General features: G+C 43.1%; 2 protein-coding genes across 30 annotated transcripts in view; one reads left to right on the plus strand and one right to left on the minus strand.

The window, feature by feature from the left end:
- Positions 1 to 40,437: 40,437 nt before the first annotated feature.
- On the minus strand, positions 40,438 to 56,730 carry METTL13 (methyltransferase 13, eEF1A N-terminus and K55). Of its 4 annotated transcripts, none has more exons than XM_086344655.1 (8): positions 56,280 to 56,730; positions 52,472 to 52,771; positions 50,539 to 50,738; positions 48,940 to 49,135; positions 46,656 to 46,823; positions 45,152 to 45,367; positions 42,544 to 42,675; positions 40,438 to 40,915 (listed from the first exon to the last, which is right to left on the minus strand). In XM_086344655.1, the coding sequence occupies exons 3-8, from the start codon at positions 50,701 to 50,703 to the stop codon at positions 40,641 to 40,643; spliced, it is 1,152 nt and encodes a 383-aa protein (XP_086200781.1). In that variant the 5' UTR covers positions 50,704 to 50,738; positions 52,472 to 52,771; positions 56,280 to 56,730; the 3' UTR covers positions 40,438 to 40,640. The 4 variants fall into 4 exon arrangements, with proteins under 4 accessions (XP_086200781.1, XP_086200778.1, XP_086200782.1 ...); XM_086344652.1 differs by having other exon boundaries at positions 52,012 to 52,771; XM_086344656.1 differs by having other exon boundaries at positions 56,137 to 56,730.
- A 14,680-nt stretch (positions 56,731 to 71,410) lies between these two features.
- Positions 71,411 to 72,089, plus strand: part of VAMP4 (vesicle associated membrane protein 4) — a 25,695-nt gene continuing 25,016 nt past the window's right edge. For 12 of the 26 annotated variants that reach the window (XR_015143478.1, XR_015143482.1, XR_015143481.1 and 9 more), the window contains exon 1: positions 71,411 to 71,566. The gene's annotated coding sequence lies outside the window, so the exon portion shown is untranslated. The other 14 variants (XM_086344671.1, XM_086344686.1, XM_086344676.1 and 11 more) reach the window with 6 other exon arrangements.

The following is a 72,089-nucleotide window of genomic DNA, read 5'->3' on the forward strand; positions in this document are numbered from 1 at the left end:
CTCAGACTCATGTCCATCGAGTCAGTGATGCCATCCAGCCATCTCATCCTCTGTCGTCCCCTTCTCCTCCTGCCCCCAATCCCTCCCAGCATCAGAGTCTTTTCCAATGAGTCAACTCTTCGCATGAGGTAGCCAAAGTACTAGAGTTTCAGCCTTAGCATCATTCCTTGAGCATAGTATATATTTAAGTACTTGTTGAATGGATGATTTTAATACCTTAACTAGGAGTTCTATATTATTTTATACCTATCTGTGTGTGCAAGTCTGATAGTATTATAAGCTTCCTGATGTTCAGAATCATGCCATCTACTTTTCTGACTTCCCTCCACAGCACAAATCATGGCTTCCACAAGATGAGTTTCCACATTAAATACTAACTGAAAAGAACTTCAGTATATATAACATCCTGATAATCCAAGCCTTTCCCAAATTCCTCACCAACAGAACCTGAGACAATAAAATGATTGTTGTTGTCTTAAGCCACCAAGTTTAATCAGAGTCAGTGATTACATAGCAAGAACCTATTGTCACACTCTTACAACTTTTACTTTTGGAAGACACAAATAATTCCCATCTTAAATTAGCTATTCCATACTAAGTTCTCTCTTTCTCTAGCAATTAAGTTGCCAATAAAATCACTTAACCCCCTGCATATATTTATTGGTCAAGTAAACTATTTATGTTCCAAATATGATAGATTCCCAAACTACATAATAATCCAATTACAATAAAAATGTATTCTTTGCTCACAAAGTATAGAAAAGTGAGTAAGTTATGGCGTGGTCTTCCTTTGTGCAGTCAGTCTAATAGTAGCCCCACTAAATTCAATATGTGGTTTCCAAAGTCACCCTAGAAGTATTCCCCATTCTAGCCAATTACAAAAAGGAAAAAACATGCAGAAGCATACACGGGAGGTTTTTATGGGTCAGTCTTAGAGGCACACCACTTTCTACAAACATTTCCCTGGTAGGATTCAGTCCCATGGCCAGCCCCAAGTGTTAGGAACACTGGGAAGTATAATCCACTTAAGTGCCCAGTAAGTAGAGTTGCCAGTCTAAGGTAAACTATAAAACAAAACAGTGTATCCTGTATTTCTCTGCAATCCTACAAGGAGAAGACAACATTTCTGTTGAACAAACAATATCCAAATGAGAAGCAAGAATGAAATCTCACTGTATATTCTTAATATGTCACAGTCTCGATTGACATCTACTCACTACTATATTTAAAATATCAATAGATAACCAACAAGGACCTATTGTATATCACAGGGAACTCTGCTCAATATTCTATAATAATCTAAATTGAAAAAGATCTATTCTTGAAAAAGAATAGATAATGTATAACTGAATTACTTCACTGTACACCTGAAACTAACACCACACTGTTAATCAACTATGCTCCAATATAAAATTGAAAAGACAGGACCCAGTCTCAGAATACTTAAGACCAGACACAACAACTCAAAATCAGTGCAATTGCAGATTGCACTTGAGAACTCAGAGGAATGGTAAGACTCACTTATAAAAACACAGAAGCAGGGAACTGCAAAGAAATGGAAATGAAGTCTCTAGTTCTGCTAAAGATAATGATCATATCTGGAAAGACCTTGTAACTCATCCACAGAAAATCATCTAAGCATCTAATGCAGATTCATGCAATGACTATTTATCAACCTGATTTATTTTTCTGGCAAAATGACCTTATATGTTGCTAATAAGAGACAGAAGATAGCAGAGAAATGACAACAGATTTTAGGAAACTTCTCATGACCTGGACACCATCAGTTCTCCTTATCTGATTTCCTCTCCTGACTAAGATAATCGTTTTGACATATCTGGCCTCCAGAAAAAAACAGTTATTCTTACAATTTTCATTCAAGCAGGCATGTTCAGCCTACAAGATGCCCCCTACTGATTAGGTGATTAACTTCGAGAAAGCTGAGTTCAGGTGACAAAATGAGAAGAAGATCATTCTTCTTGAGAGTGAGACTGAAATGCTATTTGTATGAAGATCCAGTCTTGGATCTGGTGATACAGTGGTAAGAATCCACCTGCCAATGCAGGGTTGATCCTGTATCAGTTGCTCCCTGATCTGGGAAGATCCCACATGCCGTGGGGCAACTAAGCCACAACTACTGAACCCTACATGCTCTGGGACCCAAGAGCTGGAACTGTTGAACCCACACGCTGCAACTAATGAAGTCTGTGAGCCCTAGAGCCTGTGCTCCACAAGAGAATCACCGCAATGAGAAGCCTGCACTCTGCAGGCTAGAGAGTAGCCCCTGCTTGCCAACCATTAGAAAAAGCCTGAAGGCAGCAACGAAGACCCAGTGCAGCCAAAAAGTTAAAAAATAAATAACAAATTCTTTTAAAAATTCAGTCTTGGCTCTCAAAAACATTTCAGAATATTCCCAATTTTTGGAGGAAAAGATAAATGTTATGGATAAGAAGTTGAGCTCTAACCATAAGAAAAAATTACAATCAAGATAAACCTAATCAGGGTCTGATTGGAGACATGACCTTAATACCTGGTCCAATACCAAATCAAGTGAGGAGCTTAGTGCTATATTATTTAGCTTTTTCAATCTCTTCTAAATCTAAGAATTCTAACCTACTTATAAAAAAAAAACTAGCACACAATATGGTTTCTATTTTCATATCATTTTCGACATTGTTTTAATGTAGGTCTATTTTTGTAGCTAACAAACCTAGCTGTGAAACTATTCTGGGAATGATACGAAACTAGATATGAAACTATTCTGGGGATGCTAAATTTCCTCTTTCCCTAATTGGATACATATTACCCTACCCATTTGCCTCAAGAAGTTGGCATAAAAAGAAGGAATGGCCCTAATGAAGGAGAAATCCAGTCCAAGCCAGATGTATGGAAATGGATGGCTTCCATGGGAAGATCCTTACAACTCACAATGAGTTCACTTGTGGGTTTCTTCTTGAAATTTCTCAAGGGACCTACCGATACTTATAGGAGCTCATCCTTATCCCCCACACTAAAGCCAATGGGAAATTCTATATTAAGCACAGAAGGTTGTCTTAATATAGAATACAAGTCAGAAGTACCATCAAATGTCCGAGGTCGCTCAGCAACAATGGCAAGATGGAAACTCGTGAGTTTCAATTGCCCCATTTTAAGAGACATTCAACTCCATGAAGTGGGAAATTTGCTATCCGTCTCATTTGTTTTCCTGGAGTAGATTTTAAATAAAACTTCAGAGCCAAAAAATTCAATGTTCTATTAATTGCATTTGTTGCTGTTTAGTCACTAAGTCCTGTTTGACTCTTTGTGACCACATGAATTGTAGCCCACCAGGTTCCTCTGTCCATGGGATTTCCCAGGCAAGAATACTGGAGTGGGTTACCATTTCCTTTTCCAGGGAATCTTCCCGATCCAAAGATGGAACCCACGTCTGCTGCATTGGCAAGGGGATTCTTTACCACTGAGCCACCAGGGAAACCCATAATAGCATAGTTTTAATAAATATTGCTTCTGAAATGTTTCTTCATCTATTTCCATATCCACACCACCATCCAGGAGTTTTTATTAGGATCTATTTGCAAATAGTAGCCTATTCCACTATGACTTAAAGAGAGCTAAGCAAATCCATATGAGAGAATTTACCATGTAAATTATAGTACAGATCCACCCAAGGGCAGAAATGTACAGCTCTAGAATATTTCTGTTGAGTTAAAAATCTAACAGAGAATGAAAAGATGCTCAGTCACTACAGAAATGCAAATCAAAATAACACACTAAGATGGCCAAAATTTTTAATGGGAAATAAGTCTTGGTGAAGATGTGGAGAAACCAGAATCCTCCTACATTGCTGATGAGAATATAAAATGGTGCTATTGCTATGGAAAACAGTTTGCTATTTTCCTTAATAAGCTAAACACTGAATTATCATGTTACCCAGTAAGCAATTCCACTCCTAGGTATATAGCCCTCCAAAACTGAAAATAGGTATTCAAAAATGCCTGGTATACGAATTCCATAGCAGCATTATTCACAATAGCCAAAGGTGGAAACAATCCAAATTTCCATCAGCTGATGGATGGATAAACACATTATTTAGCCATAAAAATGAATGAGGTACTGATATATGCCACATCAGGGATGACCCTTGAAAATTTTATGCTAAGTGAAAAAGAAGCCAGACATAAAATGCTACATATTGTAGGTTCCATTTATATAAAATATCCAGAATAGATAAATCCAGAGACTAAACCCAGACTGGCAGTTACCAGGGACTGAGAAGAGTAGGAAATGGGGAATGCAGACTTAATGGGTATGGAGTGTTTTTTAGGATGATGAAAATGTCTTAGAACTAGATTATGGTGATGGTTATACAACATTGTGAATGTACTAAATGCCACTGAATTAAATACCACCATGTGTAAAATAGATAGCTAGAAGGAAGTTGCTGTATAACACAGGCAGCCCAGCCCAGCACTCTGATGATTTACAGGGGTGGGATGGGGAAGGGATGAGGGAGGGGAGATATATATATATATATAATTATGGCTGATTTGCATTGTACAGAAGAAACCAGTACAACATTGTAAAGCAATTATTCTCCAATTTAAAAAATAAATAAAATGGTTAATTCTATTTTATATGTAACAAAAATAAATGGAAAAAAGTAAACAGGCAGAGCCCACTTAGGCATACACACACATACACACCCCCACCCACACACACACCCTGGTCACTTGTGGTCCTTTACCAGGGTTTGGCAGTCTCGTATGTTAGGTGGACAAATCATTCTCTGGTCACCAGAGCCCCCCTGGTAACCCCCACACCCTCAGCCCTGAGCCTGGGGGAGAGCTGGGGTTGAAACAAACATCCTCTATGACCCCCAGGCTTCTGAGTGGGTGATGTTCTCCTTTTTCTTTTTCAGGGAGATGACAGGAAGTGCAGGCTGTGCTTTTGTTCCGCAACCTTCAGCCTGTTTCAAGAGCTCCTACCAGCTACAGACTCATCTCCAAGCCCAAGAAGCCTCAGCATGGCTCCAGGATGTCCAGCTTGTGTCCTCAAGAGCTCAGTGCCAATGCTTTGTGCATTCATTGCAGTGTTTCTGAGCAGTTCCACATCAGTATCATTTCCACTGATATTTGCACAAACAAGTTTGGACAACGTTACTTTAACATTCCTTCTCATTCCTACATCCTGAATTCTTGACTAGTAACATAAACGGGACAAGTGCTTGAGGGCTAAACACTGCCTCTATGTTTTTCAATAACGTGACAACTATTTGAGAAGACTATCACTGCCCTTACTCATCTCTTTCTACTGAGTCCCAGAAATGAAGAATAGACAAAACATGTCTGACACGTCATAAGGCTCTTAATAAACTAAACATCTTCCGGAGAGCAATCATTTTCTGTCTGGAAATTTTTTAAGATTGCAGTCTATGCACACACTAATCTTATGCAAATCACTTATCAAAAGCATATGCTAACCTCACTCACTGTGGCTCCTCTTTTGCATGCAGTGGTTTTTGAAACACCCTTGGAAGAACTCTCAGAGCCCAGTGCTGAAGAGAGTGCTGTAATCATATGTATTCTCTTACTTAATAAAATGGCACAAATATCAGATACTTCTTTAATGATTCAATTAATAAACATTTCTTGAGGGCCTTCAGAATACCATGCCTGGCACTGGACATAAAAGAAACAAAAGAGACAAGTCAAAAGAACGCAAATATTTCATTCTCTTTTTGAAAAGATCTATTTCTAAACATGGAAGGAGAACAAGTCAACAACCTGGACAGGTCAAAAGCTGGCACCTCAGGATCTAGATTCCAACTCAAACTCCATTCTTCTGGACCCCTTTTCTGACTGTCCCTAACCAGCTCTAGTCATCTCTAACTGTACTGCTTCATTTTGTATATGTGACTGCATTATTTTGTGTGTGTGTATGTATTCACATGATAGACATGGATATCATCATCTCTTTCTATGCACTCCATATATAGATAAAAGAGTACATGCACAGGCACCTTCATATCTTTCTAACTATAGTACAGGCTTTTGAGGGATAAGTGGCTATGCCTTGTATCTGTCATCACCTTTTTTTTATAGCCCACCCATCTTCGTGCCCATGTTCAGCATCAGGTGTGGGATATAAACTTAATAGGGTCTCAAGAGGGGCTGGTGCCATTAAAAAGAATGAAACAATGCCATTTGCAGCAACACTGATGGTCCTAGAGATTATGCTGTGTTTGGCTGTGTTAGTAGCTCAGTCATATTCAACTCTTTGTGACCCCATGGTCTGTAGCCCACCAGGCTTCTCAGTCTATGGAATTCTCCAGGCAAGAATACTGGAGTGGGTTTCCTTCTCCAAGGGATCTTCCCAGGAATCAAACCTGGGTCTCCTGCATTGCAGGCAAATTCTTTACTATCTGAGCCACCAGCCCTGTGCTATTATACAAAGTGAAGAGGAAGACAATATCATATGGTATCACTTATATGCAGAATCAAAAAAATATGCAAATGAACTCATCTACAAAATGGACTCACAGACTTAGAGAACAAACTTATGGTTACCTATGGGGAAGGATTTGGGGGAGAGATGGAATAGATTGGGAGTTTCGGATTGACATGTACATACTGCTACATTTAAAACAGAAAACCAACAAGGACTTACTGTATGCCACAATGAACTCTGCTCAATATTCTGTAATAACCTAAATGGGAAAAGAATTTGAAAAAGAATTGATACATGTGTATGTATAACTAAATCACTTTCCTGTATACCAGAAGCTAACACAACATTGTTAACCAACTGTTCTCCCATATAAAATGAAAAAAATAAAATTAAGGGCTGGTAAACCAACTTGGAAGTAAGGAAATTACTTTGGTCACTACATTCTCTTCCTTGAAACATAACAGCTATTCAACAACTTCATATGCAACCTTTACAAAACCATTTGGGGCTTTTCAAAACTTTTTACCTACATTATCTCATTTCATTCTCATAACAGAGTAGGTTGTGCGATTTCCCCATTTTACTGATGAACAAAACCAAGAGCCAGAGAAGAAACTAGTATTTCTAGCTAGGAGGTTGTACTATTTTGTTTGCCCTTCCAGATCCTCTCTCCTCTTTCTCCACCTGCTCCCTTTCCCAGGAGGCTGACCTACCTCAAATGCCCCCTTGCTCACTGGCTTCCAGTTAAAGTTGGCCAGTGGAAGGATCTAAGGAGAGAGAGCCGAAGGAGAGTAAGGTTGGATATTTGTTTCTCTTATTCCTTTTCTATGTTGACCAGAAATCAACTGTGACCCTTAAATGATGACAACAGCTCCTCTCAGGTGGCCCTCTCTATATTTCCCCTCCCTCCCAACTCCAGTAACCACTCCCTCTCTTTGGTTCTTCAACCTGATGATGGCTCCTCACGTTTGCTTTCCAAGAGACCCCACACCATCCTTGCTGTTTCCCTCAACCCAGGCCACACCTTGTAAATAATCTTTCTTTTAAGTGCTCCTCAACTGCCCAGTATGAATGTGCCATCTTCCTTGCTAGGATCCTGAGCAATGTAATTAGTACTAGTCACACTTTCTACCTCTTGCTCAATCCTTTGGGTTCCGAGTCTAAATGCTTGCTCACAGTAATATCAAATCAAAGCGAGGGGCATTATCACATCACATAGGCCACCTGTTCCACATCAGGAACTTCCAGGAGTGCTGCTGCTGCTAAGTCGCTTCAGTCGTGTCCAACTCTGTGCGACCCCAGAGACAGCAGCCCATCAGGGTCCCCCGTCCCTGGGATTCTCCAGGCAAGAACACTGGAGTGGGTTGCCATTTCCTTCTCCAATGCAGGAAAGTGAAAAGTGAAAGGGAAGTCACTCAGTCGTGTCCGACTCTTCGAGACCCCATGGACTGCAGCCCACCAGGCTCCTCGGTCCATGGGATTTTCCAGGCAAGAGTGCTGGAGTGGGGTGCCATTGCCTTCTCCATCCAGGAGTGCAAACACTCCCAAATGGAACCTGCTGGTTCTGCTGGTGAGGTCTGTAGCATAGAAGCCTGTACCTGCAGACAGCTGTAACTTGCTCTCAGTAAATAAGTCAGCCCTGGTCATCAACATTAGTGGAAGCAAGACAATGACTCATCAGAGAAGCTGCAGTCACTTGACCCCCCATGACTCAGACATATATTGTTAACAGTCCGTTGAGCTGCATAAAAGCTGAATAAACCAAGGCTCTGGTTCATCCAGGTTCCTGGCAATTAGTGAGGTAAAAAGCACTAGAAATCCAAGTCTATTTGGTTCTGTCCTCAAATATTCTCCCCCATCAGTCCTTCAGTGTCCTTCTGTCATCCCTCCTCTTTCCACCCCACGCACACAAAAAAGCACATTGCTGAAAATGAATCAGATAGAGGTACACAAGGGCTGCACTTCTGAGATAACAAGCACAAGGCCACCAGCCAACACTGCATTTTGCTCTAATCATTTTGTGATGCACAGAATCCACAGCTCCAAAGTCAGCTTTCTCTTGTCTTCCAGTTATAGCTTCAGCAAGGAACTCAGTTTAAGAGGCAAGTACACTCTGCTGACAAGTTTCTCATCCAATTTTTCCACCTCAGTTCCTCTCTCAGTTGAGGATTTCTCAGATTTTATGAGTTTGAGACCTATACCATTGATCTGACCTTGCAAAAGTTTTGTTATAGTAAGTAGATATCATGTTCAGAAATAACATGTTCAGTGAAACAACACTAATTACTCAGTGCCAGGCATTGTGCTAAGGCTTTTACTTTGTTATCCCATTCAATTGTCTTACTAACCATCTGAAACCAATGTGTGTGTATACATGTGTGCACATATGTTTTACAGGTTAAAAAACAGGCTCAGAGAAGTGATTTAGTGACGGTCACGCAGTTATTGGTTTTAAAAAAAAAAGGAATTTGAGTCCAGGTCTACCTGTCCCTCAGTTCCTTACTCTTAACCATTTTTCCATTTCTGTGTATATGTCATCATTTAATTTTCAAAATTCAGAGTTCTTCTCCAGACAAAAACACTTAAGGAAGCACATGCCCTTTTAGATTTTTTCAATTAAGTTTAATACTCATTTACTGAGCCCCTACTGTGTACCAGCCACTGTGCAAGGTACTAGGGCCGCAAAGGTAAAAAAGACAGTTTCTGCTTTCCAAGAGCTCACAATATGAGGAAGAGCTTGTGAATTTCTTTTAAGGCTTCTGGTTTCCCTTTGACTCTGGTATTATGTAAGAGTGAGTTTTTGCCTTTTGTTTATGTCAGCCTCATTCATAGCTGAGGGATTTCTGCTTCTTACTCTATGACTGAGACAACAGAATAGGTGATAACATATGTGTATATTTTAGAAAGAAAGAAAACAAAGAAAGGAGGAAGGGAGGGTGGGAGAGAAGTATTAAAAGAAAGAAAGGAAAAGAAGGAAAAACTAAGTTAATCAAGGTAGAAGGGAAGGTGGGGGGGGGGTGGTGATTAGTAGGGAAACTCCAGAAAAGAGGTGAGTTTTGCAAAGAGAGATGTAAGAACCCCTAGGACTTTTATTGGAACGCATTGGACACGTGCTTGATAGTCACCCATTAAAGTATGAAAAGGCAAAAAGACAGGACCCTGAAAGATGAACTCCCCAGGTCGGTAGGTGCGCAATATGCTATGGGAGATCAGTGGAAAAATAACTCCAGAAAGAGTGAAGAGATGGAGCCAAAGAAAAAACACCCAGTTGTGGATGTGAATGGTGATGGAAATACAGTCCAATGCTGTAAAGAGCAATATTGCATAGGAACCTGGAATGTTAGGTCCATGAATCAAGGCAAATTGGAAGTGGTCAAACAGGAGATGGCAAGAGTGAAACATCAACATTCTAGGAATCAGTGAACTAAACTGGACTGAAATGAGTGAATTTAACTCAGATGACCATTATATCTACTACTGTGGGCAAGAATCCCTTAGAAGAAATGGAGTAACCATCATAGTCAACAAGAGTCCAAATGTTCATAGTCAACAAGAGTCCAAAATGCAGTACTGGGATGCAATCTCAAAAACAACAATGATCTCTGTTCATTTCCAAGGCAAACCATTCAATATTACAGTAATCCAAGTCTATATCCTGACCAGTAATGCTGAAGAAGCTGAAGTTGAACAGTTCTACAAAGACCAACAAGACCTTCTAGAACTAACGCCCAAAAAAGATGTCCTTTTCATCATAGGGAACTGGAATGCAAAAGTAGGAAATCAAGAGATACCTGGAGTAACAGGCAAATTTGGCTTTGCAGTACAAAATGAAGCAGGGCAAAGGCTAATAGAGTTTTGCCAAGAGAAAGCACTGGTCATAGCAAATACCCTCTTCCAACAACACAAGAGAAGACTCTACACATGGACATCGCCAGATGGTCAATACCGAACTCAGACTGATTACATTCCTTGCAGCCAAAGATGGAGAAGCTCTATATAGTCAGCAAAAAGAAGACCGGGAGCTGACTGTGGCTCAGATCATGAACTCCTTATTGTCAAATTCAGACTTAAATTGAAGAAAGTAGGGGAATCACTAGACTATTCAGGTATGACTAAATCAAATCCCTTATGATTATACAGTGGAAGTCACAAATAGATTTAAGGGATTAGATCTGACAGAGTGCCTGAAGAACTATGGACAGAGGTTCGTGACATTGTACAGGAGGCAGTGATCAAAAGCATCCCCAAGAAAAAGAAATTAAAAAAGGCAAAATAGTTGTCTGAGGAGGCCTTACGAATAGCTGAGAAGAGAAGTGAAAGGTATGAAAAAGGAAATGAAAGGAGAAAAGGAAAGATATACCCATTTGAATGCAGAGTTCCAAAGAATAGCAAGGAGAGATAAGAAAGCCTTCCTCAGCGATCAATGCAAAGAAATAGAGGAAAACAATAGAATGGGAAAGACTAGAGATCTCTTCAAGAAAATTAGAGATACCAAGGGGACATTTCATGCAAAGATGGGCTTGATAAAGGACAGAAATGGTAGACCTAACAGAAGCAAAAGATATTAAGAAGAGGCGGCAAGAATACACAGAAGAACTATACAAAAGAGATCTTCATGACCCAGATAACCACTGTGGCTTGATCACTCACCTAGAACCAGACATCCTGGAATTCGAAGTCAAGTGGGTCTTAAAAAGCATCACTATGAACAAAGCTAGTGGAGGTGATGGAATTCCAGTTGAGCTATTTCAAATCCTGATAGATGATGCTGTTAAAAGTGTTGCACTCAATATGCCAGCAAATTTGGAAAACTCAGCAGTGGCCAAAGGACTGGAAAAGGTCAACTTTCATTCCAATTCCAAAGAAAGGCAATGCCAAAGAATGCTCAAACTATCACACAATTGCACTCATCTCACACACTAGCAAAATAATGCTCAAAATTCTCCAAGCCAGGCTTCAACAGTATGTGAACCATGAACTTCCAGATATTCAAGCTGGATTTAGAAAAGGCAGAGGAACCAGAGATCAAATTGCCAACATCCGTTGGATCATCGAAAAAGCAAGAGAGTTCCAGAAAAACATTTACTTCTGCTTTATTAACTATGCCAAAGCCTTTGACTGTGTGGATCACAACAAACTGGAAAATTCTGAAAGAGATGGGAATATCAGACCACCTTATCTGCCTCCTGAGAAATCTGTATGCAGGTCAAAAAGCAACAGTCAGAATTAGACATGAAACAACAGACTGGTTCCAAATCGTGAAAGGAGTACATCAAGGCTGTATATTGTCACCCTGCTTATTTAACTTACATGCAGAGTACATTATGAGAAATGCTGGGCTGGATGAAGCACAATCTGGAATCAAGACTTCAGGGACAAATATCACTAACCTCAGATATGCAGATGACACCATATGGCAGAAAGTGAAGAATTAAAGAGCCTCTTGATGAAAGTGAAAGAGGAGAGTGAAAAAGTTGGCTTAAAGCTCAACATTCAGAACCCTAAGGCCATGGCATCTGGTCCCATCACTTCATGGCAAATAGATGGGGAAACAGTGGAAACAGTGTCAGACTTTACTTTCTTGGGCTCCAAAATCACTGCAACCATGAAATTAAAAGACGCTTATTCCTTGGAAGAAAAGCTATGACCAACCTAGACAGCATATTAAAAAGCAGAGACATTACTTTGCCAACAAAGGTCCATCTAGTCAAAGCTATGGTTTTTTCAGTAGTCATGTATGGGCGTAAGAGTTGGACTATAAAGAAAGCTGAGCACCAAAGAACTGATGCTCTTGAACTGTGGTGTTGGAGAAGACTCTTGAGAGTCCCTTGGACTGCAAGGAGATCCAATCAGTCCATCCTAAAGGAAATCGGTCCTGAATATTCACTGAAAGAACTCATGCTGAAGCTGAAACTCCAATACTTTGGCCCCCTGATGCAAAGAGCTGACTTGTTTGAAAAGACCCTGATGCTGGGGAAGATTGAAGGTGGAATGAGAAGGTGTCAACAGAAGATGAGCTGGTTGGATGGCATCATCAACTCAATGGACATGAGGGTGAGCAAGCTCAGGGAGTTGGTGATGGACAGGGTAGCCTGGTGTGCTGCAGTCCTTGGGGTTGCAAAATGTTGGACACAATTGAGCAACTGAACTGATTGAACTGAAAATCACCCAGGATTTTTTTTTATTGATGCATAGTTTATTTACAATACTCTGCCAATCTCTGCTGTACAAAGTGACTCAGTTTTACACATATATACATTCTTTTTATTTTCATTATTGTTTAGAGAAGGCAGTGGCACCCCACTCCAGTACTCTTGCCTGGAAAATCCCATGGGTGGAGGAGCCTGGTAGGCTGCAGTCCATGGGGTTGCTAAGAGTCGGACACGACTGAGTGACTTCACTTTCACTTTTCACTTTCATGCATTGGAGAAGGAAATGGCAACCCACTCCAGTGTTCTTGCCTGGAGAATCCCAGGGACAGAGGAGCCTGGTGGGCTGCCATCTCTGGGGTCACACAGAGTCGGACACGACTAAAGTGATGCAGCAGCAGCAGCAGCAGTGAATATAAATGCCTGTGCTATATATTTGGAACTTGTTTATCCATTCTAATTGTTTTACTTCAATGTTTTAAAATACAGTCAAGATTCAAAATTAGGACAATATAAAAGAGTGTGCATTTTAAAATCTTGTTCCCAGGTCTCTGTTCATCATCCCATCTACTCTTCCACATCCCATACTCCCATCTCCATCCCTGTGGTAAGTATTTATAGGTCTATTGTATATCCTTTCTCTGTTCCTTTATGCAGATAAGTGAATACAACTATACAAACACACACATTCCAAGATTTCCTGAAGATGCATGCATTTTTTTACTATGCTAAAGCATATGTATTAATTGGGAAAATAAAATATTATGCATTTTAACATCTGAAAGAATTATTTTCATGGGTTATTGTTAGCCTTCATGGATGGAGTACCTCCTACATACCATTATATCTAATGCTGACAACAATTTCATTGTATAGATGAAGAGAAATGAGAGTTGAAAAGGTCAAGTAACTTGTCAACTTCAGACAGCTAGTGGCAGAACCAGGAGAATGCCTCCTCCTTCAGCATCCTATTTTGGGGAAAAGGTCCAAGCATTCACCTAATTACTTAAGCAAAAAAAAAAAGTCCTATATCCAGTCAATCACAAAGCATATCCAGTCTTATTTGCATGAACCTCTATATTTCAAATCTATCCTTTCCTCTCTATTCCCATTACTAGCTCCCTCAATGACCCTCATCATTATCTGTTTGATATACCATCATACCTGGTCAAAAACACTGGCTTTCTCACAGGTCCTTTTTCCTCTAGGTGATGTTCCCTGCAATTTATCATCCCTTCTTCTCCTAGAGTGAGCTAATACACAAATACAACAGTGTCTATCTGCCTCAAATACTTCCATGCTCCCAATTGCTAAGAACATGAAACCTAAACATTTGTGTGGCATGGTTGGGTCCCAGACATGTTTCCTGACCGGATATCCCACCATATACCTTATGATATAGAAAAAAAAAAACAAAAAGAACAAAGTGCTACAAGTCTCTAGAGCCCTCCAGCTCTCCTGCTCTGGGGTTTTGCCCAGCTGAATCCTCTGCCTAGAACACATTTCTTTTTCTTGGCAAATTCCTCATCCTTCAGCTTAAGTGATGCCTTTTCTGGAAGCTGTCCTTGCCTCCCCCAAACAGACCTAGATACTTTCTCCCTGTGCTCCCATTGGTTTTTGTTCATACCACATGACAGCAGTCATCTCATCTTAATGAATGGACCAGAAATTTCCTTTTCTAAACAAGCAACCCAAGTAATGGTTGCAGTGGTCTACCAGGCTCCTCCGTCCATGGGATTCTCCAGGCAAGAATACTGGAGTGGGTTGCCATGCCCTCCTCCAGGAGATCTTCACAACCTAGGGAACGAATTTTTGTCTCATGTCTCCTGCGCTCGCAGGTGGGTTCTTTACCACGAGTGCCACCTGGGAAGCCCCTTTCATTACGCACTACAAGCATTTTATTTTCTTATTTTTAAATTATATATTTCTATACTTATAGATTAAATGCACTCAAAATAGAAATGTTTAAAAGGTAAGATACAAACAAATCTAAATAGAATTTAGAATTTCTAATATTTTCTTTTCACACATAAGTGGACTGTCTTGCGCATCCTCACTATGGAATCTGCCTATCAATAAACTGAGCATCTTTTCTAATGGTCTCAAGGGCCACATGTAAGATCTCCAACTACAAAAAAAAAAAAAAAATCAAACAAACATCTATTGAGGTCCTTCTATGTACCAGACAATGTGGACAATTTCATTCATATTATCTCACTTAATCTTTTCAAAAGCCTTGTAAGATAAGTGTTATTGATCTTTAAGATTGACATTTCATGAGATCCATGTAACTTGCCTAATATCTCATAAATAAATGATGAAAAGAGAATTTAAACTCAAGTAATATTTTTCACTATATTGTGTATATCAGTTAAGAGTGTATCTTGCTACAAGTAACAGAAATTCAATTACAATGATTTAACCAAATAGTGGTTTATTTTTTCCTATGACAGGAAGTTCCCATGGGTGGAATCAAGAGTGGTAAAAAGTATCTAGAATGGCATCAGATGCTACAGGTTTTTCTTTTTTTCTGTCTCACTATCTTTTAGCAAAGTGGGTTTTGTCACAAAATGGCTATTCCACCTCCAGGCATCACAGCCATGTTCTTAGCGTAAAATAAAAGTTGGAGAGGGGACAAAAGATAAAATGTAAAAGCTGAAAAGGCACTTATCAGATGCCTCAGCCTCCTTTAACAAGCTGTCTCAGAAGCCCCACTTGGTGACTTGATCTTGCATCTCACTGTCAGAACTATGTAACAAGGTCATCCCTAGTAGCAAGCTGAGTAGCTTGAGCTGGGCATAAATGGGACAAACTTGGATTTCTCTTACTTAGGAAAGGGAATAAATTGGGGGGAGGCAACCAGGAATATCTGCCAAGTCGTTTCTGCCTTAACGCCAGAAATACCACTACATTGTAGCTGCTGCATGAATAGTCCTTAGCATTCCAGCAAGAGACTATTTTCTGGTCATGTAGTCCCCATCTGATGCAAGAATCCAGTCATGACCAGATGGTTATTCAGCTTCTGCTTGAAATTTACAGAGACAGGAAAGTTCATGACTTTACTTTGTAACCTATTCTAAATGAGGAAGCTTTAATTGTTGAAACTTTTATTCTAGTAATAATCACAGTGTATCACATTTACAATTTTACATTAGACCTAGGGGCTGTTTCTTATTCATCTCTGTATCAGGTCAGTTGATTGCCATAAAGAGGTGACTTGAGAAAAGACCTGAGGCATAAATTGAGCTATCTGTTTCATATTGAGATTAAATGATTCTTTAAGCCATTAAAATCTTTTCTCTCCCAGGCCTATCCTACTCAACTAGGCTGTCATGTTCACTTAATAAGCAGTACGAAGAGTGAAATATTAGGGTCACATCCCAGGAGATGGTCAGGATGTAGAAGAAGCCCTGCAGAGCTCTGGAAATAAGCACTGTTTCAGGAAGAGGTGAATGTGCTTTAGGCAACAGCTTGTGATCGTGACCCACACTGTTGAGAAGAAATGGGGCCCCTGCAGAGCAGTTCCCAGTCCAGCCACCCGTCCTCTCTGCTCATCTGGGTTTCCAGTATTACCTTTGGAAAATTTTTGCTGCCAGGGAATGACCAGGAAATCAGCAAACATGAGAAATTCCAGTCTCCAGGATTGTGGTCTTTCTCCACTTCTTCTCCAGGGCAAGAAGCTCTCAACCCAGACCACAATACCACACACCTGGTGTGTTCGCCTACAGAATGAGTTTGTATTCCAGAGTGAAATATGTGGAGGAAAACAAATTAAGTGGAGACATAAGCTCCCAAATTTCTAGAGAGTAGGACATAATGCTTGTGAGTTAGGATCTGCAGTCAGGCCAGAACAAGATCTGAGGGCTTCCCTGGTGGCTCAGTGGTAACAAATCCACCTGCCGATGTAGGAGATGCAGGTTAGATCCCTGGTCCGGGAAGATCCCACATGCTGTGGAGCAACTAAGCCTGTGGGCCCCAAATGTTGAGCCTGTGCTCTAGAGCCCGGGAGCCACAACTCCAGAGCCCATATCTGCAGCTACTGAAGCCTGTGTGCTCTAGAGCCCATGCTCCACAAAGGAGCCACGACAATGAGAGGTCTGTGCACCACAACTAGAGAGAAGCCCACGCAGCAGTGAAGACACAGCACAGCCAAAAATAAATAAAATAAAAATTAAAAAAGAAGAAGAGCTGATCTTGTGATGATTTAACTTCTCAGTGCTTCTGTTTCTTCACCAGTAAAGTGGGAAGAGCAGTATTGCCTATCTCAGAGGTTGTTGTGAAAATCAAATGATACAGACTGGAAAATACTTACCATGGTGCCTGGTGTATATATGCTTGGTAAATAGCTAATCATTGGCACACGGCCCCTTGGATTAGCACAGGTTCTACTCCTGCTATGGGTGCTTTCTGTATCTCTGACCCCTCAAGATCATACCTGTTTCTTGTTCTTCCACCCCACATCCCAAACCATCTTAACTCTCTCAATATTCTAGTCCTCTGAAAAAGCAAGCCTTTTTATTTCTGATTATGATCCTCCTCTGCACTTGGTTCATAAACTTGCTAGTATCCTCAAGTGTCCTTCCTCAAATTGTCTTGCTCACCGTTTTTTCCCTCTCTATAAGCACAAATTGGGTAACTCCAAGTTAGCTCTCTTTTTATTTACTTCATTTTATTCTTCTCTGTCTTTGTAAAAGTAAAACAAGGATTTAAATCCTTCTTACTAAAAATAATTTTTAAAAGATTTTATAGCACATTACCATCTACCAAGCCAGGCTTCAGCAATATGTGAACCGTGAACTTCCTGATGTTCAAGCTGGTTTTAGAAAAGGCAGAGGAACCAGAGACCAAATTGCCAACATCCGCTGGATCATGGAAAAAGCAAGAGAGTTCCAGAAAAACATCTATTTCTGCTTTATTGACTATGCCAAAGCCTTTGACTGTGTGGATCACAATAAACTGTGGAAAATTCTGAAAGAGATGGGAATACCAGACCACCTGACCTGCCTCTTGAGAAACCTATACGCAGGTCAGGAAGCAACAGTTAGAACTGGACATGGAACCACAGATTGGTTCCAAATAGGAAAAGGAGTACGTCAAGGCTGTATATTGTCACCCTGCTTATTTAACTTATATGCAGAGTACATCATGACAAACGCTGGGCTGGAAGAAGCACGAGCTGGAATCAAGATTGCCGGGAGAAATATCAATAACCTCAGATATGCAGATGACACCACCCTTATGGCAGAAAGTGAAGAGGAACTCAAAAGCCTCTTGATGAAAGTGAAAGAGGAGAGTGAAAAAGTTGGCTTAAAGCTCAACATTCAGAAAACAAAGATCATGGCATCCAGTCCCATCACTTCATGGGAAACAGATGGGGAAACAGTGTCAGACTTTATTTTTTTGGGCTCCAAAATCAGTGCAGATGGTGACTGCAGCCATGAAATTAAAAGACGCTTACTGCTCGGAAGGAAAGTTATGACCAACCTAGATAGCATATTGAAAAGCAGAGACATTACTTTGCCAACAAAGGTTCGTCTAGTCAAGGCTATGGTTTTTCCTGTGGTCATGTATGGATGTGAGAGTTGGACTGTGAAGAAGGCTGAGCACTGAATAATTGATGCTTTTGAACTGTGGTGTTGGAGAAGACTCTTGAGAGTCCCTTGGACTGCAAGGAGATTCAACCAGTCCATTCTGAAGGAGATCAGCCCTGGGATTTCTTTGGAAGGAATGATGCTAAAGCTGAAATTCCAGTACTTTGGCCACCTCATGCGAAGGGTTGACTCATTGGAAAAGACTCTGATGCTGGGAGGGATTGGGGGCAGGAGGAGAAGGAGAGGACAGAGGATGAGATGGCTGGATGGCATCACTGACTCGATGGACGTGAGTTTGAGTGAACTCCGGGAGTTGGTGATGAACAGGGAGGCCTAGCATGCTGCGATTCATGAGGTCGCAAAGAGTCGGACACAACTGAGCGACTGATCTGATCTGACCATTTACTCAACACTTGCACTTAATAAAGCTCATAGGAAATGGCAACCCACTCCAGTATTCTTGTCTGGAGAATCCCATGAACAGAGGAGGCTGGTGGGCTACAGCCCATAGGGGTCACAAAGAGTCGGACATGACTGAGCAACTTTCTCTTCACTTGTCTTTATAACAGCCTGGCAAAGAACCATTATCTCCATTTTTAAAATGAGCAAACAGATTCAGAGGGCTGATAAAACTTGCCCAAGGACCCAAAGATTGTCAGAATGGATGTAAGACTAAATGTCTGATGCTCTGAAACTCATGGTTTGGTCTCACAGCCAGTGTGACTCAGTACAAAGGTCACTGTGGGCTGGGCAACCTGGACAGATGATACATAACCAAAATCACTTATCAGACAGGTGAACAGGCACCTATAAATGCTGCCTTTATCCTCTCAGTCTCTACAGTATGAGCTGGACATGTTAGCACAAGCCAGTGGCACTAGGATAATCTGCCTTCTTCCTTCTACTGTGACTATAAGATATACCACCCAAAGAATCTAAGCCATTGCACTCCATCAGGTATTTATTGCACACCTAGAATGTATTCAATACCACAGAACAAACAGAGAGCTCAGACCTAGTCCAGTGGCTCCCCAGAGCTTCCACACTAGTCAGGGACAGAGACTAAGAATATAAAGTAGTAATTAACTGTTAAATTGAACAGCAGGGGTTGTAAATGCTGAAACAACTCAGAAAAGACAGATTCACGAGGTCTGAAATAATAAGGGATGGTTTGATGGAATACAGTTTCAAGTGGGATGAGAGGATACACTGTGAAAGAAATGGGAACTGTATGTCTAGTAATAGTTACTCCATGTATTTCGTGTGCCAGGCATTTATATACATAAGGTCTCAGAGTATTCAAAATAATCCCCCTGGAAGGCAAGTGCTTTTATTCTAAAGAAACAGAGTCAGAGAAGTTAAACAGTTTGCCCAAAGTCACAAAGCTTTTAAGTGATAGATCCAGGATTTAAAATAAGGTTTATCTAACGCTAATGTCTGGAGAAGGCCATGGCAACCCACTCCAGTGTTCTTGCCTGGAGAATCCCAGAGACGGGGGAGCCTGGTGGGCTGCCGTCTATGGGGTCGCACAGAGTCGGACACAACTGAAGCGACTTAGCAGCAGCAGCAGCAGCAACACTAATGTCAGTGGGGTTTTTTCTACCTATGCTGCTCACTATTGACAGGCAAATCCAAGAACTAAAACAAATGTTACTGGCCCATCAAGAGGTCCCTCTGAGAGGAAAGGGTATAGTGAGAAGAACACTGGAGCTAGAATCAGCAGACTGAATTTTAATACATTTCTGTTTCTAACCTATTTGGTAAATGCCTTAACCCTTTTCAGCTTCCTTATTTAAAGAAAATGGAGAAAATTCTGGCATCTATCTCAAATAACTACTGTAAGTATGAAATGAAAAACATGTAGATATGACTAACACACACAAAATATCCACTTTTAAGCGTGAATTTTAATAAGCAATTAAGATACAGATTGAAGCCCTTAAAGTATGTGTTTCATTGGATTTACTTCAACTAATTTCCAAACACTGTAGCATTTTCAGGCCTTTCAGGGGATGGGAGTAGGGAGCAGGGTGGGATCAGAAAGGGGAGAGAACCTTCTGGGCATTTCTCAAATTATCAGAAGCCCTTATGTTATTGGAGCTACCAGTCCCTTTGCACAACTGATCCTCCCAGGCCCCAGCGTGTTTCCTCTCAGTGTTCTCTCCTCAGAAAGAAGAATTAAGGAGTGAGCTATCTACCAAACAGAGAGCCAAAGACCACCTCAAGCAGAGCACCAAGCTGAGCACACAGCATATGGTCCATAGACAGTGGTTAAACTTAATTGGATTCTCAAGGATCCTAAAAGCCAGCCTCTAAGACTAACCATTCTGTGGAATTCAGCAATAAATTGGGATGTCCCCTGCCTGAAGGACAGAGAGGTGTGCAGGGGGTTGAGCAGAACTTTCTATTCTGGCCCCTCCTCTTCATCCCATAGCCCACTGAGCTGTCTCCAAGGAGGCGAGTCCTCCTGGTAATGGCCAAGTATGCCAGACAGGGGCCTTGACTCATCCCATCGCCTGGTCAGCAGGAGCTATTTAAGCCAGAAGGATCTTAGGGGAAAAAAATCATTTTATGAATTTCAAGACTTTCTTGCTGACTGGTGACATTTACAGTCCAAAACTAGTACAATCAGAATTTCAGGCTTTGGTTCATGAATTGATGAAACAAAAAAATGACCACCTTCTATTTATGCAACTATAAGTGCCTTTTTTCCTCAACAGTTCAAAATACTGAATAGTATTCCCTTCTGAACTCTTAAAAATTCAGAAATAATGTTACTGGATGGGGGGAGAGTTTCAAGAGCCCTAAAGGGCCTGCTCGACTGAGTGGAGCCAGACTCTGGGGGTCGCTGATATTAATGTGATTCAACTGATGTCCAGGGACCCTCCTGCTGAGCTTGCTGGGAGAAGACAAGTGGACAGTACTCTTCTCTTCAGTCAATCATACATGCACCCATTTATGTATTCACTCAATAAGCATGTATTGAGGACTTTTTTGTGTGCCAGGCTCTGCGCTAAGCATTTGAGAGAGAAAGGAGTTTTAAAGGAAAATAACTTTACAGGTAGGGTTAAAGGGGACAGAAAATCAGGCTGAAAACTGTGGCCTATAGGAAGAGAAGTTAGTCATGGCCTAAAGCGTAGCCTTGGAACAGAGCAATTGAAAGTTTCCCTTGGGTTCCCCCACACAGAAAATATTCATGACTTGACTAAGATCATAGATATCATTGAAATCAGAGACTGACCTAAATCCAAGCCTGGAATGTCATTCTGACAACACCATGAGCCTAACACAGTGAGAATTCAGGCTTTGGAAAGAAACACCTGGATGTAAGCCCTGGGATTACCTTTAATTAGCTCAGCTAAACCTGTCTGAACCAAAATATTCTTGTGTGAAAATAGGGATAAAAAAATACTCATTGTAAAATGAGGTTGTTAGGATTAAGTGATATACTGTGATTTACATTTCCAATAAAAAGGAGTAACAGGGACCAAATTTTCCCTCCCACTTGAAACAACTGAAATACAAGACAAAATATTAATATATAATGAAATGGTTTCTAAGACATTGGACATCAAGCAATTAAAGACAAAGGAATACTCCAGCTGCAGCCAGGGCCAGCCTGCCCAGTGATGCACCTGATCAAGATTGATGGTAAATAAATGATGTGAGCCCCACAGCTGAGCCAGCTTACCGTTTTCAGAGAGTTCCCAGGCCATGGAGTCAACGTGAAGCCTGCTCAACTCTGAAGACAGAGAGATTAGACTCCAGAGATCAATTGACCAGCAATTTCAAGGTTGAGGGTCACTTTAAGTATGTAGTAGAGGACTTAAGTCCATGGGGTCGCTAAGAGTCGGACACGACTGAGCGACTTCACTTTCACTTTTCACTTTCATGCATTGGAGAAGGAAATGGCAACCCACTCCAGTGTTCTTGCCTGGAGAATCCCAGGGACAGCAGAGGCTGGTGGGCTGCCGTCTATGGGGTCGCACAGAGTCGGACACGACTGAAGAGACTTAGCAGCAGCAGCAGCAGCAAAGGACTTAAAGATCAGGGAAAACAATACCCAGAATCAGGAATAATACACAGAATCAGGAATAATTCTTTCATCCTGAGTAGAGAACTCCGTAATTCAGAGGGCATTAGAGTATTCAGAAGGATTTTGCCTCAATAGTAAGACAAAAATCAACCTTACACTAAAACACCTCTGTGTTTCTAACAAAGCTTAAAACATGACCAAAATATCAAATTGTTTCCAAGTAATTTAACTTTGTCCTGAAAAAAAGCTCAAGAATATTTACAGGTATACATATATATCCAGCACTCAAAAACACAAAATTCACACTGTGAAGCATCCAATCAAATATCAACAAGCATTTAAAGAAGCAGAAAAACGCAACCCATAATGAGGAGGGAAAAAATCAGCCACAAAATAGCACAACTGATACAATTAGTGGACAAGGACATTAAAACAATTATTATAATTGTGTTTCACACAACTAAGAACTTATAGGAAGACTAAATATGTTTGAGATTTGTAGGATATAAAAAGACCCAAACTTCTAGTGGTGAAAAACCATATCTGGGATAAAAAATACAGTGGATGAGATCAATGGCACATGGAAAATTACAGGAAAAAATAAGTGAATTTGAAGACTGAACAATAGAAATTATCAGAAGTAAAAATGAAAAAAACAAAGCATCATTGAGCTGTAGAATAACCTCAAGAATCCTGACATATACATTATTGGAGACATCAAAATAGGGGAGAGAAATTTCTTTAAAGACAGAAATTACCAAAGCTCACTCAAAAAATTTGTGAAGCTCGAATATCCCTATATCTACCAAAGAAATGGAATTCATGTATATTAAAACGGTTCCATAGAGGATATTCCAGACCCAGAAAATCCACCAATGATTTGCACTAAAGGAAGAAAGAATTCCAATTCTGCAGAAATGCTTCCACATAGTTAGAAATAAGTGAGAGTGAAAAAGTACAGTGTGAGTAGCTGTGTCCGACTCTTTGTGACCCCACAGACTGCAGCCTGCAAGGCTCCTCTGTCCATGGAATTTTCCAGGCAAGAATACTGAAGTGAGTAGCCATTCCCTTCTCCAGTGGATCTTCCTGATCCAGGGATCGAACCCAGGTTTCCTGCATTGCAAGCAGATTCTTTACCATCTGAATCACCAGGGAAGCCCAGAAATAAGGGAATATTTCCCAATTCATTCTACAAAGTGAGCCTTACACTGATACCAAAACCAGTGAAAACATTTAAGAAAATAAAATTATTGACTATTTTTCATGAACATTGATATAAAAATTAACTTTAGCAAGGAGCTTCCCTGGTGGCTCAGCTGGTAAAGAATTAGCCTGCAACGCAGGTGACCCTGGTTCAATTTCTGGGTCGGGAAGATCTGCTGGAGAAGAAATAGGCTACCCATGCCAGTATTCTTGAGCTTCCCTGGCTGCTTAGATGGTAAAGAATCCGCCTGCAATGCGGGAAATCCTGGCTTTAATCCCTGGATTGGGAAGATCCCCTGGAGAAGGGAAAGGCTACCCATTTCAGTATTCTGGCCTGGAGAATTCCATGGACTATATAGTCCATGGGGTCACAAAGAGTTGGACACAAATTAATGATTTTCACTGACTAATCAAGCAATATTTTAAGAGGATAATGCATCACAATCAAGTGAGCTTTAGCCCAGAAATGCAAGGCTGATATTTTTAATCAACTAGTATAATTCACCATATTAACAGACAAAAAGGACAAGAAATCTAAAGAAGTATTTGACAAAATTCAACATCCATTTCTGATTTTTTTTAAATCTCAGTAAACTTGTGTAGAAGGAAAACTCCTCAACCTGAAAATCTATGAAAAACGTACAGCCAATGGCATTTTTTGATGGAAGACAGAATGCTTTCCCTTCCGCAGAAACAAGGTAAGGATGTCTGCTCTCACCATTTCTGTTCAATATTGTACTGGAGAGTCTAGTCAGCCCAATAAGGCTATAAAAACACAAAAAATTTAAAATTGGAAAGGAAGAAGTAAAGCTCTTTACTCACCAGTGACATGATTGTCTACAAAGAAAATCCTATGGAATTTTGTAGGGGGGGTGGGAGGAAGTTACTAGAGTAAATGAGTTTAGCAAAGTTTTAGAATGTAAGACCAATATACAAAAATCAATGTATTCCCCTATGCTGATGACAAATAATCAGAAATTGAAATTTTAAAATTCTATTTATAATAGTATGAAAATATAAAGTATTTAGAAAGAAATATGACAAAGGTATATAATGCTTGTACATTAAAATTTACAAAACATTGCAAAGGAATTTAAGCACATCTGAATAATGGAAAGATACATACATTGTGTTCATGGATTAGAAAACTCAATACTTTTAATTATATAAATTCTCCTCAGGTTGATCTATAGATTCAATGCAAACCCAATCACAATCCCAGCAGACTTTCCTGTGTGTGAACATTGACAATCTGATTCTAAAATTCATTTGGTCATGCAAAAGACCTACACAAGCCAAAGCTACTTTACAAAAGAACAGCTTTGGAGAACTTATACTATTTGACTTCATGACTTAGTATAAAATTATATTCATCAAGACTGAGTGATATTGGCATAGAGATAGACAAATAGTTTGATGGAACAGAGACTAGAAATAGACCCACACATATCTGAACAATTGATTTTGACAAAAGTGCAAAGGCAATTTAGAAAGAAAAAGACAGTCTTCAGCAAATGGTACTGGTATAAAAGGATGTTTTTTTTTCAGATTGGATCTATACTTCATACCATACATCATATTAACTCAAAATAAATCCTAGACCTATATATAAAACCTAAAACTATAGAACTTCAGGAAGAGAAAAGAGAAGATAATCTTTGTGACCTTGGGCTAATAGCCAAAGATTCTTTGTGTGTGTGTGTGTGTGTGTGTGTTAATCACACAGTCATGTCTGTCTCAGGGATCCCATGAACTGTAGCCCACCAGGCTCCTCTGTACATTGAATTCTTTAGGCAAGAATACTGGAGTTGGTTGCTGGTCCCTTCTCCAGGAGATCTTCCTGACTCAGGGATTGAATCCAGCTCTCCTGCATTGCAGGCAGATTCTTTACCTATTGAACCACCAGGGAAGCCCAAAGATTCCTTAGATATGGGTCAAAAACACAATCCACAAAAGAGTAAATTGATAAATTGGACTTAATCAAAATAAAGAATCTCTGCTTTTTAAAAGTTACTGTTAAGAAAATGAAAAGATAAGGTACAGACAGAAAATTTCCAAATCTCTTATCTGAGAAAAGACACAAGTATAGAATACTTAGAGAACTCTCAAAACTGAATAATAAGAAAATAATTTAATTTTTTGAACAGGCAAAAGATTTAAAGAGATACTTCACCAAAGAAGATACACGCATGGTAGACAGACACATGGAAAGATACTCACCAACATTAGCTATTACCACCACATACCTACTAACAATGTCTGAAATGAAAAATACTGACCAAACTTAAGTGTTGGCAAAGACATGGAGCAATGGGAGCTCTCCTCATTGCTGGTAAAAATGTAAAATGATACAATCATTTTGGAAAACAGTTTAGTAGTTTCTTAAAAAGTGACATATACACTGACCACAGGACACAGCCCATTCCACTCTTAGGTATTTATCCAAGAGAAATGACAGCATGTGTCCATTCAAAAACATAGCAGCTTTATTTTTAACCATCAAAACTGTAAATGACATAAACAAGAGACGAAAGGATATAAACCACTTGTGGTGTATCCAAACAATGGAAGACTCCTCAGCAATGAAAGTGAATTAACTATTGACACACACAGCAAGACGATGAATCCTGAATTATGTTGAGTCAAATAGAGAGTACATTCTGTATGATTCTGTTAATATAAAATTCCAGAAAATGTAAATTCATCTATAGTGACAGAAAACAGATCTTTGGTTACTTGAAGATAAGACTTAGGGTGGGAAGAAATAGAACCAAGGTATTACGAAGAGACAGAATAATTTTCTTCTGTCTCTTCTGAGGGTGATGGCTACGGTCATTATCTTGATTGTGGTGATGGTTTCATGGGTATATACAAGTTATAAAAGATTAAATTGCATGATTTAAACATGTGCAGTTTGTGGCTTGTCGATTATACCTCCAAAAGGCTGCTTCTTAAAAATTACATATTTGTATGGAATCCCCCACATAGTGGGCCATAAATAAATGTTAGTTTTCTTTACCAATTATGTTTTGGAACTATGGACAAATAAGATCTTAATTCCTGGCTAGGCGAGCTCTTTTTTCACCAGAAAAAGGGCAGAAACTGTTTCTGAAAAGCTAAACTGCTCAGTCGTCTTTTCTTTCAATTTTCCTAAGCTGGCAGCTCTGTATCAGCAATGCCCTAGAGATTCAGGCAATAAGAGAGGCCAGTCCAGCTTCACTTCTCACCACCCTCACCTCCCAAAGCCATGGTCTTTGACAACCTAACCCAATTTGGTGGCTTATCAAAATGCAAGGGTCTTGATTATATATCCTACTGCCCCAGAATGGTGTCTGGGATTTAGCTAGTGCTTGATAAATGCTGAGAAGATATTAAAGATCATGGTTTCTATCCCTCTTCCTGTGTGCCTGCATGGTGACCTCTGGTCCTCCGTCTAATATAGGTCCCAGCAGAAACTCAGTAAAGATAAATCTGAGGAGCCCAGGCACATCTGATATGGGTGAGGAGTGCTCAAGGCTGCAGCCATGGCTTTGCTTGTGAGGGGAGAGTAGGTCTATGAGGGCAAAGTTGATGCAGAGAAGTTGGTGCCACCCGAGGGCATTCCAGGCAGAAGCTGACAAGCTTCTGAAAGGCCTGACATGGCCCCCGGCAGCACTATTTTAGAAGATGAAGAAATACCGCTGAGTACAGGAGAGAGAATCCTTCCCATTTCTACACAGGATCCATTTACAATGGCATTAAAAATATATAAAGTCTTTAGAGAGAAATCTGTACAATACTTGTGCATTCTAAGTTATAAAACGGCTGAGAGAAATTAAACTTGAAAATTGCACTTCATGGCTTTTGTGAACTAATTTTCAGTGAGAGGTCAAGGTGGGTTTTCTGCAGGACATGTTGACATAGATGCCTTTAAAATTAAATTAATACATGGAGAAGGACATGGCAACCCACTCCAGTATTCTTGCCTGGAGAATCCCACGGACAGAGGAGCCTGGCATGCTATAGTGCATGGGGTCGCAAAGAGTCCGACACGACTAAGTGGCTAATACTTTCCACTTTCAGATTTAAGAAAAGAATTTAATAAAATTCAATATCTATTTATTATTTTTGAAAACATTTAGAAACTAGAAATAGTCTTTAACTTACTGAAAGGTATCTAAAAATAACCAATAGTCAACCATACTTAAAGCAGTGGTTTCAGGACAAATACTGGGACTTCCCTGGTAGTAGAGTGGTTTGGACACCACACTTCCAGTGCAGGGGGCACGGGTTCAATCCCTGCTCAGGGAACTAAGATTCCACTTGCCATGTGGTATGGTAAAAAAAATATATTTTTAATTAAAAAAAAAGAGCAAATACTGTAAGATTTCACTTATATGTGAAATCTAAAAAAATAAAGCTAATAAACATAACAAGAACAGACTCATACAAAGAACAAATATTGTCACCAGAGGGGGGATAGCATGGTGAAGGACAAAATAGATGGATTAAGACGTATAAACTTGCAGTTATAGAAAAAATAAGTTATGGGGATATAATGTACAACACAGGGAATATGGTTATTAATATTTCAATAACTTTGTATGGTAATAGACTGGTTCCAAATTGGGAAAGGAGTACATCAAGGCTGTATATTGTCACCCTGCTTATTTAACTTATATGCAGAGTACATCATGAGAAATGCTGGGCTGGATGAAGCACATGCTGGAATCAAGATTGCCAGGAGAAATATCAATAACCTCAGATATGCAGATGACACCACCCTTGTGGCAGAAAGTGAAGAAGAGCTAAAGAGCCTCTTGATGAAAGTGAAAGAGGAGAGTGAAAAAGTTGGCTTAAAGCTCAACATTCAGAAAACTAAGATCATGGCATCTGGTCCCATCACTTTATGGCAAATAGATGGGGAAACAATGGAAACAGTGACAGACTTTATTTCTTGGGCTCCAAAATCACTACAGATGGTGATTGCAGCCATGAAATTAAGATGCTTGCTCCTTGGAAGAAAAGTTATGACCAACCTAGATAGCATATTCAAAAGCAGAGACATTGCTTTACCAACAAAGGTCCATCTAGTCAAAGCTATGGTTTTTCCAGTAGTCATGTATGGATGTGAGAGTTGGACTATAAAAAAAGCTGAGCACCAAAGAATTGATGCTTTTGAACTGTGGTGTTGGAGAAGCCTTTTGAGACTCCCTTGGACTACAAGGAGATCCAATTAGTCCATCCTAAAGGAAATCAGTTCTGAATATTCGTTGGAAGGACTGATGATGAAGCTGAAACTCCAATACCTTGGCCACCTGATGTGAAAAACCGACTCATTGGAAAAGACCCTGATGCTGGGAAAGATTGAAAGCGGTAGGAGAAGGGGACGACAGAGGATGTAATGGTTGGATGGCATCACCGAGGCAATGGACATGAGTTTGAGTAGGCTCCAGGAGCTGGTGATGGACAAGGAAGCCTGGCATGCTGAAGTCCATGGGGTCGCAAAGTCAGACATGACTGAGCGACTGAACTGAACTGAAGGTAATAGATGGTAACTAAAATTATTATGGTGATCATTTTGTATGTGAAAGGACATCAAATCACTATGTTGTACACCTGAAACTAATACAATATTGTAAGTCAATTATATGTCAATAAAAGTATAAAGATAAAACTTTAAAATGTAAAAAAAAGTCAATATAATCCATACAATAAGCATGCTTCCTGTGAAAAGCTCCTGCCACGTACTAATGAAGCTATGCTTGTTTTTCATCAGACACATAATGTTCATAAGAACAGGAACTAGAACAGTACCTGGCACATAGTAGACACTCAATAAATGTTTATTGAATGAAACAATCATTTAACAAGGTATTTGTCAATTGAATTTGTATGCAATGCTTTGGAGAATTGCCAAAGTTATGTAAATTTCCTTGATCAAAATTGTGGTAACAACTTTATTTAAATACCCTCGCATTTCCTTATTCATTCCTTCACAGGGCGGGGGGCGGGGGGGGGGGGGTCTATTAGCATCCCCAGGAGACTGGTAGAGATCCCGACCTTACCGTAAAGAAGAAAAGCTAGAAACAGTTGTTTAAGAACTGTAGATTACGTCTCAATTTAACCAGTATTATCCCTGGAGTATGGTATTCCGCAGGCCCCATCAGCAGTTCAGTAAGGACCTCAGCTTGTTCCCATTCACCACCAAAACAGAGAAAAAAGGTTTTATGAATATACTGTCTAGATAAATAAAATATCTCACTAACATAAATTGGCTGTTATTTCTCTGCTCTTATTAAAAGGAAATACCTTGTTGGCCACTCTTCACTTGTAGATACTTAAATACAACGAATTTAACACATTTCAAACCCTTAGTTTTGCAAAATGTTGCAAATCATTCCAATTTTATTGAGAAAAACATTTTAAAGAAACAAGCTTCAAACATCTCCAGTGGGATAGGAAATTCATACTTCAAGAATCACCTGAGAGCTTTGAAAAATGCAGATTCCTGGTCTCTACATAGCCAAGATTCTGATGTAGGCGGTCTGAGATTCAGTCCAGAATCTGCATATGGAAAATGGTCTCCAGGTAGTTTTATTGAGCAACCAGATTTCAGAACCACCTTTTACATTGTGTTGCTTTATTAAAACCTTCCATAATCACTGACTGCAAAATCAGGGGCTTCTTTCCTCTTATTCTAAAAGAGAGGACTGGATCTTTTAAACACACCAAACCCGATGCATATATAGGAGCTACAATCTCACATCCCTGCAAGACCAGGTATGTAGCATAGATACATGAGGGGGAGATAGAGCACAGTGGGGATGGCAGCAAACATGACTGATCTAAAAGGGACAGATATTTACCAGTTCTAGCCAAAGGTCAATGTGAGCATTGCATTACCAGAGTTTCTACATTTTCCAAAGAAATCCATTTCACATAAAATGTCCCGTGAAGGCTAAACACATCTGCAGGTAACACGTGGCCCAGAGACCAAACAATCTCTGGCTCTGAAGAGTGGCGGGGACAAAACCCTGTTAGACCATTGTATTCATTTACTGGTGGCTCAGCAGGAAAGCAGCAGCCTGCCAATGTAGGAGACCCAGGTTTGATACCTGCGTCAGGATGATCCTCTGGAGAAGGGAATGACTTCCCACTCCAGTACTTCTTGCCTGGAAAATCCCATGGACAGAGGAGCCTGGCAGGCTACAGTTTATAGGGTCGAAGAGAGTCAGACAAAACTTCGTGACTAAACAACAACAACGTTCATTTACTGAGGCTGCCAGAACAAATGATCACAACTAAGTGGCTTAAAACTACAGAAGTTCGTCCTCTCAGATTATGAAGCAGACGTCCTCAGTCAAGGTGTTGGCACAGCTGGTTCCTCCTGGAGGCTGAGGGGGAATGGCTTTATGCCTCTTTCCTCACTTTTGGTGGCTATTTATAATCCTTGACTTCCCTTGGCTTGTAGATACATTTCTTCAAACTGCCTCTATTCTCACGTGGCCTTTCAGTCCTGTGTGTCTCCCCTCTCCCAGTCTGTTTCCCCATCTATTCTAAGGCTTTGTCATAGGATTTAGAATTGCCCCAGTCCAGGATGATCTCCGGAGAAGGTGATGGCACCCCACTTCAGTACTCTTGCCTGGAAAATCCCATGGACGAGGAGCCTGGTAGGCTGCAGTCCATGGGGTCACGAAGAGTCAGACATGACTCAGCGACTTCACTTTCATTTTTCACTTTCATGCATTGGAGAAGGAAATGGCAACCCACTCCAGTGTTCTTGCCTGGAGAATCCCAGGGATGGGGGAACCTGATGGGCTTTCGTCTATGGGGTCGCAGAGAGTCGGACACAACTGAAGCAACTTAGCAGCAGCAGCAGGATGATCTCATCTCCAGATTCTTAATTACATCTGCAAAGACCCTTTTCTGAATAAAGCCAAGTGTGTAGGTTCCAGGGGTTAAGGCTTGGATGTTTCTTTTGGGGAGCCACTGTTCAACCCACTACAGGCAGGTTTACATTAAAAAAATATCCAAACCATTATTTCAATGAGGTTTGATTTTTTAAACCCACCTTTTTCTTATCGAGTAATTTACTACAATAGAAATGACATCTGGCAGAAAATTTAACATGCCCAGGTGAGTATTGTTACAGTTTTGTTTCTTATATGTTTCCTAGCTTTAAGTTGTTAGAATCGTCCCATTACTCCACTTTCAACCATTGTTTCTAAAATCAGGGATGCTGGGCAAAGGGGTTCCTCCCTCTATGCAGTGCTCCACCATTGCAGACCTTCTTGACTGGAGAAAAATCAGTCTATGTCCATGGGAAGGAAAACAAAAAATTATGAAAGAGCAGAGTGGATAGAGTATTGGGTAGAGAGAAAAATAGGCAATGGAGGAATCTGTCCTCAGACACGAGAGAAAAAAAGCAGGAAATGGGATTTGCGTAGAACAAGTCCTTGAATGAGAGCTGCCTCTCCCAAGGAAATTTTGTAGCCACCTCAGAACTTAACTGATTTCTAGCGCCATCTACTGGGAAGTATAGGAACCAGCTCAGATGGGAGCTAGAAAAAAACCGAACAGTTGGCCACACCTTCAGTCATTTTAAGGGGGCCGCGTTTACCGGGACTTGACTCTTTCCTGTCCGTCCTAATAAGGATCTAAAAGGATTTACCAAACACCTGGCCGTCTTCTGTACATTCTTCAGTCTTTAAGTACATGCGGGAGCGGGAGGCAGGACGCAGGTTCCAGAATTCATCCAGGTGTGGCAATTTGTTAGTGAGGCTTGTAACAACAGGGTTTGTATCTCTTTCCTCCGCGGGTCCTTACCAAGAGCATGGTGTCTGGCACAGAAAGTGAAAGTGAAGTTGCTCAGTCGTGTCCGACTCTGCGACCCCATGGTCTGTAGCCTACCAGGCTCCTCCATCCATGGGATTTTCCAGGCAAGAATACTGGAGTGGGTTGCCACAGAGCAGCCTCTCAAAAAAAAAAAAAAAAAGCCTATTGAGTATAAAAAAGAAAATCCCAACTTAAGAATTCTACTACTTAGCAGGGTGGGATGGGGAGGGAAGAGGGAGGGAGATTCAAGGACATATGTGTACCTATGACGGATTCATGTTGATGTTTGGCAGAAACTAACACAATACTGTAACTCAATTAGACTTCAATTAAAAATAAACATAACAAAAAGAATTCTACTTCTGGATTTCCCTGGTGGTCCAGTGGTTCCTGCAAATGCAGGAGACACAGGGTGGATCCCAGGTCTGGGAAGATTTCACATGATGCACAGCAACTAAGCCCATGCTCCACAAGCCAAGCCACTGCAATGAGAGGCCCGCACACCTGCCTTTAGAGAGTAGCCCGAATGCACCAACAGAGACCCAGCACAGCCAAAATAAATAAATAATCTTTTTTAAAAAAGAATTCCACTTCTTGCTGACCATTACTTGTGGACAAATTTGTTAAAAAACCAAATGGCAAGCCAAGCCACAAGAGAAAACTGGATTACCTATGACTTACTCTACTCAAGTCTTGGGATTTTATTAAGCAGTCCTTAGGATGCTCGCTCAGAGAAGGCAATGGCACCCCACTCCAGTACTCTTGCCTGGAAAATCCCATGGATGGAGGAGCCTGATAGGCTGTAGTCCATGGGGTCGCTAAGAGTCAGACACGACTGAAGCGATTTCACTTTCACTTTTCACTTTCATGCATTGGATAAGGAAATGGCAACCCACCCCAGTGTTCTTGCCTGGAGAACCCCAGGGATGGGGGAGCCTGGTGGGCTTCCGTCTATGGATTTGCACAGAGTCGGACACGACTGAAGCGACTTAGCACCAGCAGCAGGATGCTCTGAGGCCCAGTTACAGTGGAGAGAGTGGCCACTGTGCTCCATGGAGGAAATCACCCCTCAGCACAGCCGACCTTCTCATCCTACTGTCCTCCACTCAAAGGGCAAAGAGCTGAGGTGTGCACCAGTGTACAGGTGTGTGAAATACTAATATAAGTCTCTTTCCAGGTGGTGCAGGGGTAAAGAATCCACCTGCCAATGCAGGAGACTCAAGAGATTTGAGTTTGATCCCTGGGTTGGGGAGATTCCCTGGAGAAGAAAATAGCAACCCACTCCAGTATTCTTACTGGAAAATTCCAAGGACAGAGGAGCCTGGTGGGCTACAGTTCATGGGGCCTCAAAGAGTTAGGACTGAGCACACAGAGACTCATATTGGTCTCTGACCTGCCATAGAGAGTTGCCATTGGTACTTGCCATAGAGTTCCTAAAACTTCTACCATTTCCTGGGTGATAGGATAATTTTTCATTCTAAGGGGTGACTCTTGGTAAGTGCCTGGATGAGAGCTAGACATCAGAAAGACCGAGCTGAGGCAGGCTGGGACCCAGAATCCTTAACTGCAGTGCTTGCACCTGGACACACATCTCCTGGAGCAACAGAATACAAAGAAACTATAAGGAACTAAAAATAACTGCCTGCATGTGCAGTTGGGGCAAATTATTAACAAGATACAAAAAGACCAGAACCCAACTGCCACTTCTGATGAGCCAGGAGCAGAAGCAGGGGGCTGTGCATGACTCCTGCACACAGCCCCACCAAGGGGTGGGCAGACCACCTAAGCCACCCCTCCAGCCTGACCCGCAATCAGCCCCAAACTTCACCCTCTTCAAGAGACCAGCTTGCCCTGTTGGAGAGTGAGTCAGGCACCTGTTACTTGTCCTCGCTCCCTCCTGCTGCAACACAACTTCCAGTAAAGACTTGCCTGCCATCCTTGTCAGGCCTCCTACTCATTTCTGTTGATTAAAGACTCCAAGAACCTGGGCCAATAATAAAGCCTTGATATGATAGAAACTAGGAACTTCCACCCCCAGCCCAACCCCCACCCACTGGGGAATGGAGGCTTAGTAATCGCTGGTGCCTCCATGATAAGGACTCCAAAAGCTCCCATGAGCACAAGGCTCTGAGTGCCTTTAGGTGGGTGAACACATGGAGATACAAGGAGGGGGGCTGCTCAGAGAGGGCATGGAGCCCCACACCCCTTCCCACAAACCTTGCCCTTTGTAGTGTTTCCATCCAGCTGTTCTGAGTAGTATTTTTTGATAATAAACTGGTTATCTAAGCAAACTGTTTTTCCGAGCTCTGTGATGCACTCTGACCAATGATCAAACCTGAGGAGAGGGTCATAAGAACCTCAATGTACAGCCAGTTGATTAGAATGCCATGCTTGCATGCTTAGTCATGTCCAACTCTTTGTAACCCTTTGGACTATAGCCTGCCAGGCTCCTTTGTCCATGGGGTTTTCCAGGCAAGAATACTGGAGCAGGTTGCCATTTCCTTCTCCAGGGGATCTTCCCAATCCAGAGACTGAAACTGCGTCTCCTGTGTTTTCTGCTGAGCCATCAGGGAAGCCCATTAGTTGATCAGAAGCACAGGTAACAACCTGGACTTGCAATGTGGAGACAGGATCTGAAGTGGGGTTGGGGGGCAGTCTTGTGTGGTCTGCACTAACCCCAGAAAGACAGTGTCAGATATGAATTGAATTGTATAACAGAGTCAGTATCAGAGTTGGAGAACTATTAAGTATGGTGGTTGGGGGGAAGGAGAGGGGACCCACACATGATATCCGAGTATTGTGACTGTGAGTAAAGACAAACCACAGGGTGTTTTTCCTAAACAAGGTGGGAGACCACAGTCCAGTTACCAGGTGACAATTGCTGCTTGCATCTCAGAGCTAAGCTATAGTCACTGATGAGAATAACATCCCATCAGTTATGGCTTCCCTGGTGGCTCAGATGGTAAAGAATATAGGAATATTGCAGGTAGGAATATCCTACCTGCAATATAGGAACCTGGGTTCAATCCTGGGTTGGGAAGATCCCCTAGAGAAGGGAATGGCAACCCACTCCAGTTTTCTTGCCTGAAGAATCCCCATGGACAGAGGAGCCTTGTGGGCTATAGTCCATGGGGTCACAAAGAGTCGGACACGACTGAGCAACTAACACTCCCCCTTACCTCAGAACACAGCCACTCATAGAACCTACCCCTCAGTGGGCTTCAACTTTGGCTGCACAACATTATCACCTAGAAAGCTTTTTTAAAATTCTGATGCTGCACTCCCATGTCCACTGCAGCATTATTTAACAGTAACCCACACATGGAAACAACCTAACTGTCCACTGATGAATGAAAGGATAAAGACGCAAGATACATGCACACACACACAATGGAATATCATTCAGTCATTAAAAAAAAAGAATGAAGTAGTGCCATTTGCAACAAGGACAGAAGTTGAGGGCATTATGCTCAGTGAAATAAGTCAGGCAAAGAAAGATAAATTATCATGTAGTCTTGCTTAGAGGTACAATCTAAAAACAGGAAAACAAGCTCACAGATGCAGGGGACAGACTGGTGGCTGCCAGAGGCAGAGGGGCAGGGGCAAAGAGGCGGCAGTGGTGGCAAAATGGGGGTCAAAAGGCATAAACTTCCAATTAAAAAGTAAGCAAGTCATGGGCATGTAATGTATAACATAGTTAATAATACTGTATTAGTGTTAGTTGCTCAGTCATGTCCTACTCTTTGTGACCCCAGGGACTGTAGCCTGCCAGGCTCCTCTGCCCATGGAATTCTCCAGGCAAGAATACTGGAGTGGGTTGCCATTTCCTACTCCAGGAATAATACTGTATTGCATATTTGAAAGTGGCCAAATGAATAGATTTTAAAAGTTCATATCTCACACATCTCTCTCAGTTTCCTATTGTTGCTATAACAATCTACCACAAACTTAGTGGCTCAAACAACCCAAACTTATTACCTTATAGGTCTACAGTGTAGAAGTCAGAAATTTCTCTGGACTGAATTATTGGCTGATTTGCGTTCCTTACTGGAGGCTCTAGAGGAGAAGTGGCTTTCTTACCTTTTCCAGCTTCTAGAGGCTTTCTGAGTTCCTTCCATCTTCAAAACCAGCCAAGCATTTCTCACATCACACTGATTTGGCTTTACTGCCTTGCTCACCCACATTTAAAGACTCTTAACGATTATGTTAGGCCCACCTGGATAATCTAGGATAATCTCCATATATTAGAGTCAGCTGGTTAGCAATGTCAACTCTGCTGCCTTAATTCCCCTAGCCAAGTAATGTAACATATTCCCGGGTTGCTGGAATTAGGAAGAGGACGTCTTTGAGGACCATTTTTCTGCCTATCTGGGCTTCCCTGATGGCTCAGCAGTAAAGAATCCACCTGCAATGCAGGAGATACAGGAAACGCAGATTCTATCCCTGGATCGGGAAGATCCCTTGGAGAGAAAAGCAACCCACTCCAGTATTCTTGCCTGAAAAATCCCATGGACAGAGGAGCCTGGGGGGCTTTAGGCTATGAGGGTTGCAAAAAGCCAGACACGACCCTGAGACTGACCACGTGTTCTGCAATCAACATGAAGCTCAGAACTACTGGTTTATCTGTAAGAAGAGGGACTCAAGAAGTAGCTGTCACCAAGCTGAGCCATGAAGGCAGATTGGAGACACACATTGAAAACTTGATGTTGGGGTGAGGGTGGGGGTAGCTACAGCCAGCCTCAGCAACTTTACACTGTTGCAGAATGTGTCTCGGTGGGGAAGGTGGTGGTGTTGTCATGTGATATACTCACATTCACTTCTCTGATAGTCCTGGGAAGTTTCAATTCAGTTCAGTAGCTCAGTCATTTTGTGACCCAATGGTCTGCAGCACACCAGGCTTCCCTGTCCATCACCAACTCCCGGAACTTGCTCAAACTCATGTCCATTGAGTCGGTGATGCCGACTCAACCATCTCATCCTCTGTTGTCCCCTTCTCCTCCTGTCTTCAGTCTTGCCCAGCATCAGGGTCTTTTCCAATTAGTCAGTTCTTCGCACCAGGTGGCCAAAGTACTGGAGCTTCAGCTTCAGCATCAGTCCTTCCAATGAATATTCAGGACTTATTTCCTTTAGGACTGACTGGTTTAAACTGGGAAGTTTAATTGTACACTATCCCAGAGGTGACAGGGACCAGCCTCACTGAAGAATAGTCGTTACAGAAAATGTAGGTCATAACACAGGATGCAACTTTTCCAGACTTTGAGACTGGTACCTATCAGCTTGTTCTTTGTTTTATGCTCACTGTACGTGTACCAGATTCTCAAGTGCTCCGCAGGCCATCCTGTACAGTGGAAAGTGACTGGCCAACTGGATGAATGTGGCTTGAAGACAGGTTCTGATTGGCCAACACTTTAATATTCACACATACATATCCACTCAGGATTTCTGGGGTCTCTTAAAAGATCTAACACTCCTGCAAGACAACACTCAGCTGGAAGAACAGCTGCCGCCTTTTGATGGGGCATTTATTCTCTGGTTCACAGTAGGCTTTATCTGAGCCTTTCTGTTTTACACCTGGCTCACTTCACACATTTGTTACTTGCCTGATCTGGAAGGAATCTGACTTTACAAACTTCCCTATCCTCCAGAGTTCATATGCCTTTGTCGTTGTTTAGTCGCTCAGTCGTGTCCAACTCTTTGTGACCCCATGGACTGTAGCCTTCCGGACTCCTCTGTCCATGGGATTGTCCAGGCAAGAATACTGGAATGGGTTGCCATTCCCTTCTCCAGGGGATCTTCCTGACCCAGGGATCAAACCTATCTCCTGTTTGACAGATGGATTCTTTACTACTGAGCCACCTGGGAAGCCCTTCATATGCCTAAGTTAGGCAAAATTCTCATAAAGACCCATTCGCATCAATGCAAAAGTGAATAACATACTGTGATCATTTCACAGTATACACAAATATTGAATCATTGTGCTGTACACCTGAAAGTAGTATAATGTTGTGTCAGTTACACTTCAGTTTTTAAAAATATGTAATAAAATGAAACACCACTCCCACAAACACATTCTCCACAAACACATACACCCACACAAAAGTGAATAGCTCTCCAAAGAGAAAGATGGCATACAGCCAATGGCATTGCCTTGTATACACAAAACCCTTTCCTCACAACTTAGCGAGCCACACTGAGCAGAGTTAGTCTACAGTTTGAGAAAAACCTGAATCACATGTCCTGGTGAACACAGTGGTCTCTATTGGAACAAATCTTCTAGGAAATTAAGCTGAAAGATGCCCAATTATAATTTCTGCCCATTGGTCTTTCTTCAGCCTTTAAAGTGTTAGTTGCTTAGTTGTGTCCAACTCTTTGCAACCCCATGCACTGTAGCCTGCCAGGCTCCTCCATCCATGGGATTTTCCAGGCAAGAATACTGGAGTGGATTGCCATTTCCTTCTCCAGGGGATCTTCCTGACCAGGGACTGAACCCAGGTCCCCCGCTTTGCAGGCAGACTTTTTAGCGTCTGAGCCACCAGGGAAGCCTTCAGCCTTGAGACACATGTAACCAACCTTACTCGTCTTACATACCCAGTCTTTCAAAAATTTAAAACGATTATCATCACCCCTGAATGCCTCTTCCCACCTTCAAATGCTTCTCTCCAGTGAGACCAATTCCTTGGACTACTCTTCCTAAGACATAGTTGAGACTTCGTCATCATTCTGGTAATTCTTTAGCTTGGCCATGCCACCAAGTGTGCTGTTGAAAGTCTGCACAGCACTAGGTGGTGGTCTGACTGCAAGGCAGACGGGACCCTCCAATGCAGACCCTCTATAACCTATCCTAATACCAGATGAGTTTACAAACTAGAAAACAATGGAGGATGCCAAAGCTGAGTCCCTTGGGGTAGAAGGCAAGCCAAGAGATAACTTTCCCTTTACATGGTGCCAGGGAAGACCCTCTCCTGAAGAAGACCTAGTATTTCTAATGGATGTGATCTAAAAACATTATTCTGCACATATGGACTTCTTCTCAACAGGCTGCAAACTGTGTAAGGATAACAACACAGTTCTGAAATATGCTTTGCCTCGAGAGGGTAGAGTCATTTAAAGGGCCTGTGGGGAGAGGAGCTGCGGTGGTGGATTTCCCATAGCACTGCTATGAAGTCAGTCTTGGCTTACTTACTATTAGAAGAGATGAATTGGCATAATAGTTTCAATTGGCTCAAGTGAGATTTGGGTTAGATGCAGTTTTGGTTTAACTATCCTTTATCTGAAATTATGAGACAGTGTACTGAATCACTCACTTAGAAATGTTCCTGGAACATGCTCATTTTTATTACTAATTTGTGCTTTCTGGCCATTCTTAAACATCTTTACTTCCACTACAACTTTTTACAGTGAGTCTGGCATGTAGCTGCCACTCAGTAAATGTGAGTAAACCAATACCAGAGACTTCAGACTGCTAAGACTCTGACACACGAGGTCATGGGGCCAGATATATTCACTCCCTCTGGGGGAACAGAATAGACAGCTTGGGCTATGAGAAAAGTTGTTAGAATGGGTCGAACTTATGGTTGCAGGGGGACGGCTGAGGGAAGGGTTAGGAAGTCTGGGATGGATAGGTACCCACTGCTATATTTAAAATGGATAACCAACAAGGACCTACTGTATGGCACAGGGAACTCTACTCCATGTTATGTGGCAGCCTAGAGGGGAGGCAAGTTTACAGGAGAATGGGTACCTGTATGTATATGGCTGAGTCCCTTTGCTGTCCACCTGAAACTATTACAGCATTGTTAACTGGCTATGCTCCAATGTAAAATAAAAAGTTTAATAAAACATTGAAAAAAATAGAGGAGTGTGTTACCAGATTTTTAAAACGTAGGAGCATGTCAGCAGTAGTTTCATCTCCAGGAAGACAAAGTAGATGTTCTCTTAAAGCTGTCTCATATCTATAGAGAGGCTACCCTATTTATAGTCTTTTGGCACAAAATGCTCTACTGTCTATCTCACTTGAGATGGTTCCTATAGGACCAAGAGAGGGAAAAAGCAAAGCAAACCAGTAATCACGTGTGATGTCTCCAGTCCTAAGGAGCTTGGGACACACTTGTTAAGGCATCACGCCTGCTGGAGCTCCAGCAGGAAACCTACTCAAGGACGCGGCACAGGAAGCAAAGGCCATCAACCCAAGCAGTACCGAAGAGGACAGCACAGCAAAGACTTTTTTATTCTCCCAGACCTTCAGGCAACCTCACGAGCAGGAGGGCACACGTAGATGAGTATGAAACTAAGAAAAATACGAGGCTTAATACACATTGTATTTCTTCTGGTCTCTGGCAGGCCAGCAACCTGAGGTCAGTCTGGCAGGAAGCTGAGAGGACGGCCTGGTCCAGACACTCACACGATCTTCACAGTGTTGAGCATGTCGGACAGGACATACGTGTCATCCCAGCCCTTTCCGGGCTTCCTCAGGGTCTGCTCCAAGGCCCGGGCCATTTCCAGGAGCTCTGGTGTATCGAGTTTGCACTCAGAGTGCAGCTGACAGAACAGGATCTCGTTGACTTCACCCTCGATTCGCCGGACGTACAGGAGGGGGAACACAGCCTTGAGCCCGGCCAGCACTGAGTCCTTTAGCCCCAGGTCTCGGCACACAAGGTTGAGGATAAAGACACCTGCAGGGTGAGAAAGGAGAATGACCTTGGTTCAGGGAACACAGGAGACAAGGTTCTGCTCTGAGGAATACCACCATTCCTGATCCCGGGAGGCAGGTGGAGCAAGGGACACATCCATGGCAGCAGTGACTGTGCCGAGAACACACAGCATATGGAGGAAGAGAGTTAGGGGATGCGTGAACCATAAGGCTTCACGCTCATTTCTTGCTCTCTTGTGCTGCTAACAAATATGACCATTCTCTATGCCTCTGTTTCACAAAGGACAGTTTCAACTCTGTATGCAATCCAAATCAAAACACCTGGGAGGTAGTGAACATACGGATTAACAGCTCCAGCTTTTAAATCATAAGGACCTGGGTTGGAGCCCTAAGTCTAATCGTGAGTCACTTTGACAAGTCTCTACTTCAGTTTCCTAATCTGAAAACAGGCGGCTCTGAAGATGAAAAAGCAGACTGCCCAGTCCAGGACATGTGGGGTTGCTAGCATCACATGCTGGCAGGGATGTGAACTGCTATTAATACAACTGCATTGTGACACTGTGTGATTGCATCTACAAACTGAATAAATGCATAATTTGTGATCCAACAATTACAACCCCACATCTATGCCCAACAGACCTGCACACACACTTCACCAAAAGGCATCTACCAGAATGTTAATGGCATTTCAGTTCAATTCAGTTCAGTCGCTCAGTCGTGTCCGACTCTTTGCGACCCCATGAATCGCAGCACACCAGGCCTCCCTGTCCATCACCAACTGCAGGAGTTCACTCAGACTCACATCCATCGAGTCAGTGATGCCATCCAGCCATCTCATCCTCTGTCGTCCCCTTCTCCTCCTGCCCCCAATCCCACATCTATGCCCAACAGACCTGCAAACACACTTCACCAAAAGGCATCTACCAGAATGTTAATGGCAGTACTTCCTATTAAATCCTCAAAAAAGAAAAAACCCCAATGCCAACAGCCAAAGGGATAAATTAATCGTGGTAGTCACCCAGCGATACACCAGAGCAATAAAAAGGAATGATGTCATCACAACACCATGAGTGAACCTCACAAACATCATGTTGAGTGGAATAAAAGCAAGAACATTCCATATGGACAAAACTAAGCTGTGCTGATAGAAGTGAGGGTGGTGGGCTTCCCTGGTGGCTCAGTGGATTAAGAATCTGCCTGCCAATGCAAGGGACATGGGTTTGATCCCTGGTCCGTGAAGATCCCACACGCTGTGGAGCAACTAAGCCCATGCGTCACAACTATTGAGCCTGTGCTCTAGAGCCCGTGCTCTACAACACGAGAAGCCACCAGATTGAGAAGCCCATGCATCACAAAAAAGAGCAGCCCCCATTCTCTGCAACTAGAGAAAGCCCAAGCGCAGCAACAAAGACCCAGCGCAGCCAAAAACAGATAAATAAAATTATTAAAAAAGAAGTGCAGCTGGTGGTTATCCTTGAGAGGAGGACAAGTTACTTAAAGGAGCTAAGAGGACTTGTAGGGGTGCTGGTAAATGGGTATGTTCAATATGGGGAAACCAATCAAGCTACACACTTACGTGCATTTTTCATTAAAAAAAAATCTTCCTAAAGGGCCTGTCCCTTCTCCCTCACCACCTTCTGTTCTTCATACCTTCAGGAGTCAAGATGCTTTTGACCTTCTGCAGGAAAAGCTGGGCCACAAATGCTGGGGGTGGACAGCTCATTCCCAGGGTTGGGTCCTTACTGTCCACATCGAACATTATGACGTCGTAGTGAGGCCGTGCTGGGAAAGAGAAGCAGACAAGTCTCTGTTTTTTGCTGGATAAAATAATACCATTCACATTCCTCCACATTTCCTCTGCGATCTGTGGTTGGCATAGGTGGCTAAGTCAACAGGAATGACATGGAGGATGTGGCGCCTAAGGGCACCAAAGTCACTGTCCAAAGCAGTTACGTCATCAGGGCTCTGCTGGGAGTGCCCACGTCTAAGACAGCATCATCATCTCATCTGCCTCTACATTTTAAAGCCCCTCCACAGACACACATTTCTGGGGTCCACTCCAGCAGGATCATTACTCAGAGTCCATCTATACCAGTGATTTTCAACCCTGGCAGGACACTAGAGCCAAATGGGAAAATTCTAAGTACTCAGAGAACCTGGGCTCCACTCCTGAACAACGGAGTTAAAAACTCCTGGGGTGGAGAAGAACAGATGGGACAGAAAGTGAGAAGCCTCTGGTACTTTTCTTAAGCTCCTCAGGTGATTCAAAATAGAGAGATGAGAACCACTAATTTAGACAAAGCAGCTGCCTCTGCCTGTAAGGGCTGACCCAGCACATGGTATCTTTAACTTAACTCTGGAGAAAAATGTTCTCAAATTAAAGTCAGCAAATCTTTTCTAGTTACTTAAACAATTACTGGCTCTAAGGAATTTGTTCAATGGGTGAGAAAGAACTGATGATGAATCTGATCCACTCCTTAATAGAATGTTAGTTTTTTCAAGGGGTAGGCCTACAATATGAACAACTGGTTTTTAGCAAACTGAGACAGTGCTAATGATTATTCAATAATCAGTATATATTTACTTAGGACTACAGCATGCCCATCACTGTTCATAGCACAGATTTAATTTTGGTTTTTCAAGAGCAGAACACGTTGGCTCATCAAAGTTCAAGGACAACCATGGCCCCCACCTGTGGCACTGAGTCCTCCAACAACCTGAAAGGTTGTTGTTAGAGACAAAGGCCAGGGCTGTTCAGATCTGGTTTAGAGGTCCTAACAACAGCAGCACATCCTGGACTGAGTACCTACCACATGCCTGGCACTCTTTTAAGTGCTTTCACATGTATTAGCTATCCTGGGTCTGGGCCCCCACCTTGGCATCAGCCACAGAGAGCAAAGCTGGGAAACTCTGATAGAGTTCAGCTCACTTTGCAATTAAGGCAGCATTTGTCTATCTTCTCTATACTTCAGAGAAGGCAGTGGCACCCTACTCCACCCCACTCTTGCCTGGAAATTCCCATGGATGGTGGAGCCTGGTAGGCTGCAGTCCACGGGGTCGCCAAGAGTTGGACACGACTGAGCCACCTCACTTTCACTTTTCACTTTCATGCACTGGAGAAGGAAATGGCAACCCACTCCAGTGTTCTTGCCTGGAGAATCCCAGGGACGGGGGAGCCTGGTGGGCTGCCGTCTCTGGGGTCGCATAGAGTCGGACACGACTGAAGGGACTTAGCAGCAGCAGCAGCACCAAAATACTTAACCCAGGCATCCCGTTTTGCCACACCCTTCCTAGAAAATGCTCTAACCCAGTGAGAACCAGAGCAACTATTACAGAAGAGCAGACTAGGAAGGGTAGGTGGCCTGGACTCCCCAGGTTCAGGCAGGACTGAACCAACCTAACTTCTCCTTAAGAGGCTCACACTCTGCAAAACATCAGTCACCAGGAGCCTATACATTAAGTTTCAGAAGCATCAGCAGAGCTTTTAGAACATATTAACATGCCTTTTGTCCAAGTCTGGGATACAAATTATTAGAGAAAAATGGAGCCTTAATCCCAGCAGCAGCAGGGCTATTAGAATTCCCATCAACACCTGCATCAGGGTTTAACCTCAGCACTGTTGACATTTGGATCAGATTATTCTTTATTATCAGCAGCCATCCTGTGCATTATAGGATGTTTAGCAGCATCCTTGGTGTCCACCCACTATTAGGCCAGAAGCACCCCTACCTAATGGTAGGCTGTGCTTTTACAACCAAAAAATGCCTGCCGACATTGCCAAACACCCCTGGGTTAGAACCACTCATCTACATGAATGAGGTTTTACTCCATTTCTGGCTTCACCTTGAGCTGAAAGATTTACAGAACACATCTCCCAACACCCCCCCCCCCAACATTTCTTCCCCTTTACCTCACTCAGCTCCAGACACTGACTTTCTTGGGATGATGAGGTGGTGGCAAGGTCACAGGGTCAGAAGAGATTCAGAAGAGGAGCCTGCTGATTTTTTTTAGCACAATGAGGGCAGGAAACAGTCTGTTTTACTTGTTGCCACAGCCTAACCCCTAACAGCACTGAGATTATGATAGATACTCTATATTTACTGAATAAATATGTCAACAAATGAGGGAACAAATGAACAAGTGAAAGAATGGGATGATGCTCATATCTCTTAGAGATGAATTCTACAGGCCCTTGCAGACCTGACAACCTTGGATCAATCTTTCCTCAACACCCCTCCAAATTCTCCAACAGCAGTACCTTCTTCTTCTGCCAGGCAGGTTATAAAGTCCAGGCCATCTGCGATGTGGACCTTCATCCGGTCGCTCTGGGAAAAGCCAAACCACTGGGTAGCCACTTCCAACATAGAGGGGTCGATCTCCACAGCATGGATGCAGGACTTTGGGAAATGATCGTGGATAAAGAGAGGGAGGCTGCCCCCGCCCAGGCCTACCACCAACAGTGCCAGTGGGGTCTCTGTAATAAAGAATAAAAGCATTATGTTACCATCTGCTCACTGTAAAGTTCTGCACCAGCCTTAGAGAGGACAAAAGAGACAGTCGGATTGTTCGCTCTGGCCAGAAGATACAAGATTTAGAGACTTGGCCTCCCTTGTCTCTTTCTAGAAATTCAGGAGTCAATTTAATATATGTAAACTCAACCCTGGCCTCATGATCCTTCCTTTACTAGTTCCAGAAGAGCAATCAGTATGTTATTATTATGGTTCCTTAAACATCGCAAAGCCCTCAGCTGACTTTACAGCAATAATCCCCACCATCAGCATCATTAAACCCCTCTAGGAAACAGGAGGGACAATGGGCAACATCTTGTCCATGATCACAGGGCGTGTAGATGTGATACCCTCTGCCCAGCTTCCAACTCAAAGGCCACAGCTGCCTTTAATAAGACACATCCAACACGTGAAGTACCCAAGTTCCAGAAGTCACAGGAAAACAAAGGCCCAAATCCTACACTCAAGTTCAGAGAAATAGGGGATGAAAGAAGATATGAAACAAGAAAGAATCACCAAAAAGAGAGAAACCCTGAGGATTAAATGTAACAACTGAGAATCCAGTGACATACATCAGCACCAAGATAGACCACAAGTATAGGGTATTTCAACAGGACATACTCAGAGACTTCAAGGGGAAGACAGCTACAAGAGTGGACAGAAATAAGTATTTTTGCTCCTGTGGTTAGATCCTAACCTATTATCAGCGATAAGGCTATGACTGTACTACCTATACTACGGATTTTTTTAAAAGCAGAAATTTAAGAAAGAATTACATCAGGCACTCAAAGAATACATCACTGAAAAGCCAGAAATTTTCCTAAAGTACACAGGTATTTCTCTGGAGATGTGATTTTTAAATGTTCCACCTGGTTACAGGGTATATGGATATGCAAAAATTCATCAAGCTGAACAACTTAAGATCCGTTCACTTTATAGATTTCACTGAAGACATTTCATACATTAATTTTTAAAACTGTAGTTAATTTTACACTAATTTTTAAATAAATGAATAGAAGAAAAAATTTAGATATCAGCACATATGTCTGTTTCAAGATTACAATTTGAATTTGTGGGAAAAGTTACTTGGATGTTCATAAATGATGCAGAAGACAGTTGGGAATAAGAAACACATGAATATATGCACATCTGTTGATCTGTAATCATGGTTCTTAAGCTGCAAGGCAGCCAACTCTGATGACATCTGTAATCTTACACATTTCCTACTGTGGAAGGCTGTGGCGACTTCCTCACCTAGAAGCAGCTCTGGGTTTTTCAGCAGCGCAAGGCCGGCGATCATGGCTTTGTGGTGTTCGCAGCACAGGTAACTCTTATCAATGGACTGCCCCTGAGCTGCAGGGAGGTCCTCTGGGGTATCAGGAGGCCGATGCTTCTTCCTGTCCTTTTTCCGTTTCTTCTGGGCTAGATCAGAGACAGAGACGAATGAGCTTGTGTGAGGTATGCCACTCCTTGGAAAGTAAGGCACGCGAGCAGCAGTGTGCTGCAGCTGGCTGGCTGAGACTCGGGAACCAGTGGTGAAATATGCAGGCATTCTGTGAACAGGCTGACATGCTGGTAGCTTGAAATCTGTCCGTGGTGGCCATTTTTATGCACAGAAATTAGCGAACAGTACAATTCGTGGCTTTTTTTCCCCAAAGAGTTGGTGGTCCAACATTTAACACATGCCAGGGTGTCAGAAAAGGGAAGTGGCAAAGAAAACACCCAAAAACTGAGAACACTGGGATACTTGAGTGAGGGGAGCTAATACTTCTTTAGGGAACATAAAGCTGCTCATAGGAGAGGAGTTTATTCATGAGTTTTTTTAAGCAGAAAAGAACATAAAGTTACTAATTACTGCCTCTGTGCCAATTATTGCACCAGGACTCTTACTCCTGTAGCTTTTATAACCCTCTTATTCCAATTCTCAGCAGATAGAAAATCTGGCAGTGCAGCTAGGATTTGAATATGGGACCGCCTGTCTCCAACACTTACCATCTTTCAACTGCATCGCACAGATGGTAATGCACACCACCCCAGTGGACAAGGACACTACAAATGTTCACAGAAGGGGGAAAATCCTACAAAAGGTCCCTTTACATTTCCTCTCCCTACTCTCTCAACTGAACCAGGACAGAGTGAACAGCTGGTTTTGCTGTTTTCCTAGGGACCAGCTGCACTCCACAGCAGCGCAGCGATGTGTGAGGGGCAGCCTGATTTAACATAACAATCAGAAAAGTTAAATTACTTTTTAACACATTCTCCTTCTTCTCACCAATACCCCCGTAGGAAAATCACTCCCATGAGAATTAAGTGACTAGAATCTTGACAACAATGAGGGGGAAAAAACTTGAAACCCAAATTGGAGGGGAATATCTTCTTTGAAGCAATTTTACTCATTTTTTTGGTGAGATGAAGCTGAACCAACCTGCACCTCAAGTGACCCAACGACAGCTCAGGAACCCAGCAAACACAGGTGCACTTGACCAGGGGACACCCCTCAAGAGAAAACCGTCCTGCAGAGAGTCACCTGACCCTGAGCTCTGGGCAAACCCAGGACCTCATGAGGTTCTGAACTCTCTCTTTTCATTCTCCTTCCAGATGGCCTTGCCAACACGACAGCATGGTCATCAGGCAAAGGAACTTCCAAGAATCAGAAAAGCCAATTTCAAATTCCAAGCCTGAGTCTCTGGGCCTCAAAAGGGAAGTTATACTGGAGAGGTGGAAGGGAGGAACGTTCACCTCTACTCTATACATCTGATTTGTGAACTGATTACAATAAGCAAGTATTGCTTTTGAAGTACAAATATATACACCGGGGAAAACAGCAGGTGAAACAATCGATTGCTTTCCCCCTTAGTGGGTGTTTCTGAGCAGCACCTGGGAGATCACTTAAAAGGGATCCTAGAGAACATGGTCTGGATCTACCCTGTCCAAGCCTGTAACCCTGGCTACCTGTGTCTATTTACATTTAAATATAAGTTCATTGGAAATAAATAAGATTAAAGATGTAGCTCTTTAATAGTCATACCAGCCATGTTCCTAATGCTCAGCATCCACACTGGACAGCTCACTGGGTATTAAATATTTCCTTCACTGCAGAAAGTTCTACTGGACAGCACTGGACTAGGTGACGTCCAGGGCACCCACCAACTCTACAATCCTCTAAACCAGGTGCTAGGAGGTGGCTGTAAGGAGGAGAGCAGGCCTACTGAATTAATATACAGACGCATATTGAGCAACTTATAAAATAGGTGGTCTCTGAACTCCAGGCATTAAGGCGATGATCACATTTATTTGGTAAACTACCACACCCCACTCCTTATCATTTTAGAACTAGGCTTTGCTCAAGAGGAGAATATCGACCCCTTTCTGTTCACCACTCACACTCTAACAGCCCAGAAGATAAGAGGATGACCCACGGAGCCATGTGCCTCTGGTCTGTCCTACAACTCCGCTAAGCTCGCAAGTCTTTCTGGCCACCCCACGTTGTCCATATCGCATCCTCAGGGACACCGCCACCACGTCCACGACGCCTCACCTCTGTGAGACACATCCTGCAGCAGCCTGGCTTCTGACTGCACCACGTTCCTGTTGCTGAGGAAGATGAGCCGCCGGAAGTAGCGCTTGTCATCTCCCTGCACGTCCTCGATGACGTAGTCGCCGCTCAAGGGGCTGCAGGCTTGGTGCTGAATGATCCGGACCCCAATGTCCCCACCCACAGACAGGAAGGGCACCTGAAGGAACAGCAGAGCTGTCGTCGAAATGCCAGCTCCATTGAGAAAGATGAGAAAGTCTAATCCCTTGCCTTTGTGTCTCTGTGAGGAATCCCCACACCAAGGTCTTGTGTAGCAATGACTCCAAAGATTCGCCACTCTGTCAAAGTACTTTTCTGGGGCATTTGACTAGATCTCAAAAAGCTTAATCCATCTTTTTGAAAACCAACTGAATAAAAATTCCCCAAACCATTACTGAAATGCAGTTGGTTCTCCACAAGAAAAACAGGAGTTTCTCAAGAGTAATTTCTAAAAGGACTTTAAACAGTCCAAGACAATGAAAGTGAGAAGCAACCCTGAAGAAGGACCAGAACCATGAGAGAAGGAATGTGAGCTGGGATAAAGGTGCCAAAATCCACGGGCAAAGCAACCTTTCCAAATCTGGAGAAATTTCTCCCTTCCCCCAGTGATTCTCATCTTTTTCCTGCATTTTACTAAACAGGAAAAAAAGAAAATGAGGAAAAAAATACATTCCCCCCTAAACTTTTCCATTCCTTTCCCAATCTTCACACTTAATTCTTTTTAAAGACTTACAGGAATATTTAATCATCATGAGGGACTCCAAACTTTGAGAGAAAATTCACAAAAGAACCTTCCCACAAGCTCTGGGTCTCTCTAATGACACTAACCCCAGTCCTCAGAAAGCATCACAGACTTACTAATCTGTAAGCACAAAGTCAGCCTTGTGGGCAGAACCACAGGCTGAGAACCCAGGAGACTGGCTTCTCTTCTTTCCAGGTCTGTTACTATAGCACCAAGACTCCAGGTAGGTTGTCTTTCCCATCTATCAAGAAGGACAAACTTTTTCTATAAAGTCCTTGCAGTAAAGTCAATCACCCTGTCTTATGACCAGGATAGCACAAGACAGACAGTGTCAACTGATAATACCATATCACCATTTTGGCAAAAACCTTCAGTTCCCTTCCTAGAGAAACATCAAACCCACGGAGTTAATATTCTGAAAATTAAGGTGAGCTCTTTTGGCCCTTTCCCATTCTACCTCACACAATGACGGTTCTAAGGAGGAAAATGGCCAAGGAAATCCTGTGCAAAGTGCATTAGGAGAAGAACTGTCTGAGTAATCCACAGTGTGAGGAGCTGGAGGTAGAGACTTCCTTCGTGCTGTCCGAGAGGCCCTGCAGACAGATGCTACTATGGGTCTCAATAAAGGCAATCACTCACCTTCCACTCACTGCCTGGGACATAATTTCTACCCACTTAGCTCTTAGCTGCCGATATGCCCTCTGGGAACAGTCTAGGGTCACAGACCCTAGTCCTAGCTTCTTCCAAGACAACCTCTGCCTTCCTGACTCTTAATACGACTTCTCCAGAGACCCTGAAAGCTGCTCCCCAAGCCTTCTTACCTGCAGCTGGGCGGGCATCCCGGCCGGGGCCAGCTCCATGACTCTGGCTGACAGCTCGGCCTGGATGCTGTCCATGCCTTCATACTGCTGACCTCGGTGAAGGGCCACTGTGATCAGCCTCCTGAAGCCTGCACTGGCTGCCAGCTGCTTCCGGCCCTCCTCCATGCCAAACAGCCACTCTGTCTCCCGACCCTGGGGGACTGGAAAGAGGCATTTCTTGACAGGGAGTCCTGGGTTCAAGCCCACAATCAACATGCCCCACGTGGCAGAGAGCCAGGCCATCCCTTCCAACTGTGACCTACTGAGGGGCTATCAATTCCCTAGTGCACAAGGCCCACTGCCAGCAGACCTATGGCAGGACCCATGGGAAAAAAGTGTGGGTGTGTAAGAGGAGGGAGGCAAGTACCAAGTGTAAGAAAAATAGTAATAATGCTAACATTTCTTACATGCCAGGCATGATTCCAAACAGTTTACAAACAGAAACTAATCAAATCTTCACAAAAGCCCAAGATGCAGGAAGCATTATTACTATTTCCGTTTTATAAACGAGAAAATTAAGACGCAGAAGTTACTGTATTTGCCCAAGTTCACGCAGCTAGTAACTGGCTAAGCTAGGACTCAAACCCAGGCAGTCCAGCCCCAGAATCCATGCTCACATCCACTACACTATTTGTTCCCACAGGTGGACAGTCAGGATAAGGGAATACTTGGAAAAATGGATTCCATGTTGGGAAACCAATTACCAGCATGACGTATCAACACTTCACATTTGTCTAGAATATTCTACTTTTGAAAGCATTTCCTCTTACTATCTCTGTTGATCATTACTAAAGTGAACCTGGTATCATTTACCCCTTTCAATAAAAACACTAACATTTGTAAAACCTATCACGTGCCAGGCACTATTCTAAGACCTTTTATGCTTTTCACAACTACAGAAGACAGTTATGACCTCACTTTATAGAGGAGAAAACTGAGGCACAGAAAGAACACTAACTCATCCAGTAGCATCCCAAAGGGACTGAGCCAGGAATGGAAACCAGTCTGGTCCCAGAGCTGCCTTTTTCAGCAGCTACTCTGTCCTATTTGCAAAAACTCAGCAGAGAAACACAGAGACTTCTCCAGGTCATGCTGCTCACAGGCTACAAGGTTCCTTGCTTCTATTACTCTGTTACAAAGTAACATCTCTACAACAGCTTGACCTGCCTAAATTTATCTGTATTACTTCTCCCTACTCCAGGCCAACCCCATTCTCACACTTCATCAGGCCTTTGCCATGGAAGATGGGAAGACATAAACCTCAGATTCAAGCAGGCAGCTCCCCCTTCCTTATGCCGTGGCCAGTCTAACCTCTCAAAGTACAACCCCCTTGCAAGATCAAGCCAGCCAAGGCATACCCATCCACCAAATCCCCAGATTCAGCCCCGGTAAGCCAGCCCCCTTCAGGAAAGAGAGGGAGCAATCCCAACTCACTGATGAAAATGGCAAAATGATTGTCCCGCGATGGTTTCACAGTGGGGCTGTCCACCACGTGGAGGGTGTAGCGTGGCTCCCCCGTGTCCCCATTGCACAAGTCCAGGGACACACTCCCCAGCCCGGCCTTGCGGTACAGCTGGCTGCACAGCCAGGCATATTGCTGCCGCTCCCGCACCGCCTCGGCCAGCCGCTCAGCACTCTCCAGCCGCACAGGCTTGCCCTGCTCCTGAGCACACAGCTCAAAGATCTGAAGGGCAGAGCCAGTGACCGGCCTGAACTTGGTCATGATGAAGGCAAAGACAGGCAGGGAGAACCGAGGCTCTGCTTCCAACAGCTGGTCCTGGCTGCTGGCCACCTGGTGCACCCTCACCATCCACCCCTCCCGAGAGAAGTGACCCACTGCTTTCTTCAGGACGTGAGCCTGAGCCAGGGAGATGCAGAGGTAGCGACCGCCCACCTGCAGGACACGGCCAACCTCAGCCAGCATCCTGTCCACCTGCTGCAGGGTCTTCTCCTCCTCATCTGTCAGGACAGCGTCCAGGGTGCCCTTGTCCAACACCACCTGGAACGAGGCGTCGGGGAACTCCATCTGTGTCATGTCCATCTTCAAGAAGCTCATCCTGGGCCGTCGGCTGGCATTGCGCTCCTTCATTTGCTTGATGACGACCTCGCTAATGTCAATATTCACTATATCCTGATAGCCCACATCATACAGCTGCTCACTTAGCTCTGAGTTACCACACCCAACCACTAGCACCTAGGGAGAAAAACAAAAACAAAAAAAAACAAGATGGAGGTGATCAAGGCAAAGGAATGAGAACACCATTACAGAGTTGATTCTAGGCTCTATCGGAATTCACTAGTAACAAATCAGATTTAGCCATAACAATGCAAGTTACACAGAAGCCGACTAACCAGGGTTGTTCTTTTCTCTGAATCAAACATTTACTACTCAAGAATTGATAGAAAGTCACAGAATCCAAATTCAGTAGTTACAACTGAAATCTCCTATTTGTTTTACAGTTGAAAATGTAACTTACAAAACAGAAAGAGACTCACAGACTTAGAGAAGGTACTTATGGTTGCAAAGAGGAAGGATAGGGGCAAGGAATAATTTGAGAGTTTGCAATGAACATGTATACACTGCTATATTTAAAATGGATAACCAACAAGAAACTACTGTATAGCACATGGAACTCTTCTCAATGTTGTGTGGCAGCCTGGATGACAGGGGAGTTTGGAAAATGGATAATGTATATGTATGGCTGAGTCCTCTTTGCTATTTACCTGAAACTACTGCAAAACTGTTACTCGCCTAGGTGGCAAGAATACACAGAAGAACTATACAAAAAAGATCTTCATGACTCAGATAACTACGATAGTGTGATCACTCACCTAGAGCCAGACATCCTGGAATGTGAAGTCAAGTAGGCCTTAGGAAGCATCACTATGAACAAAGCTAGTGGAGGTGATGGAATTTCAGCTGAGCTATTTCAAATCCTAAAGGATGATGCTGTGAAAGTGCTGCACTCAATATGCCAGCAAATTTGGAAAACTAAGTAGTGGCCACAGGACTGGAAAAAGTCAGTTTTCATTCCAATCCCAAACAAGGGCAATGCCAAAGAATGTTCAGACTACCACACAATTGCACTCATCTCACACGCTAGTAAAGTAATGCTCAAAATCCTCCAAGCCAAGCTTCAACAGCACATGAACCGTGAACTTCCAGATGATCAAGCTGGATTTAGAAAAAACAGAGGAACCAGAGATCAAATTCCCAATATCCATTGGATCATAGAAAAAATCAAGAGCATTCCAGAAAACATCTACTTGGGTCTTATTGACTACACCAAAGCCTTTGACAGTGTAGATCACAACAAACTATGGAAAATTCTTTAAGAGATTGGAATACTAGATCATCTTACCTACCTCGTGAGAAATCTGTATGCAGGTCAAGAAGCAACAGTTAGAACCAACATGGAACAACAGACTGGTTCCAAATTGGGAAAGGAGTACGTCAAAGTTGTATATTATCACCCTGCTTATTTAACTTCTATGCAGAGTACATCATGAGAAATGCCGGGCTGAATGAAGTACAAGCTGGAATCAAGATTGCCAAGAGAAATATCAATAACCTCAGATATGCAGATAACACCACCCTTATGGCAGAAAGTGAAGAGGAACTGAAGAGCCTCTTGATAAAAGTGAAAGAAGAGAGTGAAAAAGTTTGCTTAAAACTCAACATTCAGAAAACCAAGATCATGGCATCCAGTCCCATCACTTCATGGTAAATAGATGGGGAAACAATGGAGAGAGTGACAAACTTTATTTTGGGCTCCAAAATCACTGCAGATGATGACCGCAGCCATGAAATTAAAAGACGCTTGCTCCTTGGAAAAAAAGCTATGACCAACCTAGACAGCACATTAAAAAGCAGAGACATTACTTTACCAACAAAGGTCTGTCTAGTCAAAGCCATAGAGGCCACGGCACCCCACTCCAGTACTCTTGCCTGGAAAATCCCATGGATGGAGGAGCCTGGTGGGCTGCAGTCCATGGGGTTGCTAAGAGTCAGACACAACTGAGCGACTTCACTTTCACTTTTCAATTTCACACATTGGAGAAGGAAATGGCAGCCCACTCCAGTGTTCTTGCCTGGAGAATCCCAGGGACTGGGGGGAGCCTGGTGGGCTGCCGTGTCTATGGGGTCGCTAAGAGTCGGACACGACTGAAGCGACTTAGCAGCAGCAGCAGTCAAAGCTATGGTTTTTCCAGTTAATCATGTATGGATGTGATAGTTGGACTATAAAGAAAGCTGAGCGCCAAAGAATTGATGCTTTTGAACTGTGGTGTTGGAGAAGACTCTTGAGAGTCCCTTGGACTGCAAGGAGATCAAACCAGTCAATCCTAAAGGAAATCAAGTCCCGAATATTCATTGGAAGGATTGATGCTGAAGCTGAAACTCCAATACTTTGGCCACCTGATGTGAAGAAATGACTCACTGGAAGTGAAGAAATGACTCATTGGAAAAGACCCTGATGCTGGGAAACATTGAAGGCAGGAGAAGGGGACAACAGAGGATGAAATGGTTGGATGGCATCACCGACTTGATGAACATGAATTTGAACAAGCTCTGAGAGTTGGTGATGAACAGGGAAGCCTGGCATGCTGCAGTCCTAGGGGTTGCAAAAAGTTGGATACAACTGAGTGACTGAACTGAATTGAACTGAACCCCAATACAAAAAGTTAAAAAAAAAAAAACTGGGTCTGGCATAATCCTATTCCACTCATGCCTTGGGTTCCAGCTCATGATATTCTGCTATTTCCTGAAGCGAAACTTAAAACACAAATTGTTGCCTCCGTCTCTACTGAACAATCTCCCATTGATCCTTCAAAATTCTGCCCCATCTCTGGAAAAGCATGGTACTGTGACAATTGCATAAGCGTTTAAGCTAGGTAGGCCTAAGTCTAAATCCCCACATGAGCATTTACTACATTTATGATCTTGGGCAAGAAACTGCCTCTCAGAGCCTCAGTTTCTGCATCTGTAGAATTCTTGTACTATCCACTCACATTGAAATGTATTCTGAGAACTCAATGACTGCACACACACACACACACACACACACACACACACACGCAGCCCCCAGCATAAAGTCTGGCTCTTAAGACTTTCTTCCTTGAATGTTCGTTTTCTACCCTCTTCCTTCCCTACTTCCAGTACAACCCCATTTCTGTCCAACCTATTACTGTACTTATCACTTCGGGAATGTGCCCAGGGTTTATATATCAACGCATTTGCCGCTAAAGGGATGAGCACAGCGCCTTAAAGTGTGGGCTCACAACAACTGTTTGATAACAGATTAATTTATCAGTAAAGCCACGGATTCTACCAGTTCTCACAAGAACTATTTGGTAACAGATTAATTTATCAGTAAAGCCACGGATTCTACCAGTTCCCCGGGCATTCACAGTGACAGAAAAGCACATTTTCTTCACTAGGAGGAGCTTCCTAGGTTCCACTACTTAGTAAGTCATTCTTCCTGTGAGGTTACTAATTCAAGAATGATCTGGGGGTGGAAGCTGTTATCTGAAAACCGTAGAAGGATATTTTGTAATTACCTTTTAGCCGGAATGTTGCATGAACTCCTGAAAATACCGGCCCAGTTAGGGCCCCCACGCCGGTCACGGTCTACCAAATGCAGGATTTCTGTTTTCAGTTCCTACTTTCCAGAGTACACACCGGGCTGCCAGGCCGCGCTTACCTTTTCCCTGGGCTTGATGTATTTGTGCAGCACCCCGCACAGTTCCAGGTAGGTTCCATACCACTCGAAAGCTTTCTTTCCTCGCTGCTGGAAGAACTTCTCCCAATAGTCAACGGAGCCAAACTCCTTCGAGCTTTTAGGTAAGAGATTCATATTCCCACTACCCGAGCTTAGTCTTCAAGACTCCTGCTCCCTGTGTGGTACCATCAGAGGGGCTTTCCCACACGTTGGCCCTGGGACACCGCTGCGGGAATTCTTTCCACGGACAAACAGCCTCATTTATTTGTTTCCAACTCCAAATCCAAAGCGATGATCCTTACACGCTCACCGCACCCGCGAGACACTGACCCTAAGAAACGTTCATCCCTTGATCCACGCCCAGTGCCCCGACCCACGTGGGGAGCCCCTCACACTTTTTCAGAGTTCGGTTTCAGAACCGGCTATCATATCCGGGTACGAGGCTTCGCGATTGGTCGGTTGCTCAGACCATCCAAGCAGCTCATTGGTCAGTGATTTTCGTTCCTGACACCTAAGTGGCTACAACGACCTCGCCTCACACCCGCGACTCCGTCGCTGGCTCCTCGCGTTTATTTACGTGAGCCGGAACGGGGCGGGGCCGCGGGCCGGAGGCGGGGCGGAAGCCGGGCTGTCCCAGTGAGCTCGCCACGGGGGCAGCCTTCTCAGCTCTGGACGCTCCAGCCTTGGGAGAGACCTCCGCCCAAGCTCGGTGCTCCTGACCTCGGTGTTTCGTCTCTGAACTCTCTTTCTAATCAACAGCCATCCAAGGGCTGAGCGCCGCTGTCAGGTTCACACTGGAGGAGGGGACCTCCGAAAGGAAAAACCTGTAGATTAGAAGGAAGGGGCCTGTGCCGATTCACCAGGTCTATTTCCCAAGAATTTGCATTTCTAACCAGTTCCCTGGTGTTACCAATGATGTGATACCCAGGGACCACACTTTGAGAACTGCTGTTAAGAGATAAGGTAAAATGGATGTTTCCAACTCCACAATTTTAAGAGACTATCTAAAAGCCCTCTACTAGAACCTGAAAAAACATGTATTTTCATGTACCACTTGCTGAGTGCACATTATTTCCTCTCTACTTAAGGTGGAAGGAGGCTTGTCTTAGGTAAGCCTCAGAGGCTTCAGCTACGGCAGCATGCAGGGTTCCTAAGGGGTGTGACATCTGTTCTTTCAAAAAGCGCTTATTGAGAGCAGAGGACACTGTGCTTGAATTGTTCCCCAATACCAAAGTGACAAAACAACATAGCCTCTGCCTTCTCCCCTCAAGTATTGATTCAACATTTTAAGGGTGTAAATATGCGTCCATCACTGTGGTGAAAGCTAAGGATGCAGTAGTAAGGAAGACAACAGTATGGAAGAACACATCAAACAGTTATAAAAAAGAATCTGTAATGAGGATCTGAGAATAAGTGCTGTGAAGGAGAAGTATAAGCGTCCACGAAAGTAGATCTCTTTCGAAATGTCTTAATTTAGGGGTGACTAGAGAAGGCTTTCCTAAGGAAGAGACAAAAAGATTTTAAAAGATTTTGTAATCTTGCTGCTGCTAAGTCACTTCAGTCATGTCCGACTCTGTGCAACCCCATAGACGGCAGCCCACCAGGCTCCCCCTTCCCTGGGATTCTCCAGGCAGGAACACTGGAGTGGGTTGCCATTTCCTTCTCCAATGCATGAAAGTGGAAAGTGAAAGTGAAGTCCCTCTGTCCTGCCCTACTCTTAGGCTGCATGGACTGCAGCCTACCAGGTTCCTCTGTCCATGGGATTTTCCAGGCAAGAGTACTGGAGTAGGGTGCCATTGCCTTCTCCTTTTGTAATCTTACTGCTTTGGTAAATATTGCACACCTAAACTTGTTCCTGTAGTATCAGGATGACATAGGAAAGAACCAAGAAGTATTCTCAACCTCTGGAAGTCTTTTCAGGAACCTTTAGCTGCTGCTTTTCCCTCTGTCTCTATTGTCATTTCTTATAAGGAAATGATACTGGAAATGGTCATAAGTGATTTCGATCACAGCCCAAGCTCCAGCCCCTTATTTAATGCCCTAAAAATACAATTAATTTTTGCACTGTGTCTAAGACCAAGAGGGGAAGTAACTCACCTGTCACCATCTGTGTGCTTGCTCCCTTCTTTAAGCTTAGGAAAGCAGTAACAACCAAAGCACTTTAAACTAAAAAACATGTAGGGAAGTTTCCTAAAAGTGTTTGAATGACTAATGCAGAAATACTTTAGATATAACACTAGACTCTCTTTTTAAAATACCCATAAGTAAAACATTTCTTTCAAGTTTTGCCAATGAAATGTAATTAGTCCGTGTGTTGTCATTAGTATCATTAATTTAAGCCAATTAGATATTAAAATATTTTGTTTTATTAGGATCCTCTGAGTGGTTACCAGTATGTATGATTTTTTTAAATTGAAGTATAGATGTACAACATTATATGTTACATGTATAAAATACAGTGATTCACAACTTTTTAAAGTTATATTCCATTTATCAGTTCAGTTCAGTCGCTTAGTCGTGTCCAACTGTTTGCGACCCCATGAATCGCAGCACGCCAGGCCTCCCTGTCCATCACCAACTCCCGGAGTTCACTCAGACTCACATCCATCGAGTCAGTGATGCCATCCAGCCATCTCATTCTCTGTCATCCTCTTCTCCTCCTGCCCCCAATACCTCCCAGCATCAGAGTCTTTTCCAAGGAGTCAACTCTTCGCATGAGGTGGCCAAAGTACTGGAGTTTCAGCTTAAGCATCATTCCTTCCAAAGAAATCCCAGGGCTGATCTCCTTCAGATGGACTGGTTGGATCTCCTTGCAGTCCAAGGGACTCTCAAGAGTCTTCTCCAACACCACAGTTCAAAAGCATCAATTCTTCGGGGCTCAGCCTTCTTCACAGTCCAACTCTCACATCCATACATGACCACAGGAAAAACCATAGCCTTGACTAGATGGACCTTTGTTGGCAAAGTAATGTCTCTGCTTTTGAATATGCTATCTAGGTTGGTCATAACTTTCCTTCCAAGGAGTAAGCGTCTTTTAATTTCATGGCTGCAGTCACCATCTGCACTGATTTTGAAGCCCAAAAAAATAAAGTCTGATAGTTTCCACTGTTTCCCCATCTATTTCCCATGAAGTGATGGGACCAGATGCCATGATCTTCGTTTTCTGAATGTTGAGCTTTAAGCAAACTTTTTCACTCTCCTCTTTCACTTTCATCAAGAGGCTTTTGAGTTCCTCTTCACTTTCTGCCATAAGGGTGGTGTCAGCTGCATATTTGAGGTTATTGATATTTCTCCTGGCAATCTTGATTCCAGCTTGTGTTTCTTCCAGTCCAGCGTTTCTCATGATGTACTCTGCATATAAGTTAAATAAGCAGGGTGACAATATACAGCCTTGATGTACTCCTTTTCCTATTTGGAACCAGTCTGTTGTTCCATGTCCAGTTCTAACTGTTGCTTCCTGACCTGCATACAGATTGGCTATATTGTACAATATATCCTTGTAGCTTATTTACTTAGATAGTTTTTAATTTGGGCTGCACTGAATATTCATTGATATCCACGGGCTCTCTCTAGTTGCAGGGAGTGGGGGCTACGCTCTAGCTGTGATGCACGAGTTTCTTTTTTTGGTGGCTTCTCTTGTTGCAGAGCATGGGCTCTAAGGCCTGTGGGCTTCGGTAGTTGCAGCTTGTAGGCTCTAGGGCACAAGCTCCATAGTCATGGTGCACAGACTTAGTTCCCCTTGGCATGTGGCATCATCCCAGAGCAGGAACTGAACCTGTGTCCCCTGCATTAGCAGGAAGATTCTTAACCATTGGACTACCAGGCAAATCCGTGGTACCTTATTTTATACCCAGTAGTTTGTACCTTTTAATCCTGTACTGCTATTTTGCCCCTCTCTCCTCCCTCTTCCCACTGGTAACCACTAGTTCTCTACATCTCTGAATCTACTTTTTTATTGTAGTCTTTAGTTTGCTGTACCTTTTAGATTTCACATATAAGTTATACCATATAGCATTTGTCTTTCACTGATTTATTTCAGTTGCATAATGCCCTCCAAGTCCATCTACATTGCTTCAAATGGCAATATTTCACTGCCATTTTTTATGACTGAGTAGTATTCCATCCACTGTGTGTGTGTGTATACTACATCTTCTTTATCCACTCATCTGTTAATAGATACTTAGGTTGCTTCCATATCTTGGCAATTGTAAATAATGTTGCTATGAACATTGGGGTACATGTATTTTTTCAAACCAGTATGATTTAAAATGTTAACTGAGCTTAGATAGAGACATTCAATATTGTGAGTTTTTTTCCCTAAAAATATAAATCCAGACCTCTGAATGTGTAATTTGCAGTTAGTCTTACTTAATTGAAACAGAAGGATTTTTGTAATAACATTCAATTAATTGATTGTTGCAAAATGAGGAATAGATAATTAAAATCACTTCTGACAACTTAGGGGGCAGAGGATGGGAAAGAGTTTGTGTTAGGCAGAATAATGTCCCTCCAAAGATGTTCATGTTCTAATTCCCCAAATGTGAATATGGTAGGTTACATGGCAAAGGGTAAGATAATCAGCTTACATTAAAATAGAGAGATTAGTTTATCCAGATGAGCCCAGTGTAATCACAAGAGTCTTTAAAAGTGGAAGAAGTGGAAGAGGGAGGCAGAACCAGATAGGTGGTAGCATGAGGAGAAGGACTGGCTTAGTGTGGCTAGCTTTGATGATGGGGGAGGAGGACCATGAGTCAAAGTAAGTGCTTCTAGAAGCTGCAGAGGTCAAGGAAAAGGATACTTTTCTAGAGTCTTAGAGGGAGCACAGCCCTGTGGACACCTTGATTTTAGTCGATACTTTCAGGCTGCTGACTATAAGGTAATACATTTGTATTGTTCAAGTTACCAAGTTTTTGTTAATTTGCTACAGTAGCAACAGGAAAAGAACAGAGCATAAACATGAGAGGAAGGGTGTGGTTGGGCAGGTTAAAGTGGAAGGGGAGCAGCAGAAGATAAAGCTAGAAACTAAAGTGAAGGTCAGGTTTTGAGAAGAATAGAATTCTTCTGTTCCAAGCATTTGGACTGAACTTGTTCAGCTGCAAGAAGCCAATGGAGAACCAAGTTTGTTACAGTTGAAAAGAAGTGATAATATGAGAGATGTTCCTAGGAAGAACAAAAACATTTTGATGATTAGTTATCTATATAGGGTATAAAAGACCCTATATAGTGGAAACAGTGACAGACTTTATTTTGGGGGGGGCTCCAGAATCTCTGCAGATGGTGACTGCAGCCATGAAATTAAAAGATGCTTGCTCCTTTGAAGAAAAGCTATAACTAACCTAGACAGCATATTAAAAAGTAGAGACATTACTTTGCCAACAAAGGTCTGTCTAGTCAAGGCTATGGTTTTTCCAATAGTCATGTATGGATGTGACAGTTGGACTATAAAGAAAGCTGACTGCCAAAGAATTGATGCTCTTGAACTGTGGTGTTGGAGAAGACTCTTAAGAGTCCCTTGGACTGCAAGGAGATCTAGCCAGTCCATCCTAAAGGAAATCAGTCCTGAATATTCTTTGGAAGGACTGATGCTGAAGCTGAAACTCTAATACTTTGGCCACACTGGCCTGCTCCATCATCTACAAAAATACCAAACTCCTTGGTATTGGGAAAACTGGATATGCACATGCAAAAGAATGAAATCAGACCCTATTCTCACCATATACAAAAATAACATTTGCATCTTTAATCCATTCTGAGTTAAGACCTAAAACTACAAAGCTCCTGGAGGAAGACATAGGAGGAAAATTTCATGACATTGGATTTGGCAATGACTTCTTGGATATGACACCAAAACACAGGCAACAAAAGCAAATATGTACAAAATGGACTACATCAGACTTCTGTGCATCAAAGGAAACAAGAGTGAAAAGGCAACCTATTGGGGGGACAGGGGACTTGCAAGTCATATGTCTGATAAGAGGATTAATATCCTGGCCACTCCTAACACTTGCTCTGTTTCGGGTTCCCGGCCACGCTGATCTTGCTGAATGATCATGCCCAGTACAAACCCTTTCACCTGGCCTCAGGCAGCCAGAGCCCTCCAGGCCCATAAAGCTCAGGCCAGTTCCCAACCACCTGCATAATCTCAAGGGTAAAGGGAGCCCACTACCTGAAAACTCCTCTGATGTGGCAGATTTAAACTGGTGACACTCAGTCCTCATTTGAACATGCTGCCTGATGGAGTCCTGGGCTTCTCCAGCATAGTTCCCAGTGTGTCCTATTGGAGGATACTCTGGCTAGCCTGCCCAGCCACACCCTGCTAAGACCAGATTCCTCTAGCTCTACCTTTAGAGGGAATATGCGTATTTGTGTAGGTTAGGGTTTGGAATTAGGCAGATGACTTACATCCTTAAGAGCCCACTCCATTGACCTGCACCTCCTAACACCTGCCTTGTTCCAGATTCCTGGCTGTCACTGAGTTGGTTGTATGGAACTCCACCTGGCCCCAAGCTCAGTCAAAGCACCCTGCCTGAAAGGTTCTCTTTCCATTCAGATTTGAACAGCCAATAACAAAACCTATGGTGAGAGTGAAACAGCACAGCTTTATTCAGTGGCCAGAGAATGGACAGGTGGGAAGCTAATTCAGAAATCAACTTCTCAACTCAACGTGGGTTGAGACACCACATTTATGGTGGGCCAGGGTAAAAGAGAGGGAATTGAGTAAAGAGAGGGAGGACTATTCGTGACTCATCTGAGAACAGGAATGTGGTTTGCTCAGAATTGGAACAACATTCCATTTTAGTCCTTGTGTGGATTCTTCCAGGGCTTCCAGGTCTGTGGTGCTCTATCTGGCCAGTCCCAGAGGCTGAAAGTTCAGCTTCTCTGTACGCCAGTGTCGAATTGAATCTCTGAGACAGGGTTATGAGTGAAGTAGAAAAGGATAGCTTTATTACTTTGCCAAGCAAAGGGAACCACAGCAGACTACCGCCCTCAAAACTCTGAGTCCCAACTTGGAGAAAACGGTGAGAAATTTTATAGTAATTGTTCAAAGAGGGCGTGGTCAGCTCACGGACATTCTTCTGATGGGTTGGTGGTGAGTTAAGTAGGAGCATAATCAACCTTCAGGTCCAACTGGCCTGGGGTCTACATGCTTGTGGACAGCATAGCAACATTAATTGTTAATCTCCCACCTGGAGGGGTTTTCAGTATCTGCAGTATAGCTCAAAGATATTGTGTATATCCGGAGAAGGCAATGGCACCCCGCTCCAGTACTCTTGCCTGGAGAATCCCAGGGATGGGGGAGCCTGGTAGGCTGCGGTCCATGGGGTCACACAGAGTCTGACACAACTGAAGTGACTTAGCAGTAGCAGCATTGTGTATATCCCTTGATGTGGAAAGAGGACCTTGCCCCAGGGATGTTCTTGACAGTCTGTTGTCTCTCATCCCCTCCCTTCCCTAATTAACAACTGCTTGAATCCGCCCATTGGAACTCAGGGAAGGTCTGGGAGGCTGAATGAAGGCTGTTTCCTGTAATCCAAAAAACAGGGGACACATAAGGCCTTCTGCCCAGGAGCCCCACAGGGCCCTGCATAGTATCATCCCCACCACCTGCACAGCCTCCAGGATGAAGCCCACGCCCTAAAGATCATTATGAGGTGGCAGCCTTAAACTGGTGAGAGTCAGCCCCCATTTGGGACTTGGTGCCTGACGGGTTCCAGGCCTTTCTAGCAACCAGAGCTCCCAGGTGTCTCTTGACTGAATGATACTCTAACCAGTCTGCCCAGTCCTTCCCTCCCAAGGCAGCAATCATCTGGAAATCTGTCTTCTGAGGGAATATCCCAATTGGGTAGATTAGGGTTTTGGATTATGTATATGCCTTGATCCCTAAAATGCTGCTCACATTGACCTGTCTCTCCAGACCCTTGCCCTCTTCTAGATCCCTGGCCACCTTGAGCTTCACCTCACATACCTGTGCAATATGCACCTCTTCAGCAGGGATTGGGCAGCCTGGGCCCTCACAAGTATTGCTGAGGAGGTGGAGAATTTGGAACCCTGTGCACTGTTGGTGGGAATGTAAATTGGTGCAGCCACTATGGAAAACAGTATGGAGGTTCCTCAAAAAAGAAAAAAAAAATTAAAGATAGAATTACCATATGATCCAGCTATCCCACTTTTGGTTTTATATCTAAAATAACTGAGAGCAAGATCTCCAAATGATATTTGCACACGCATGTTCACAGCTGCACTATTCACAGTAGCCAAGAGGTAGAGAAACCCAAACATCCACTGATGGATGAACGGATAAAGAAAATGTGGTATATTATATATACTTTTTAAAAAAGTATTAGTGTTTTTAGAAAAAGGAACTCTGATATGTGCTACAACATGGATGAACTTTCAGGATATTGTGTTAAGTGAAATAAGCCAGTCACAATAAGACATCGTATTATTACACTTATATGAGTTATCTAAAGTAGCAAAATGCATGGAAACAAAGTTGAGTTTTCACTGCCAGGGGCTCGAGAGAGGGAAAACTGGGGAGTTGTTCAATGGGTGCAGAGTTTGAGTTTTTCATGAAAAATTTCTAGAGATCTGTTGCACAATAAAGTAAATGTAGTTAACACTACAGAACTATACAGTATAAAATGGTTAAGATGATGAATTTTATATCATGCATTTTCTACCACAATTTAAAAATGCCAAATTTTCCTGCCTAATAATCTTTGCTCCTGCTATTCTCTCAGCCTGGAATACTCTTCTCTTGCTTTACGCATGACTGGTTTCTCTTGCAGATCGTGACTGCAGCCATGAAATTAAAAGACGCTTACTCCTTGGAAGGAAAGTTATGTCCAACCTAGATAGCATATTGAAAAGCAGAGACATCACTCTGCCAACAAAGGTCCATCTAGTCAAGGCTATGGTTTTTCCTGTGGTCATGTATGGATGTGAGAGTTGGACTGTGAAGAAGGCTGAGCGCCGAAGAATTGATGCTTTTGAACTGTGGTGTTGGAGAAGACTCTTGAGAGTCCCTTGGACTGCAAGGAGATCCAACCAGTCCATCTGAAGGAGATCAGCCCTGGGATTTCTTTGGAAGGAATGATGCTTAAGCTGAAACTCCAGTACTTTGACCACCTCATGCGAAGAGTTGACTCATTAGAAAAGACTCTGATGCTGGGAGAGATTGGGAGCAGGAGGAGAAGGGGACAACAGAGGATGAGATGGCTGAATAGCATCACTGATTCGATGGCCGTGAGTCTGAGTGAACTCCGGGAGTTGGTGATGGACAGGGAGGCCTGGCGTGCTGCGATTCATGGGGTCGCAAAGAGTCAGACACGACTGAGCGACTGAACTGAACTGAACTAACTCTCTTGACAACCCTAACTTTTAAAATAGGTCCCCTTCATTCTCAGCCACTTGTTTATTCTTTTCAAAACAAGTGTCCTTTTACATCACGTTAGGTGATTATGTAACTTATTTCTGCTTGTCTTTCTTGCTGTATTATAAAATCTGAAGACAGCAACTGTGTCTGTATTTAAACCACTGCACCTAGTTTAGCAACAGAGACAACAGATGTTCAATATACTTTTTCGGAATGAAAAATGAGTTACAAATGAGTCTATGTAAACTGGGAGTAATAACATTTGCCTCATGGGGTTGCATGATAATTGGGTGCATAATGTATATGGCATAGGGGCTGATACTTAATAAGAACTCAGCCTGTATTTTCAGGGAAGGATATTTTCATTGTACTATGCCAGGGACCAGCCCCGGCTGATCCAGGGTATTCGAAGGGGAGAGGGCTTAGGCGACTATTTAAATATTCATCAAAGATATAAAGAGTAATAGAATGAGGATAGCTCAGTAGGAAAATTCAGTGGAGAAAAGAGGCTGAGTAGCTTGGTTTACGCGGGAGACCAATAAAACTTCAAGACAAGAAGTTTGCACCACTTACGTAGGCCGCAGCCGTCCTTCCGTTCTCCCGAAGGAGAGGAGACACTGAGGCCTCCCCAGTCGGATCTTAGAAGCCCAGGCATAATTAGTAAGCATGGCGGGTTCCGCGCTCCAGATGGAGACTCAGCCAGAGTGAGAGAGAGAGAGACATGGGGAGACCAGTATTTCGAGAAACTGATCCCAATTCTTTATTTTCCATGGTCTACTTTTATACACTGAGATGTTATGCAAAAGTCATGTGGGGTCAGCAGTCCTGACTTTTATCAAAGTCAGGTGCTTCATACAAATGTATACAGAGGTCTTAAGGGTGTTACATCATCTTCTGGCCAGGGGGGCCTGCTGACAATTTATGACCCTCTCCTTGTGACAGCGGTCAGTCAACCAGGACACTTATTTCTCCAGGGGTGATTATTCTTAAAACAGACACCACCCAAATAAAGTTACATTCCTATAGGGTGAGGGTATAGTGGGTTTTAGTTAAGGAAAGAATTTACTTAGCCTAAGGTCTAATGTGATTAATATCAAAGGTTAATACTTATTTCTTCTATATATTCATTAATGTGTGTAAGGGCAGGGGATGCGGAGTCTTAGCAACAAACATTGGCTCAACAAATGAAAAACCCTTCACCAATACAATTTCTAATCAGCCCATTATACTTATACTAATAGTTTTCTAACTTTTCTAAGGAACCTGTTTTTAGAAGGTTTAAAGCATCTCGTGCCTCTCACGGTTGGGAGGCTGTGAGCAATCACATGTGGCCGGACAAGCCTGTCAGACAGGCTAGAGAACCTTCAGAGGAGTTTGTAGGTTAAAACACTCTTGTCACGCCCAGGAGTTTTGATTAATTGGAGCTCTAGGTTAACTCCTTCTCCGAAAGAGGTGGTGAGGGACAGCCCCCCGTAAAGTCAGAGGTGTAGGGGAGAGCACAAAGTAGTAAAGTAGGCAGGCTCTGGTTATGGGGGTAGATGCTCGAGAATTTCCAGGGGGACTCCTGAGGCTCGATCCCGCCTTTGAGTATGTCGAGCCTCCTTCCTCATGACCTTTGTCATGGGCGGAGTGCCTCACGCCGGCCCCCAACAGTACTAGACTCCAGGATTCTCAGGAATGGTGCAAGGACTCTGGGCAAGGCAGAGCTATGAGCATGTTAATAAGAAGTATTCTAATCAGGAGGGGCAACGTTCTGTGCCTGGGTGTATAAGAGCAGAAACAGTTGTTTATTCTTTGCTCAGAAACTTTTCTGTACCCAGTGCCATCCACTCTGCAGGAGAGGATGAAATACTTAAAGCATGAGTTCCAAACTGGGGGACCCTTGATGACCCACGGATAAAATTCAAGGGTCTGTGAATTTGGATGGGAAAGAAATTACACCTTTATTTTCCCTGGTGGCTCAGAGGTTAAAGCGTCTGCCTGCAATGCAGGAGACCTGGGTTCGATCCCTGGGTCGGGAAGATCCCCTGAAGGAAATGGCAACCCACTCCAATATTCTTGCCTGGAGAATCCCATGGACGGAGGAGCCTGTTGGGCTACAGTCCACTGGGTTGCAAAGAGTCGGACATGACTTCACTTTCACTTTAATCTCTTAACAGAAATTATTAATTCCTTCACTCTATAGCTCAGTTGGTAAAGAATCTGCCTGCAAGGCAGGAGACCCCGGTTTAATTCCTGAGTCAGGAAGATCCGCTGGAGAAGGGATAGGCTACCCACTCCAGTATTCTGGCCTGGAGAATTTCATGGACTGTGTAGTCCATGGGGTTGCAAACAGTTGGACACGACTGAGTGACTTTCACTTTCACTTTCAACTATAAATGGAGCCCCTTAAAACCGCTCAGCAGTGCTAGTGACTGTGTCACCAATAGAAATCTCCAAGATTTTCATATCACATTACAATCAGATATCCTGAAATACTGTTTATGCTCATTACTAATTCAAAACAATGGTAGATGTTAGTCCTGACACTAGATTTTTTTTAAATTTGAGTTAATAAAGAAGTATATATCTTTGCATATCACAAATTTTGCTTTTAAAATATTTTATAATATTATAAATTTCCTTCCTTTGTAATTCTGTATATTTTATTCTGAGGCATTTAGAAATATGATTTTATTAATAATAAGCGGTCCCTATTCACAAGATTGCCAAGGTTTTTGGTATATGTGTATATACAGTGCCTTTCATTTAATAGGAGGGCTTTAAATGATTCTTCATGGTCATGAGAATTTTTCCTTTGGGCACTGCCTTAAATCTATAATTACATAAAGAATAAACAGGAGAGGCCAACTGGATCCCTAGAGAAAACTTGACTATGTTTTTTTAAAAACTGGTACAGAAAGATTTCTTTCACTTTAACTTTTCATCCTCTGAAGAAAGTTTGAAATGTATCTATGCGAGGTATTCTGATGGCATAATTTCATTCCTTCTAAATAACAGCTCAGATGCCACTTGTGACATAGCACCTAAAACAAGGAACTATGATAAAGGACCCTTGTGATTTCTGATGTCAGTGAAGTGTGACTGTGACTCTGAGACCAACTTCATGGATTGTGTTACAGGCTTTGAAATGAGTGTGAGCAGAATATGTGATATTTTCTTTGCTGAAAAAAAAGATTAAAAATGAAAAACATAAAAACATTCAGAGTCTAATAAAGGAAAATAGGAATGATAAATGTGTATATATTATGCACAAAAGGTTTAGATATAGCCTATACATGTATATATAGAGAGAGAAAAATGTAAAGTAAAAAGAGACCCTACTTGTCTTTCTACTAACTCTGTAACATGTGGCAGAAGGGGCGCTGACCCAAGTATTTCTGATTAAACAATGCTGACTGAATGTGCCTTCATTGCCTAAAGAAACCAGAATCTTCTCATTCTGGCTCACCCCCCTTCACCCCCCCTACCCCCTCCCCGAGTCAGAGTCTATAATAAGTAATGAGTTCTAAGTACCCGCCTGTATGTGAGACGGCATAAGAAATTCTTCCTTTTGGAAACCCCTCCTTCCCATTTTCTTGTGTAGTCATGGCAAGTAAGCTTATCTCTTTATAGTAGTGTAAGAGTGGTTTGGATATAACCAAACCACTTTCAGGTCTGATGGAGTAAACTGAGACACACCAATTCTCTAAGAATAAATGGAAAAGCCAGATAAATACAAACAGCATCTCTATAAAACAATCCAAGAGCTGCTAGAGCATCGAGGCTGGAGGGGCCAAGATTCCAGAAGTGGAACTGCAAAATGGAGAGCTTTTTCCTTGGCCAGCTGGAGGTGTTTACTGATTCTAGGTAGAAGGCTGAGCACCTGGGCTTTGCCTGGGTCAAGGGTCATCACTGGGAGGCGGGGAGCAAAAGAAAATAAAGCAGTTATATTCTGGGTTCTCACAGGACTGAAGACACAAAACTGAAATCTTGGAGAGCCAGGATTTCAGAAAGAAGGAAGGAAGGAAGAACTGAGGGACCCTGATGGTTTCCCCTCAAACTTTTGCTGAATTAGAAAGCTGTAATACTTGGTATAGGAAGTAAGGATGAGAAAATCACTGTTTTTCACAAGTTTTCTGCTTGGCATCTTTACCTACCCAGCAGAGATGAGAGTCATAGTACCAAAATCCAAGAAAAAAATACACACTATAAACCGGCCCACAGGTAATTCACGTATTAGATTAACAGACAAGGACTTTGATTCAAGTATTCAAAAATGGAACTTCCCTGGTCCAGGGGTTAAGATTCCATGTTTGTAATGCAGGTGGGTATGGGCTCAATCCATGGTCGGAGAACTAAGATCCCACATGCTGCACAGTACAGCCACCCCCCTAAAAAAATTCCCCCCAAATGACAAAAACATAAAAGAATTTCTCCAGGGGATCAGAATCTATTTTTAATGGAAATTCTGGAACCAAAAAATACAATCACTGAAATCAAGAGCAGTCTGGGAAATCAAGAGCAGGTATAACTACCTCTGTGCACACAGATATTGACGTTGGCTCAGGACATGACTCAGTTGCACCTCCGGAGCCGGGTCTCAGTGCTGGAATCCTAAAATCTAGTGCAGACTCAAAGGGTTTGTGCAGACATGAAGGGAAAAAACAAACAAACAAAATCAACTCTTCACAGAGCGGAAGGAGTGGGTAGGATGATCTGAGAGAGTAGCATTAACATATACATACTACCATGTGTAAAAGAGATAGCTAATGGGAAACTTCTACATATGACACAGGGAGCCCAGCCCCTGGTGCTCAGTGACAACCAAGGTATCTTTCACTTAGTGTTTGTTTGGCTTAAATATGCACTAAATCAAAACACTATTCAACAAAGAACTTAAAAATATTTGGTAAAAATGACATGTATAAAAAAATGATAGAAAACAAAGATTAAGAACAATTCAGCTGGGGCATATCTGGGAGGAATGGGTAATAAACAAGACAAAACAAAAACAATACTGGAACCGTTATGGATTACTATGCCCAGGCACTACAGGCTTAAATAAACCACTAACTCGGGGGGAGAGCAAGTGGGCAGAGTCAAGAGAACAGGAGAATGGATGTGCAAGGTAGATTTCCCACTATAAGGCTCCGGTGCCTGCGTGGTGTCTGGATCCAGGAATTTTTGGTTAGAACTCTACAACATAGTGGGGGAAAAAACACTGAGTCCTACCTAGACTCAAATCTGTCCACCGAGCTGGGCAACCTCAAGGAAATATCTTTGTACGAGAGATTGCTAGTCTAAAATAGGGAGACGGGATTAGTAACCCTGAAGATCTACACGTCTAACTCTGAAGCTATAAACAAGGGATCACACAGATCTCCTTCCTTCAGAAAAGGCCAGTCCTCAGGCTTCGAGCCGTCCCGGCACATCTGCATTAGCTCGGGGGATGGACCCCGCACAAAGCACCGCCTCATTAACGCCTCATCAACCCGTCTCGAGCAGGTCTTCAGGGCCCAGCGCTGGGTTTCTCAGTCCTTCCTCCACCTCCCCGGAACGGCCGACCTCGGCTGGGAACCCGCGACTGTGTTTCCTCCCTGAACAGACAAAATCACCTGGGCCATCCAGGCCTAAGCTTCGCGTCCGCGGCGGCCTCCGAGAGGAGAGCTGAGGGGAAATCGACTCCCTCGACGATCTCCGCGGCCTGGACCCGCCCCCTCAGCCTGGAGCCAGGCTGCGGAGGGCCGATCGGCTCGATGAGCGGGGGCGCAGCTGCGGCTAAGCGGCCGACGCCGGGTCCGCGCCCACTGTCTCCCCCTCCCCGCTCTCTTCTTCCGATTCCCACTCCTTCCCCCGCCCGTCCAGCGCCGCCCGCCCGGGAGAGTTGCCGGGAGCTCCCAGGGAGAGTCAGGTACGGCCGTCCTCCTGGGCCCGACGGGAGGGGCGGATGTGCGGAGGAAGGAAACGGAGACGACGTCCGTGCCCCGCCGCCCCCAACGTCCGCGTCGGGCTGAGGGGCTGGCCTCGGGGGTCGCCGAGTGGGAAAAGGCTGGGGTCGGAGGGGCGGGTTACCCTGAGGAAGAACGATCAGGACCTGGGTGTGCAATGAGGGGCGGTTAAGGGGGAGAAGAATAGAAATTGTAGGGTGCTGTGGGGAGATGGGAGGACAACAGCGGCGGGGATAGGGAAGCCTGGAGAAGAGTTGGGAGGCAGCCCGGAATGTGAGTGCGTATCTTGGGGTAAAAAGGACTAGAGTCAGGAGCAGATGGCGGGGGACGTGACCTGGTGCGACTGAGGCGGGGGCGGGTGAACGGGGCTGCTTGCTGGAGGGATAGATTTGTTTCTTTATTCAATGACTGGGGAGAGAGCGCGCCAATCCCGTTGCGTTTATAATGACCGGAAGGGTAAGGTGAATCATTAACACTTTGACAGCT

This window comes from Bos grunniens, chromosome 16 (assembly GCF_055505025.1).
Source record: "Bos grunniens cultivar Pamir isolate PY7600 chromosome 16, Bosgru_T2T1.0, whole genome shotgun sequence".
NCBI classification, from domain to species: Eukaryota; Metazoa; Chordata; class Mammalia; order Artiodactyla; family Bovidae; genus Bos; species Bos grunniens.

What these genes read in the sequence shown, in the direction of transcription:
- METTL13 (XM_086344652.1), bottom strand. Translation starts at nt 56,432, where the DNA reads ATGAATCTCTTACCTAAAAGCTCGAAGGAGTTTGGCTCCGTTGACTAT. An exon ending in ACATCAAGCCCAGGGAAAAG is followed by an intron (nt 52,772 to 56,279) that starts GTAAGCGCGGCC and finishes TTTTCTCCCTAG; the next exon opens with GTGCTAGTGGTTGGGTGTGG. An exon ending in AAGCATCTTGACTCCTGAAG is followed by an intron (nt 40,916 to 42,543) that starts GTATGAAGAACA and finishes CTCACCCTGCAG; the next exon opens with GTGTCTTTATCCTCAACCTT.